Source organism: Lycium barbarum, chromosome 11 (genome assembly GCF_019175385.1).
Source record: "Lycium barbarum isolate Lr01 chromosome 11, ASM1917538v2, whole genome shotgun sequence".
In the NCBI taxonomy this organism is placed as follows: Eukaryota; Viridiplantae; Streptophyta; class Magnoliopsida; order Solanales; family Solanaceae; genus Lycium; species Lycium barbarum.
The window spans coordinates 24,224,523-24,296,611 of NC_083347.1; the positions used below are offsets into that span (position 1 = coordinate 24,224,523).

At 37.1% G+C, this 72,089-nt stretch overlaps 6 protein-coding genes and 1 long non-coding RNA gene across 7 annotated transcripts in view; 2 read left to right on the top strand and 5 right to left on the bottom strand.

Annotated features, from left to right (window-relative positions):
• The window catches only part of LOC132616876 (heat shock protein 90-6, mitochondrial), a 6,829-nt gene extending 6,308 nt beyond the window's left edge, over nucleotides 1-521 (bottom strand). Inside the window, exon 1 of the mRNA XM_060331631.1 lies at nucleotides 281-521. Coding sequence (XP_060187614.1) covers nucleotides 281-394 — 114 coding nt within the window. The 5' untranslated portion in view covers nucleotides 395-521. The remainder of the gene's footprint in view (nucleotides 1-280) is intronic.
• A 3,881-nt stretch (nucleotides 522-4,402) lies between these two features.
• On the bottom strand, nucleotides 4,403-6,733 carry LOC132619186 (uncharacterized). Its single transcript, XR_009574602.1, has 3 exons — nucleotides 6,330-6,733; nucleotides 5,725-5,770; nucleotides 4,403-4,787 (listed from the first exon to the last, which is right to left on the bottom strand). It is a non-coding gene; the product is annotated as an uncharacterized LOC132619186 (long non-coding RNA).
• A 26,877-nt stretch (nucleotides 6,734-33,610) lies between these two features.
• Nucleotides 33,611-34,816, top strand: LOC132619577 (F-box protein At3g07870-like). Its single transcript, XM_060334435.1, has one exon. The coding sequence runs from the start codon at nucleotides 33,611-33,613 to the stop codon at nucleotides 34,814-34,816; it is 1,206 nt and encodes a 401-aa protein (XP_060190418.1).
• Nucleotides 34,817-35,739: 923 nt separating this feature from the next.
• LOC132617305 (membrin-11-like) lies at nucleotides 35,740-40,381 on the bottom strand. The gene is made up of 4 exons (XM_060332278.1): nucleotides 39,881-40,381; nucleotides 37,329-37,449; nucleotides 37,095-37,244; nucleotides 35,740-36,307 (listed from the first exon to the last, which is right to left on the bottom strand). Exons 1-4 carry the CDS (start codon nucleotides 40,192-40,194, stop codon nucleotides 36,146-36,148), a joined length of 747 nt encoding a protein of 248 aa, XP_060188261.1. The 5' UTR covers nucleotides 40,195-40,381; the 3' UTR covers nucleotides 35,740-36,145.
• Nucleotides 40,382-42,963: 2,582 nt separating this feature from the next.
• LOC132617470 (PLASMODESMATA CALLOSE-BINDING PROTEIN 5-like) lies at nucleotides 42,964-46,683 on the top strand. The gene is made up of 3 exons (XM_060332469.1): nucleotides 42,964-43,381; nucleotides 43,704-43,958; nucleotides 46,128-46,683. The coding sequence occupies exons 1-3, from the start codon at nucleotides 43,318-43,320 to the stop codon at nucleotides 46,160-46,162; spliced, it is 354 nt and encodes a 117-aa protein (XP_060188452.1). The 5' UTR covers nucleotides 42,964-43,317; the 3' UTR covers nucleotides 46,163-46,683.
• Nucleotides 46,515-51,701, bottom strand: LOC132617469 (uncharacterized). Its single transcript, XM_060332468.1, has 5 exons — nucleotides 51,536-51,701; nucleotides 51,361-51,431; nucleotides 51,146-51,226; nucleotides 50,732-50,775; nucleotides 46,515-46,923 (listed from the first exon to the last, which is right to left on the bottom strand). The coding sequence occupies exons 1-5, from the start codon at nucleotides 51,648-51,650 to the stop codon at nucleotides 46,824-46,826; spliced, it is 411 nt and encodes a 136-aa protein (XP_060188451.1). The 5' UTR covers nucleotides 51,651-51,701; the 3' UTR covers nucleotides 46,515-46,823.
• A 17,886-nt stretch (nucleotides 51,702-69,587) lies between these two features.
• Nucleotides 69,588-70,133, bottom strand: LOC132619578 (uncharacterized). Its single transcript, XM_060334436.1, has one exon. The coding sequence runs from the start codon at nucleotides 70,131-70,133 to the stop codon at nucleotides 69,588-69,590; it is 546 nt and encodes a 181-aa protein (XP_060190419.1).
• Nucleotides 70,134-72,089: the final 1,956 nt, after the last annotated feature.

Sequence of the window (72,089 nt, forward strand, 5' to 3'; positions counted from 1 at the left end):
AATAAATTTTAAGAAAACATTTATTATTCCAGAAAAAACCTTTTTTCAAGAAAGCATTTTCCTTCATAGCAAACACACCCTTAGTACGCAAATTATCTATAGAACACCATCGTCATACTCTATCCTTCACCTAGTAGTATTATATTACCTTGGGTCTCATACACGAGAAATAAACTTTCCTAAGGTAAAACATATTTCATAAATCATATATTTTTTTCAATAGAAAGCATTCTCATTACCCATCAAGTAAAATTTAAAAAAATGATATAGGAGAAGATACCGATTGGTAAAAGAAATGGGAAGAAGAAAGGGGAGCAGCAACATCTCGATAACGTGCGCCTATTGTGCTGCTGCGCAGGATAGCATTGACAGAGCGCTTCGGAAGCCTGTGCATTTGGTCTAACTGAAAGAGGGTATTCCAAGTGAAAGAAGGAAACAAGTTGCGAGGGTTTAAGAGATTGATTAGCAGCACTAGGGTTTTAGAGAGAGGCCTTTTGAAGAACCTTCTGGAGGTTAATTAATGCTACTGCTGGGCATAAATACTAAAAATTGAAAAATCCAATTGAACCGAATCAAAACTTCAACAAATCAAACTATATTGGTTCAGTATTTGGTGTTCACTGTAAAAAAATCGAAACCGAAATAGCCGAATCGAAGTTTGATAAAACTGAACCGAAAAAACCGAACGCGCACCGAAATTTAATACATTACCCAAAAAAATATTAAAATAATTCAGGCCCATTAAATTTAAAGCAAAAAAAAAAACTAATTGTAATAAGTCTTCTTTTGTATTTGTATCCCTAATTTTCCACTTCAATTGAGAAAATCAAATATCTTTAATAAAGAAAGGTAACTAGGATGTGTCTTTAGGATTAATGTATGTTTTTTATATGTTTTTTTAATTATTCTTACGATATGTATATAACACCTAGTAATCCTATATCATGATTATAGTTTTCTGTTCTTGTGTATCTTGTTTGTTTGATTTTGATTTTAATTTATCAGTTTTATGTTTTATTGTTTTTGAGAATATGAATTAGTGTCAATGGAATCGCTTCTAATATTATATCAAAAAAATCGAATTGAAAAAATCGAAGCCGAACTTTAAAAAACCGAAATCGAAAGAATCGAACCGAACTAGTTTGTTCGGTGTTCGGTGTCCACCTTCAAAAAACCGAACCCAAAATAATTAAACTGAAGTTTGATAAAACCGAACGCTCATCCCTAATTAATGCTAATGTAGCCGCATTTCTTTTTTAGTTGACGCTTACTTGTATTCATTTTTCTTTTTTTTCCTATCTATATAATTACCAATTAATTAGCAAAAACATACTTTAATTATCACTTACTTCCTCCGTCCCATAATAAATATCACCTTAATTAATTTTTTTGTCCCATAATAAATATCAGAACATAAATTGATTAGTTTTTTCCAATTCTACCTTAGACAATAAAGTAACATCTAAATGATGATTGAAAAAGTCATATATTAAGTTGGTATTATTGAATTCTCAATGTCAAAAGATTTCTTTCTTCTGCATGCTTAAATCAAAAGGTAAATGTAATTTATTTTTATTATATAGGTGTAATTTAGTAAATTTCATATTGTATTATTAGTTTCTTAATATGCTTATTTTTTACTAAAGTATTATTTATTATGGGACGGAGGGAATATTTACTTTTTTTGTTTTAGTTAAAGTGTGTTTTAAATTGAGTAAAAGACATAACTTATCAACAATTGAGTAAATTCACCGTCTTTCTTAACTCCTTTCTCATATGCAAAACTAGTTTTCTCAAGCTAATTTTCTGAAGGGTGGGCTATTTCGTTTTTAAAAAATAAAATAAACGGAATCAAAAAATCAAGACCACCCTTAAAGAGGTCATTTGTGAACTTAGCCCAATAAGGTAGGTCTGCACAAATAGGCTGATGTTTAAATTTGGTTCCCCGATTTAAAAATAGGGGAAAGAACGCGCGTGCCCTATCAAACCAAAATAATTACCTGCTCATATTCTCATTATTTTTGTGCTCCCAGAAAAAATCAAAACTGTTTATCTAGATGCACCTAAAATTATGATACCAACATGGTATATAAATATATTGAGATGGTATCATGAAAGATTGCTTCAATCCTTCTCTTAGTCCTCTAAGATATTGTCATGGTGTATAAATATACTGAGATAATATTATGGATGATCATGTTTATTTATTAAAAAAGACACATTTTTCTCGGAAAAAAACCTTTATGATACCATCACTTATATACATAAACTGTGATACTATCATGGAGGATTGCTTTAGTCCTTAAATGAGACAATCCTCAGGATCATGGTACTATCGTGGTATATAAATATACTGAGATGGTATCATGAGGACTGCTTCAACCCTTCTCTTAGTCTTTCATGATACCATCGTGATATATAAATATATTGCGATGGTATCACGGAGTAAAGGGTTTGGGCAAGGGGGTATGCAGGGTAAAGGGTTTGAGGACCTCAGGGTATTTTTGTCATTTCTATTGTTTCCATCATCTGGCTGGGATAACTTATCCTGGTACTATTTCTAATCCGGGTATAACTTATCTCAGGATAAGTAATCAAACAAGGGTCCAGCATACTAAACAACCCCTAACAGTGTCCCCTGATTTTGAACTTTTTATAATAGTGCAGAAGATCATATAAAAAATTTCCACCCTGAAGTACCAGAATGAGATGTGTAATGGCTAAGCTTATCTTAATGTGGAATTGATGCCAAGGGAATTATAGCCATCCTTGGGAAATTTTATATCTCACTATACTTCATGATTATGGAATAGCTTTTACAATGTTCTCTTGTTACTATTTCATAACTTCACATAGGGAATCAGGGACTTGCAGGTCACATGCAAGGACCTGATAAACAACAGACTCTGTGAAACTTTTTATTCACCCGCTTCTACTGATTGCTTCAATTGTATTTTACAACTCTGAATTACTCGCAGGCATTGACGTAAATTTGTGACATTTCTAATGTCGATATTGATTTTAGAAGGTTCTGTTTTTCAGAATTATTCTTCTGTTATGGTAATATCCGAGTGTTGACAGAAACATTGAAGAAAAATATCAAAAGATGAAAATATCTTCGCGTTAGTTTATGTTTATCCGGCCTGCTAAATGTGGGCTGCCTCATACATTTTTTTGCCAAATTTCGTTTCCGCCATTTATAAGTTGCTGTTGGGATGTTTTATTGCTCAAATACGTTGAATTTTACATGTTTGACATCTCTTCTATGATCAGTCTAAGTCATTCTGAAAGTTTCTCTCTTTAGCTGGCTTGCTGCTTTTATATTGTTGTCTTGCTAACAAGTGGAATTGACTTCTCCACAGGCAAAGATTCCTGACATAGAGAAATGCTTGGAAATAGTTGCTACTTTGCAAGCTAAGAAGGACAACGGTGAGGTCTGTTCCAGTGCTATATGTTTTTCCTATGAATGGAACTTTCTTGTTGCACTCTTGGACATTTTCAACAACAACATACAACATACAACATGCACAGTGTAATCCCATAAGTGGGTCTACACTCTTAGACATTTTCATTTTAGCTAATTCTTGAGTTAGTAGACAACTTTTCTGTTTTACTCCCTCCGGTTCAAAATAAGTGTCCATTTAGCTTTTTTTATTTTGGTTCAAAATAAGTGTTCACTTACATTATCAACAAAAAATCAACTTTATTTTTTCAAATTTGCCCCTATTTACTCAAGGCAATAAATAGGCAAGTGTCTTATTAGTTAAGGGTAGTTTAGTCAAAATAAGTAGACACTTATTTTGAACCGGAGGGAATATTTATTCGTGTCTGTATTTTGAATGTGAGGAAGTATGGAGTTTTCAATCCAAAAATCATATTTATATGATATAGTGGTGAGGCAGTTCAGAAAATCGAGTAGTTTCTTGAAACTGAGATTTACCGTGGGAGACAGTTCTCCAGTAATGGCTAAGTACTGTGATAACTGTTGTTAGCTAACAATTGTTTGGGCCCCTGTAATCCTTTATCCTTTATTAGCCTAAATTTGAGACTCCTTGCCTATGGGTTAGACTTACGACAATAATGGAAAATTATTATTTGAACACAGCTGAAAGGTTCAGGATTTTGAAGGAGCTACCTACTGCTTTTCTCAAGACATTGCAGCCTGTTCAGGAGCTTCTCAGCTATCTTCGGTTTGGACTCTGTGTCACGACCCAACCCCGTAGGCCGTGACTGGCGCCCTACTTGAGCACCCTGACATACCTATCCATATCTGATCACATCCAAATAGCATATACGGTCATAAACACTATATGCCGTCTCAAACTATGTCAAACTGTATCGGACACATTTCAGCGCAAACATATACATATACTTATATCGAAAAGTCGGCAAGGCTATCAAATGTATCAAAAGCCGACAAGGCTATCAAAAGTATCAAAAGCCGACAAGGCTAACAAATGTATCAAAAGCCGACAAGGCTAACAGATGGCGCAACGGCCCAAAACATATACAAAGTGCACGCCGACAAGGCTGCCATAACGAACAGGGTTATACAAACACATTTGTACAGAAGTAGGCACACACACCCACAAATACGTCTACAGACCTCTAAACAGACCAAACGGATCATATGGCGGAACAGGGCCCCGCCGTACCTCTGAACAAATATATACATATGCATCAAACAAGTATATATACCAAAATGTAGGCTCCGGAATAAGAGGAGCACTCCAAACAGCAGAAGAGGGTGTCCTAAACTGGTGGATCACCAAACTGTGCATCTGTACCTGCGGGCATGAAACGCAGCCCCCCGAAGAAAGGGGGGGTCAGTACGAAATATGTACTGAGTATGCAAAGCAGAAAATACAGAAACAAATCTGAGACATAAACGAAATAGTAGTACAGAACATAAATATAAATCCAACATATCAAAATTTGTTTACTTTCAAAAATATGTAAGTCATGCGTAGGGTACAGAAGAATATGGTCGCCCGCCCGTCGATGGCGCCATAACACAGCATAACACCAGAATGTTTCAAATCTCCGTATCCCCGTCACATATCACATCACAACATAACGCCATACACAGCATAACACCAAATATATGTGGAACCCGACCCTCTTTTGCAAGTAGCTCGGTGAACCATAAACACAGCATAACTCCGGAGTATATCAAAGCGCGCACGATAACAGAACCGGCCCAGGAACCGGCGAAAGATGTAACAGAACGCACGAGCAGAGTCATGAGTAACCATATGCATAAAATCATTATCATAGACTCAAATATAAGTAAGTGACCATACTTGAAATTCGAAATGATAATCATACCAAATTCTTTCAAAAGTCATCAGAATTACATAAAGGAAAGTCGCGGGACCCACGGACGGGTATTGACCCGAGTCGGGCCCGCCTATGGAAATCATACTCATTATACATCATGCAAACTTCTATAAAAGTATTGGAACAATCCGAGCCTTCATGTGAAAGGTATGACATTCAGAAATTTCGAAGTTCTTTAAAGTGAAACCTTTTTGCGCAAAGTTCGGAAAGCGAATATTTCAAATACATAAAGGTTCATATTTCATCAAATCATACATAAGAGTGCCAAGGAACATATACGGATCATAACATGCTCGGATTTCGGATTTAGTATTCCCTTAAGGCTCTAATCTAGCCTATGTAAAACTAAGACATGCCAAAAAGAAAGGAGGTTGCTTTACATACCTGTTAGCGGCTATTCGTAACCCGTTCGTCTCGTCGCTCTTTTAGCCTATTTATATAAAAGTAACGTTATCGTTAGTAACTATATTTTCTAGTCCTCAATTCTATAACCCATTTCTTATTGAACCTATATTTTAGTTTATATATCATCGTTTAGGGTTTTCTATTATCTAAAAATCTAGCGAAAATCCGGCAGCACTTCCCCTATACATTCGCCTATTCCAAATTTCCAATTGCTCTCCTGTTGACACAGACATACCAACAACAACATATGGATACAATCATATCTTCAATTCCTTCAATTCAACGAAAACAACAACATATTCATATCAACAAAATTTCAACTTTAACTTTCTAATCCTTTCGCCATATAATCCATGATAACAACAACCATACCACTAATTAAACTTAATTTACCATAGCTAGTTTAAATTGGCCCCATACGGCTCAAACTCCACTTCCATATCAACATACACAACTCTTGCAATCTCTTTCACATCCACTAATTCATACAAAGACTAATCATCTTCTAAAATATGTAGGAAAATATTAAACCTTACCTTAATAAATTTGACAAAAAAATATACCGAGAAGAGAATAGTTCTTACCTAATATGGCAAAAAAATAATCTTCTTCTACCTTACTTTGCTTTGAAGAAATTTCTGATTTGCTAGTACCCGGAGAAAACCGACGCGGGGGTAACCTTTATGTCGTTCTTCGCATTTTTGCTTCAGCGTAAATTTTTTTTCCTCAAACGTTACTGCCAATTTCCTTGTATGGAATTTCTCCAATTAGGATGATTACCAATACGTGTATGGCCTTCCCACAATTAAAAAGTTGATGTAAAGTCTTCATCTAATAAATGCCTTAGAAAGAATATATATAGCCTCCATAAATGGCTGCTACATAAATTATGGTATACTAAAATTATGGGGGATATTGCAAAACGTGAGTTATAGGGGATATTGCAAAACGTGAGTTGCTGCTCATGTTTCATCAAATGGATTGTCAAAGAAGTGACCAACAAATATATATTTGTACCTTGCCATTTTACACATGGCATTCACTTGGCCCATCTCTTTTGATACTTATCAGATTAGCCACCACATCATTTATGTATAACATATTTAAATAGCCTTCTTCCAAGTGTCCAGGACATGCGTCCATGTAATAATTATCCAAAAATCTTAATTTCTTATCATTTTCCACAATTCCCAATCTAACCAATTAAACACAGAATTAATTTCTTGATCTCAATTCATTTAAAAACTAATCATTTTTAATACACTCCATATTCATTGTCATGATCATGTGACATAGCAGTAGTCCACAGTCCCTTTTTGTACACACAAAATATTATTTTCAATCACTGTCATTCACTTTCGAGTCTTAAATAATTTCGGGACTTCATTCCTTTTACACATTGATTTCTTGATTCCCATACTTGAATATGACTAAATCCTCCGTGCTTGGATAAATTTACTTACGTTGGACGGTCCAATTTTCCTAATACAAAAATGCGGGATGTTATGGAGTCAGATGGAAACTCATCAGAAAAAAATTATTGCTGGCCAAATTTCTTAATTATAAAGAATGAATAGGTAATGATAATGTCTAATACATATCCAAAATCCATGTGGTAACGTGGATAATATGCCATCCCTCCAATTATTTTAATATAAAAAGTAAAATCATAAGATATAATCTCATACACTAATATTTTAATATTTCTTTGAAATACATAAGCTTCCAAAACTTTTGTTATTGAAGTATCATATCAACTTAAGACATACACGTATTTCACAAAAACTAATACATCTAGAAATCATGTTCGTCAAATTATAATCTTTCCTCAACCTAACATCAAGAGTACAAATTATTGTACTATCAATTCTCATAATGGAAAAAGATAGCTTTTCATAAGAGAAAATAATTTATGTACCCATAACAAATAAAATCTCATTTTCTAAATGTCCTCATACCGCACACATAATTAAAAATGTATCCCAGAAGTAGTAACAGTAATAATTATAGAAAATCATGCTTATCAAATATCTACTAAAAGGGGTTTACTTAAAAGAAAATACAATATCAAGATCATATATAACAGTTTCAAAATTCATCAAACTTATTCCGTTACTAATGTCATTGAACTCGTACGCTTTCCAACTTGTGAAAACGCGGGATGTAACACTCTGATTGCTAGCTCTTGGCGCGGCTTCATCAATTGGCCTGGGTGAGTGGACATTTGCCCTTGGCATAATGTTATACAGTTAAAAGAAATCTGTTTACTGTCTCAGTTTTAAAAAAGGGAAATCTGTTTAGTGTATGCTTACAAAAAAATGAAGTCTGTTCAGTGTTCTCTGCCAAGTGGGTGATAGGCTGACAGCAACTGTTTCTTCTTTGAGATAGTATTTGTGTTCCAACATTTAGTAATGTACTACTCCCTCCATTCGATAATAAGTGGTGTTTTAAGCTCATGCACACCCCTTAAAAAATTACTCACTCCTAGAAAAATAGTACTGTTTTTACTAACTTACCTCTAATCAAGTTTTACTACTTTCTAGAAAAAGAAAAGGTAACTAATGAATCTTGACTATTTAAATAAGGGTCATCTTGGAAGAATCTGCCCAAAGTTTTCTTGAAATCCTAAAACACCACTTATTTTGGAAAAAATTAAAATACCTAAAACACCACTTATTATGGAATGGAGGGACTACTAAGATATGATTGTCACCTATGGTCCTATTTTGATGCTTCCTTAACCAAGCATGAGATTATCCCTGGCAGGAACAGACTATTGTAGGTAATACATATTTTTCTCATTTTCATCGATGTAGCATTTTAGCTGAATCCCGTTTGTACTAGTAAGCTATGATTGTCACCTATGGTCCTATTTCACCCTTCTTTATCCAATCATGAGATTATCTCTAGCAGGAACAGAATATTGTAGGCAATACATATTTTTCTCATTTTCTTCGATGTAGCAGTAGATAGTCCAGTGCGGATGCCCCAGTGCGGAGGTGTGAGAGGTTGGCCATGGATGGTTTCAGACGAGGTAGGGGTAGGCCAAAGAAGTATTGGGGAGAGGTAATTAGACACGACATGGCGCAGTTACAGCTTACCGAGGACATGACCTTAGATAGGAGGGTTTGGAGGACCCATATTAGGGTAGAAGACTAGTAGATAGTCTCATTACCCTGCCTTATTAATAGTCGCATTATCGTAGTATAATTTCTTGTGCTCTAATTTATGCTATTATGCTATTATCTGTTATTTCCTGTGCTTTGATTATTCTATGTTATCTGTGTCGCTTGCGTTACTTCATTTCCATATCGCTTTGAATCTCTTAGCCATATCTGACCTCTTTTTATGTTTTTATTGAGTCGAGGGTCTCTCGGAAACAGCCATCCTACCTTGGTAGGAGTAAGGTCTGCGTACACTCTACCCTCCCAGACCCCACGTTGTGGGATTTCACTGGGTTGTTGTTGTTGTTGTTTCTTCGATGTAGCATTTTAGCTGAACCCCGTTTGTGTTTTGTCCAAAGAAAATGAAAGACAGGACTTTGGAAAATAATAGGCAACTGGACTTGAGAGCATTTTTTCTTTGATGACATTTTGAAGCGGTTCCTGCTTTTTGTATTTGTAGAGATAGAGCCCGTTTGGATTGGCTTACAGCTTAAAGCTGTTTGCAGCTTATAAGCTGAAAAAAATAAGTTGGGGTAGTCCAACTTATTTTTTTTTGGCTTATAAGCTGTTTTCAGCTTATAAGCTGCTTTAGATAAACTAAGTCAAATGGGTCCAATTATTTTTTTAAGCTTATTTTAAGCATAAAATGACTTTAAGCTGGCCAGCCAAACACTCAAAAAAGCTGAAAACAACTTATAAGCTAACTTATAAGCCAATCCAAACGGGCTCATAGTCCTACCAGTCCAGGGGAGCAAGTGTTTAAAGTTCATTGATGCATTAGTTTGTGTCAAGAGTATTTCATATGACCATGCTTATGCTACTTATGTAGATATCTGGTGAATTATTTTCCCCACCTGTGGGAATTGGGATTACACTGGGAACTTTTTGCAAGATAATCCAAATGTTATCAAATTCAATCGTGTGGCAAGACACTCATATTCAAAATCTTTGTGGCATAATATTAAGCAAGCATCTTCACAGAATCTACTGCTTGGATGTTTTCTTGGTTAAAATCATGTTTGGTTCAGAATAAGGATCATTATAGTAGGATAATTTTGAGTGAGCTGACTATTCTACTTAGAATGTACTATCATGCTTCTGACATATGCTTGCCATATTAGAGATCATAGTCGGACTTTTAAGTCATTTCAATTCTGGTTTCGTAACCTAATCTCTCTAAACAGCTATATATTACTGCTTTATTGCTGGTATATGAAAGTTCTATCGTTAATAGAATTATCTGGAAGTGGCTGTGGTGGTAATTACAATTGCTGTTTATTTTACTCTTTCACTTATATTTTTGTCTGGAAGTGGCTGTGGTGGATTTTGAAGGAGCTACCTATTGTTTAATTTCCTTGCAGCCCTTCTAAGAGTGCAGTATGAGATATATTTTCATACCATGGTAGCTGAAAGACTACTGGAGTTGTCCCTGCCTAAATACTCCCGAGCAGATTGTAGGTTATATGTCACTAAACTATTCTTTCTCATGAAAATATTGTAGGTTATATTCAACACTCCCGCTCAGAAGAGTCCTCACTGGTGGCACGCTAATCTGATTTTGTTTCATCAGTTTCGCTTCTGAAAGGTCTTAAATCAGTACTTTCCAATGGATAAATCTTGGATTGGAATGCCGAGGACCGCAATTATATATCTGAATGCCATGTTCATCAGGATTAGGATCAGTTTTAGTTTGCTGTCTTCAATGTGTTAGCTTCATATTCTTGAATGTTACATGTATGCACCGTGCCATTTCTTCTAGATGATCAACAACATCTGGCTAAATTTCTCATTAAGCAATGGTATATATTTCGCTGCTTTCTTGAATATCAACTTTGCTCAATTTTGTTGCCGGAGGTTGAAATTATGGCTCATTCATTTTTATTCAAACATAATCAGTTCAAAAATTTGCTACATCAAATAGAGATTTGATATTAACATCAAGTAGTCGTAATTGAGCAAGTATGCTGCTTTATTGACACCTTCCTTTGCCCCTTCACCATCTGATCAAGTGGCCTTGTGCTTGATTTTGACATCCACTAACTAGATATCCCATTTTTAGTGCGTGCTGTATTTAGGAAAAGATTGAGCTAGCCATGACTCAAAGCACCACCGATGAGTCTGAAGTTTCATCAAATGATGCCGCTGGTAAGGTGCTAGGAAAAGAGCATTCTGGACGGACAAGGTGCTTGGAATTAGGAGCTGTCCCAAGCAGAGCTTTTGAATGCCCTGTTTTAGTGATTTGAATGCTTCAAGTCATAATAATGGCTCATGTTCTTTCCAATGTCAAGAGAAGTACAATCAATTGTTGAAAGCTCAAAATCACATCCAACACAACTGCACTGTCATGATGAATGCTCAGATTCAATTGATGAATGCTTTCAAGTTATATATAATAATGAAAGAAGGGACAATACCTGAAGAATTTGCTGGGATCTTCATTTCTACGACTCCTTCTACGGTAAAGAAAAGTTCATAAATTTCTTTTTTAATTTTGATCTTGAATTTTGTCTTATCTGGTCTTCCGTCTTGGTTACATCAATCTTGGTACTAAAATTCATTAGTAAATCTTTTTGAACCCCTTGTCGGTCCTCTATTAACAGTTCTTTTGTAGAATTATTGCTACGGGGATCTTGGTTTCTTGAGTATTAGTACTGGTTTTCTTTACTTAGGTTTTGGCAAATTATATGATTTTTCACTAAGTATGATGGTTTTCTTGGGCGTATGATGAGTAATTGAACTGAATTTTGAGCATTCTTTGATTTTTATGATATTTTGAAATTCGGGTCCAAGAGCTGAACTGGAGATATTCATTGGGAACTCTTTTTTTTTTTTCCTTCTCAATTAAGCTAGATGGTAGTTGACTTATGCTAAGTGATCATTAGTTAGGCTTTTCTTATGGTCGTGTTAATTAAGTATTTTTATTTTAAGTTCTTTTTTGTAGCCAAGTGATGCAGCTAGTGGAACCAATTCACCCATGGACGTAAGAAAATCATCTGATGGCAGTAATCCTAATGACAACCAATGAAGTTTCGTGTAATTGTATAAAATAATTAAGTATGGTAGTTGATTGAATGGATGTAGCAGATCCTTTATGATTAGTGGTTGGCATGGATGTGTTTAATGTTAGTTTTTGAGAATAACGATAGTTCTGAAGTAAATGTGTTTAAAGTACTATTTGAGACTAATGATAATAGTAATTGTTTTACATTAATGTCTTTATGGTTTAAAAATATATTGATGTTACTTGATTTTAGTAAGCAATTTCAATAACACATTGATGCTTCATTATATTAATAGATCAATCGGTTTTGAAGTAACAATTGCCGAAAAAAAAAAAAAAAGGAAGGCGGAGATTGTAACTGCCACTACTTAGTCAGTAAGAATACATAGTTCAAACTTGTTGCAAACCCTGCTAAATTAAACACATTGCAGGGGGGTTTAACCCCAGCCTTTGTTAATAAAAAACTTTAAATAAGTCAAAGTTACGAATTGCGGCGCTCTTGTCCGAATGCTCAAACTAAGCATTTTTAACTTTCAGTTAATAGAAATTACTATGGTTCCTTCGCTAATCAAATTTAACGAATTTTTAACTTAAAATAGGAGTAACAGTTCTATAATGACTTTCTTTTTTAAATGATAAGTTGTCACATAAATTAACAAGTAAAAATCCATCAAAGCTGTAAAACTTTTTAGTCGAGGGTAAAATAACAAGCACAAATCCTATAAATTGCAAGTTAAATGTGCTTTTAGTCATAACCCTTTTTTGTATGTCTATTGAGACTACATGGTTTTTACAAGCTCAATTGTTAGGTTATCAATGGATGAGTCGATGGGAAATAGAGGGAAAAAGAGATGGAGGGAAATGAAATATTTGAAATGCTTTCTTTTCGAACGAACTTTGTCCCTCATTTTATAGGAAGATGAAGATTATTGTTGTATACGGTAAAAATCGAACATGTGATAGACCGATGAGATCGGAGATCGAGGGAAGAAAGAGACAAGTATGAGCAGGAAGACTTCCATTCGAACCGGAGGAGTGCTTGATCCGAAGAAAGCGAAGGAAATCGTTTGGTCCGGTTTCTCCATAGTCGAGTTGATCGTGGCCGTTGGCCCGGTTGATCGTGGCCGTTGGTCCGGGTGATCCGTTACACAATTGCCACGCGTCAAGACCATTCTGCCACATTGTACTACCAATCGTACGGGTGTCAGACCGTACGACCAACCTTATCCTTTTAGGGTTTCTTCTTTATTCAAAAGGACTTTGTGTTGTATGAGGCTCATAAGGCAAAACTATAAATAGGAGCCATTACCCTACTTTTAAGGGTTGACTTCTCTAGTTCTAGAACATTGTATTGTAATAGCAAAATATATCAAATCTCCCTCTCTCATTCTCTGATTTTGGTCCGGATTCAGTGTGTTATTATTTAGCTTTATTCAATTAAACAATATTCATATATTATTAAATACGTATATTCAGTGCAAACCATCGATTATTATTCGCTTATTCATAGCATATCCATATTTATCTTTCTTCAACCAAATAGATTAAAGTTCAACCACATATCCTATACCTCACTCATAAATTTAATTGATTACCTAAATTCGGGGTAAACAGTTTGGCGCCCACCGTGGGGCTAGGATAATAGTGGTCTTTGATCTTGATTTCTATCTTACCCATCAGAATCGAAAATATCTTTTGTTCGTCTCTGTGAAAACAGACCAAATGGCTAACAGTGGACAATCTGGTCACGTCAACAACAACGAGATTGTGGCCGAAAATGAAGACAGTGGGCCACGAGGATTACCAGCAAATCCCGCTGACCTGAACCCCGTTAATTCGAGGGAGGGCCTCAACCGGCAAAACACCGTGAATCAGGAGAATGCCGCCCCGCCGGCCACCGATCCTTTAGATACTCACAATTCAATTACTTTGTCCCGGACACAAGACCGGAAAGTACCAGATATCCCAGATGATAATATTGACTTGCGTTTAATTTTTGAAATGTTGCAGGAACAGAGAGCAGCGATTGCCGAACAAGGAATCGCAATATCCCAGTTACAAAACAGAAGTGATAAAACGACTCCGGAGAAGGCGAAGGGTGTTGCTGAACCCAGAAGGGACGAGACGCGGATGGTTGAAAGCAATGGGTCCAGAGTTGGTTCATCCACCGAGGTTCTGAGAATGCTCGAAACATTAGCGAAGCGGGTAGGCTCGACCGAAAAGAGGGTGGAAACATATAACTCTCGGGTGGACCAAATACCGGGGGCTCCGCCTATTCTAAAAGGACCGGATTCGAAGAGGTACATTCAGAGGCCTTTTCCTTAGAGTGCGGCCCCGAAATTGATCCCAAAGAGGTTCAAGATGCCGGATATCCAGAAATATGACGGCATAACGGACCCTCAGGAACACGTGACTTCATACACCAGCGCTATAAAAGGCAATGATGTGGAAGAGGATGAAATCGAGTCTGTGTTACTGAAAAATTTCGGGGAAACTCTGTCAAAGGAAGCATTGACTTGGTACGACCATCTGCCCGAGCATTCAATCACTTCTTTCGAAATACTCGCCGATGCGTTCATAAAAGCTCGCGCCGGTGCCAAAAAGGTGCAGGCCCGTAAGCGGATATTTTTCGTGTAGCCCAAAGGGATGACGAGTTATTGCGTGAATTTGTCAACCGATTCCAAAGGGAACGAATGAAGCTCCCTTCGGTTCCGGAGGAATGGGCTGCACAAGCTTTCACCAAGGGGCTCAATCCTCGGAGCTCGACGACCTCATTCAAATTAAAGGAAAACTTACTGGAATACGAGGCTGTGACCTGGGCGGATGTCTATAATCGATACGAGTCAAAGATTCGAGTAGAGTGTTGACACCCAATTTTGTCCCGCCTTTTCTCCAAATATTTATTTGCGTTTCTAATATATTTCGATAGCTTAAGAAGTCATTTATACTTTACTGCAATTTTTAGCTTTCTATTAATATCGTCGTTTTCATTATCCAAGTATAGTCATTACCTATTATTATTATTATTATTATTATTATTATTATTATTATTATTATTATTATTATTATTATTATTATTATTATTATTATTATGATTTTCATTATCGCTTAATATTATAATCATCAAGAGCACTTTTAACATCTTACGCATCGCGTTTATTTTATACAATTAGACAATAGCATTTACTTACTTCTTAAATACTATCGCGCAACTATTACGATACCATATAATTTTATTTTTTATTTGAGTACTAATAAATGTATATTTTTTATATTAAGTAATATTTTAGCACGCGTTAATATATAGTCAATTAAAAAGGGGAGTCTTTTACTTAATTTTAAAAGCCCAAAGGAATATAAGAAGAAGTTATTTTCAGTCCAAGAAGACTTCATATTAGCCCAAGCACATTATCTTTCATTCAGCCAATATTAGCCCAAATCCGAACCCAATCAACCACCAATATTTTTCGGACCAGCCCAATACCACCAGCCCACACCCCCTTTAAGTTGACCCGGCCCAACAAAAACAATACCCATTCGGTTATCCAAAACCTAATCTCTAATACGCCGCGCCTCCCCTTTCCTCTCCTTCTTCCATTTTCAGTTAAGCCTCCACCTTGCTTTAGCCATGGACAGATATCGTCCATTCCGTTTCAGTGCAAATTTTGGCTGGTTCCACAACCAAACGAACCCTAAGTCTATAGTTTATCAACGTCGTTGTCGCCTTCGACCTCTATGCACGCGAAAGCCATTTTCGGCTAAAAATACAGCAAGTTTCTACATCATCAGCCTTTGTTCCTCCATTTTTGGCAAAACTTTTATGGTTTTTGTTCGTTTACCTTAAGCCTGAACGGTAATCTCTGATTTTCAATTTTCTTTTGAGGTTTCCCTCCTTTGCCCAGGGAAAGATTCAAATCTTTTCAAGAAGATGCGAATTTGAAATTAAATGAAACGAATCCCACTTTTTGGAGAAGTCTTATGTCACTCTAGGAACCCTAATTTCGTCCTATAAATACTAGATTTTCGGGTGCATTAGAAAGTTTTTTTTAGCCGCCTCTATTCCTGAAAATATTAATCCTTTTTAGTTCCAATACCTCTTGGTATTCACTCGAAGCACTAAATCATTTCATTCCTTTTTTTTTTGCTTCGGTCATCGCTTCGAATCTGAGCGTATTCAAGCTCGGAGTTGTTGGTGTTACGAGCGTAGATCTAAGACCCCGCACCCACTTCGTTGCACCCGAAGAAGGTCCAGAAATTTCTTTTCTCTTTTAATTTTTTTGTAGCTTTTATGTAGTAGTTAGATATTAGTTATGTGACTAGCTTAGATTGATTATGTGTTTACTATTCTGTCTTAGTTGAATGTGTGATATATTATATGATGATGGGTATTTGTATTAATACTGTTAGTCTCAAGTGGAGTGTATAATGTAGTCAAATCTAGTTTTTGGTTTTGTTGAGTAGTCCATTGTTTTAGATCTGATTATGTGTTTAGTTTGTTAATTATATGATTAGCATGTCTATTAGTTAATCTTTAGTCAAGTATATGTTCAGTTACATGTTACTTTAACATTATGTTTAGTCTTTAAATACCTGTTGTATGGTTTAAATAGGATTGAGGTATAGTCTGTAATAGACATTTATGTATGGTTTATGGTCCTGATTCTTAAATTACCTGGATTTATCCACATGTTTGATTAATTTAGTGATATTAATGAGTCAAACTCAGCATGTATATGTTAGGTGTATGTGGATTTGTATGTTGTATAAGCTCAGAAATGTGTGAAAGAGCATACTGTTCCGGTTTCTTCATGGGGTACTGTCCATTTGGAATTTGTCTAACTATGTGAATGAGTAGTTTGATGAATATTGTGCCAACCTTGGTATCCTGTTCAGTTAAAACTGCTGAAAATACTTAGATATTTAAATAACATGTTTGATGGTTCACTTGATCTGTATGTGACTCAGAGTTGTTGTTTGGTAGCATAAAGTCATATCTAAGTATATATGTATCTGGTTCTTGGCCAATAGAGTTGGCATTTCAAAATGATGTTTGCTTTAAAGTGTTTAATTGTCTTTGTATGTCTATATTGTTAAAATTTGATGATAAGTTGCGTACAGGTTTGTGTAAGTCTATCTAGACCTAAGACTATGTCCAGTTGAGGTTAAATGACATATAACCTGATTTATAAAATGACCAGGACCTTTGAATGCTCCCTCCTTAGTGATTTTGTTCAAAAACTGTGAGGCTTGCACCCTTAACTTGTTGTTGGCTCTAGTATTGTCAAATCTCAGAATAGGTTCAAAAGAGTCCAAAGCATTTAAAAACTCAGTTTTAGCAACTTTAAACCTATACAAGTGACCTGCTGAGTCTTGTGATGATATTTTAAATTTCTTTATTGATGAAACATGCCAGCTGTGTGCTATTTGATCATTTCTTAATTAGTTGGATCTGTTTGTCCTCACCTGAGGACATTGTGTAAATTGGATGAGTATATACTCTCGTAGAATACTTGTTTGGATCTGTATAAAGGGAGGGATTACTGTGTCTTACTAGTATGCCTAAAGGAAATGTCACAGTCCTGTTTATATGATCAAATGCTGACTGTTTTATGCCCAAAATTGTCCACGGCTGTTAGCTAGAATACTGTCTGTTTGCATCCCACTCTATATAACTGCTAAAAAAGGATCTAACATGAACAAGGAAACATGTAGAAATATTATCATTTCCCTTGTTTCTGAACTGTCTTATAAAAAATATAGTAGTGAAAATAAAGGGTTTAGATCTGCATAGCATGCTGTGGTTCTGTGCCTGTTTAAATCCGCTATAGGTTCATACATTGCAAGTGTACTGTGTTTTGATTATGTCTATGTGTGTATATCTAGAGTATGCTTAGTTAATACATTTATGGGGAGATTAGTTGGTCATTATGGATTAAGCTTGAACTTTCCTCGATGTTAGCCATGCCTGGGATTCTTGGAAATCCCTTGGAACTTGTGCAATGTCGGGAAGACGGGGGCAAAATCTTTCCAATATTAACCTTCTAAGCATCCTTATGAATGTGTATACACGAAGTATACTCAAATATACATAAGTCACTTGTTTGTTTTGAATATTGAAACTGCTCTATTATGTTGGTTGTCGGTCATAAAATTTTGTATATTATAGAATCATGTCACCGCTCTAATTCTTTTCTTTTCTTCTTTTGCATGACATCCGGAGTTGCGAGGAGTCTCAAATGAGACTCGATTTCGCCGCTAGATCAAAACGACTTCATTGCTCCACTTTGTGTCTCTAGTTCACTAAATTCGTCCGAAACAATTCCAGTGACGATCGAGATAAAATCTCCCTATTCGGGTCGCTCTTTCTCCCCTCGGAAAACAACCAGGGCCGAAGCAATATGAAGGGGGGAGAAAACGAGAAAGGCTGCTACATTTTAAAGCAATATCTTATGTTTTGCTTGATTTATTTGTGTTCGTATGTGACTATTTAGCTACCTTAGAATACCTAATATAGTGGGGCTAATTGGGACATTACTTTGGTATAATAACGAAAATATTTTGGTTCATTTTATGACTCTAAGAGAACTTAATCGGATAAGCTAATTGGAACGTTATAATAACGGAAATATTTTAGTTCATTTCACAAAGTATTTTAGTGCATCTTTGAAAGAAAACGTAAGTTTTTTTTTTTCAACGTTTCAAGACTTTCATTTTTTGCCAAGTGCCTAATTTATCCAAAGAAAAGAGTCTGCTTATAAAGTTATTTTTTCCAATTTTACATTAGCTATTTATTTATCTTGTCTATATTTCTAAGCCGCTAAAATCAATTAATACCTAGCCATTGAGTTATTTCAAATATTTATAAAACGTTGCATAATCCCGCGCTTTCTTTAGTTTAACTTATAACTAAAGTCTTTTCTGCAAATTATTATCTTATTTAATTTAAATAGCATTCTATATTTTCTATTTGTAATCTTGATAATATTTAAAAGTTATTTTCTTAAATATTTAAAATTGCTATATTTGTATTTTTCTAGTCTTAATTAACTAACTTAAGTTTGGTCAGTTAACCGTATTTAAACGGATCTTAAAGGATGCCTTACCCCTTCCCTTTAGGATAATTAAGAACCCTTACCTAGAATCATTAAGTTGAGTAGACCGTTAATCGGAGTTTAGTTTAGCTTTACCTTAGTTAATAATTAGGTGTCCTGATTCACCGTTAAAATAATTAGGTGGCGACTCCTTGAATTAAATAATCGGGAATCAGCAATATGTTTTACTCCGCTTTGACCTGTTTAAAATGGGGTATAACATAGAGGATGACCAACTCGAGCTTCCCCCTGGGCCCATAAATATGAACAAAAGCTCAGAGAGATCGCGAAAGAATTACGAACCGGAGTCCAGACCATCGAGGGAAAGGTATCAACCATACTCTCATTCGGAAAAGCCAAGCTTCAGGTCGGAAAAATAAAGGGTTGGCCCGAGCCATTTCTCCGGGCGAGGTGATAAACGGGCCGAGCGCCCGTCGAACAGCCGAGGTCTCTCGTTTAGGAGCGATGCCGGAAGCTCGGCCAGCAACAAGGACTTGCCGAGGATATCGGGGCACAACTTCAATGTCAACACTTCAGACCTCGTCTCGGCTATTGGCCGTATCGCAGATGTAAGATGGCCGAGACCACTAAGGTCAGACCCGGGCCAACGGGACCCGAGCGTGATGTGTGAATATCATGGAACTCATGGACACAGAACTGAGAATTGTCGCCAGCTAAGAGAGGAGGTGGCTCGGTTACTGAAAAATAGCCATCTCCGAGAATTGCTAAGTAAACGAGCCAAAGGTCACTACAAAGAAAGGGAGACTCATAAACGGGCCGAACCAGTAGAACCTCAGCATTTAATCAACATGATAATAGGGGGTACCGATACCCCACGACGGCCGGTGATGAAACGGACCAAGGTTTCTATTGTGCGTGAGAAGCGCAGCCGGGATTATTTACCCGAGGGTTCCATCTCTTTCAGCAACGAGGATGCAGAAGGCATCATTAAACCGCACAATGATGCATTGATAATCTCTATACTTATTTTTAAAACTCAGGTTAAACGTATTTTAATTGACCCAGGTAGCTCGGCCAACATCATCCGGTGGAGAGTGGTCGAACAACTAAGGCTACTCGATCAGATCGTACCGGTAGCCCGGGTGCTCAGCGGGTTCAACATGGCGAGCGAAACCACCAAGGGGGAGATCTCTTTGCCGGTTAACATTGATGACACTATCCAGCAAATGGTGTTCTATGTAATCGAAGGAGATATGAAGTATAATGCATTGCTGGGTAGACCTTGGATACACAGCATGAGGGCCGTGCCATCGACATTACATCAGCTGCTGAAATTCCCGACCCCGGAGGGGATAAAAACCATCCGAGTTGAACAACCCGCTGCAAGGGAGATGTTCGCGGTCGAGGAAGCGACACCTCAGCCCAAAAAATCGGATCAAAAGGAAGAAGATTCAACCGGGGGAAAGGACGCCAAATAGCAACTAAAGCACCCGGGGTTGGTCCCGAGATATGAAAAGGATGATTTCGGTGTACCCAGATCATTCGTCATGCCGGATGACTCGGATGCGACAAAGTCAACAGTTGAGGAGTTGAAGCAGATCACCTTGTCCGAATGTCTACCGGACAGAAAGGTATACCTGGGCACGGGGTTAACCTCGGAGCTCAGGAACAACTTAATTAAATTTCTTATAGCTAATGCCGATTGCTTCGCATGGTCCCACATAGATATGACAGGTGTGCCACCAGAAGTGACAACTCACAAACTCAGCTTAGACGGGAGGTTCCCCCCGGTGAAGCCGAAGAGAAGGCCCATGGCAGAGGCAAAACACGCCTTCGTAAAGGATGAGGTAACGAAGCTTTTAAAAATAGGCTCTATCCAGGAGGTAAAGCACCCGGACTGGCTAGCTAACGTAGTAGTGGTGCCGAAAAAAGGTAATAAATTTCGAATGTGCGTCGATTATAAGGATCTAAACAAAGCATGCCCGAAGGATTTATTTTCGTTGCCTCACATCGATAGAATAATCGATGTGACCGCCGGGCATGAGATGTTAAGTTTTCTCGATGCTTACTCCGGGTATAACCAAATCCGGATGCACCCGGAGGATCAAGAGAAAACATCCTTTATTACCCGATATGGCACTTACTGTTACAATGTCATGCCTTTTGGATTAAAAAATGCCGGTGCAACTTACCAACGCCTAGTTAATGGAATGTTCGAAGAACAAATAGGGAAAACAATAGAATTTTATATTGACGACATGGTTGTTAAGTCCCTGGAAACAGAGGACCATTTAAAGCATTTGCAGGAAACCTTCGAGGTACTCCGCAAGTATAACATGAAGCTTAACCCGAAAAAATGTGCCTTTGGTGTCCGGTCTGGTAAACTTTTGGGTTTCATGGTGTCAAACTGGGGAATTAAAATCAATCCGGATAAGATCAAAGCCATGGAGGATATTGAGGTGGTGAATAACGTCAAAGGAGTGCAGAGGCTCACCAGAAGGATAGCAGCGCTGAGTCGTTTCATATCGAGGTCCTCGGATAAGAGTCACCGCTTTTTCTCCTTACTAAGGAAGAAGAACGACTTCGTTTGTACACCGGAGTGTCAAAGAGCTTTACAAGAATTAAAAAGGTACTTGTCCAGCCCACCGCTACTGCACACACCAAAAGCGGACGAGCAGTTTTTTCTCTACCTTGCCGTCTCCGAGGTAGCGGTGAGTGGCGTTTTGGTCCGAGAAGAATCAGGTACGCAATTCCCTATATATTATGTGAGTAGAACTTTGGGGGATGTGGAGACCCGTTATCCCCACTTTGAAAAGTTGGCATTGGCATTGGTAAGTGCTTCTAGAAAGCTCAAGCCTTACTTTCAATGTCATCCGATATGTGTAGTGACTACTTACCCCTTAAGAAACATCATGCACAAACCAGAATTATCGGGTAGACTAACTAAATGGGCCGTAGAGATTAGCGGATATGATATCGAATATAAGCCTTGGACGGCCATCAAATCCCAGATCTTAGCTGATTTTGTGGCGGACTTCACCCCGGCTATGGTCCTCGAGGTTGAGAAAGAACTTCTGCTAACCTCGGGGAAAGCGTCGGGTATTTGGTCGCTACACACGGACGGAGCCTCGAACCTTAAAGGTTCCGAGCTAGGGATCGTCTTTAGAACCCTCGCCGGGGATGCCGTTCGACAATCCATTAGAACTGTTAAATTGACTAACAATGAAGCCGAGTATGAGGCTATGATTGCAGGTTTGGAATTAGTCCGGAGTATGGGGGCCGAAATAATCGAGGCGAAGTGCGATTCTCTTTTGGTCGTTAACTAGGTGAATGGCGCCTTCGAGGTCAAGGACGAACGATGCAAAGGTATCTGGAAAAAATTTAAGTGATACTACACCGGTTTAAAGAATGGACCATGCAGCATGTACCGAGGGAGCATAACAGCGAAGCCGATGCATTGGCCAATATGGGATCTTCGGTCGAAGGGGAAGAAATCAACCCCGGGACTACGGTGCACTTAATGAATTCGGCGATAGAAAACGGACATGCCGAAATAAACACAATGGGTTTAACTTGGGATTGGCTCAACAAGTACGTCGACTACTTACGAGATGGAAAGCTCCCGAGTGACCCAAAAGAATCACGATCACTAAGGACAAAAGTTGCGCGTTTCTGCTTGGTAGATGGCCAATTGTATCGACGATCTTTCTTCGGACCCCTGACCAAGTGCTTGGGTCCCGGAGAAACGGAGTATGTTTTAAGAGAAGTGCATGAGGGGACTTGCGGCAACCACTCCGGTGCAGAAGCCTTGGTCCGAAAAATTGTCAGAGCCGGTTACTACTGGAATCGGATGGAGGAAGATTCGAAGAATTTTGTCCGGAAATGTGACGGGTGCCAGAGACATGCCCTGATGATTCATCAGCCCGGGGAGTTGCTGCATTTGGTGGTGTCGCCTTGGCCTTTCATGAAGTGGGGAATGGACATTGTTGGTCCATTGCCATGGGCACCAGGTAAAGCCCGTTTTATTTTGTTTATGATTGACTATTTCTCCAAATGGGTTGAAGCGTAGGCCTTCGAAAAAATTAGAGAAAAGGAAGTCATTGACTTCATATGGGACCACATTATTTATCGTTTCGGCATCCCTGCCGAGATAACTTGTGATAATGGTCCTCAGTTCGTGGGCGGCAAAGTCAATTATTTCCTCGAAGGGTTGAAGATCAAGAAAATCGTATCAACTCCATATCACCTGTGTGCGAACGGACAGGCGGAATCCACGAATAAAACGATAATTCAAAATCTGAGGAAAAGACTTGAAGCGTCAAAGCATCATTGGAGGGAAGTACTACCGGAGGTATTGTGGGCTTATAGAACCACATTGAAATCAGGCACGGGAGAAACACCTTTCTTGTTGGTCTACGGGCCCTAAGCCCTCATTCCCGTAGAAGTTGGTGAACCGAGTCTCCGATTCAGGTATACCACCGAGGAGTCAAACGAGGAGGCCATGGCCGTAAAACTCGATCTCACGGATGAACTTCGTGAAAACGCGTTGGTCCGTATTGCAGCCAGAAGCAGAGAATGGAAAGGTACTACAATCGGAGAGCCAATTTTCGGCATTCCCAAGTTGGGGACTTGGTGCTTCGAAAAGTTACCCTGAACACCAAGTATCCCAACGAAGGAAAATTGGGTCCGAACTGGGAAGGAACGTATAAGATAACCGAGGTAACGGGCAAAGGATCGTATCAGCTGGAATCCATGGACGGGCAACGGTTGCGTAATAACTGGAATGTGGCTCATTTGAAGAGATACTACTGCTAAGGTATGAACACCTCGTGTTTTTCTATTAACCCTTACTCTTTTTTGCAGGAATTCAAGTACCGGATAAAGTTAGAATCTAGGTCTGAAAACACGTGTTGCACTCTTTTCCTTAGTACGGTTTTGTCCCAAAATGGGTTTTCCGACAAGGTTTTTAATGAGGCAACAAGTACAACGTGTTACTTGACAAATACAAGGACAAACGGTCGGAAACTCGGGGTCACACCCTACGAGTGGGGACTTAATAGCGCTTACCCGATCTTGTAGCTCGGATAAGCCCTATGGGACTATTGTATCCACATCGAGGTTTACCCCGGTTAGTGGAAAACGGAGGAGCTCAACAAATCAAAACCGGACCTTCTATATTAAGTTTCGATGTAAGGACCAAACGATCAGAATGAATCGTGTCCACTCAGTATTTGCTACGGCAAAACCAAGACCGGACCTTCTGCATTAGGTTTCGATGTAAGGACCAAACGATCAGAATGAATCGTATCCATTTAGTATTTGCTACGGCAAAAGCAGAAGGAAACAAAATTCTCATATCATGTATGTACAAATACTTGCAATACAAAAATTATCGAAAGTTCGGATTACGGTATTTCAGATGTCTTCTTGTTAAAACACCTTACCCGGTGATTACCGCCGTATTTCAGCATCCTTTCATTCATATACCCTATACCGGGCACTACGTTCGAAATTCGACAAAGGCAACAAGGTTACAGTGAACCGAGCCAAAATCTTTAAACTCCCTCGAACGGGGACTGCTACATCAAATTTTGGTAAGGCTGGGATTCAGGTGTTCGAAAAATACCGGCCCTAAAAAATAGTCAAAGAATACCGGCCCTAAAAAATGCCTATCGTGATTCGGAGACGTCTGAATTCACAAAGCATTAGATAAGTCCCACGGGTAAAACTCTCCATCAAATTCCCGGACAAGACGTACCAGACGAAGAGAAAAGCCGATATTCAGGCACAGTCCGAAATAATGACTCTGAGTCTGCTTGTCCTTAAAACGGACCGAAAATTCGGGCAAAAGTCATGACAAACATTCAAACAAAAGAATAAAGAAAATCAAGAAAAATGCATGTTCCATTTATACAAAGGTTTTTACACCGGAAACCCCTACAAAGGCAAAAAAACAAAAGGCTAAGTATAGGCCTTGGTCTATCCGGTATGGCTGGATCCGGAGTGTTCGGACACTGTCTGCTCGGAGTCGTCGGAGTCAGCATCGAGGGCTCTTTTATCTTCTTCCTCGATCCTTTTAGCTTCGAGTATCAGGGCCGGAAGATCCGCAAAGCCATGCCCGGCTTGATCAAGGGTGATCCTCCGAGACTTCCACCGTTCATACTTCACAGATATCGTAGTATGAGCTTCGGCAACCTCCACACTCCTAAGGACTTCTGCCAAATCGGCCTCAGCCTAGGCTAGTTTTGCCACCAGTTCATCCCGCTCTTCTTCGAAGACCATTTGGACTTGAGTGACCGACTCGAGCTCGGCCTTGAGAAGGTCATTAGCATCGGCCGTCTCCTCGAGTTCGATTTTCAGCTCATCACATATCCGGGCCCTGTTCTCTGCTTTCTGCTCAAACACCCTCATCCGCTCTTTGTACTTGGCACTCTTAGATTCGAGCAGCCGATGCCTTTCGGTCATGTTCATGGCATCGGACTTGACCGAGTCCAGCTCCCCCCGGAGTTGAGAGATGGTGGTTTCGAGCTCACCAAGCCTTGAGGAAAAACGAGCGTTGTCCTGGCTAAGGCCGACTTTGTCCGCTTCTAGAAGCCGGTTGTTTTCAACCATCTCGGCCAACTCATCCTTTAATCGAAGGTTTTCGGCCTTCGTCACATCGAGCTCGGGTTGAAGGTTGGAAAGAGTGACTGCTCGGTTCAATTCATCCTCCTTCACCGGCAAAAGGTGCTGGAACTTCTCTGTTTCTCGACCTTGGGCATCCATCTGGCCCTTGAGATCGTCAACCTCTTGCTGAGCACGGACGAAGGCTTCGTTAACAAGCACCACACTCTGTAAAAGAAGCAAGTTAAAACTCGGATAAACGAGAAATTAAAATTTTCAATGAATTATGCAAGGATGGCTGATAAACTTACTCGATTGCCCGCGTGCATACCCTCGTTAATGAGACACTGCCAGGGGATTCCGTTCATCTTCCGTTTGTCCAAGTCCGAGACAAGGGGCCTCAGGTAGCTTGCCACACCCACCGGGCGAGACAAAAAGCTGCAGTCCTCAGGAACAGTGATCACAGTCGATCTTGTCCTCCTAGGTTCCACACTCGGGGCCGGAAAGATGCGTACCAAGCTATCCCTAGCACCGATTTCGGTGGACCGGCTAGCCGCCCTCGTGACCCGAGGAATAGGGAGATGTCCAAAACCGACAGCTTCCCCGGTAGCAAGTGTTACATCCCGTATTTTTGCATATTCGAAAAATTCGAAATAATTTTGACTTGTAAGAAATAAGGACATATTTTGATTTTGCTTAATATATAGATGTGGTTCATGAAATGTTGATGTGGAAATATCGAGGAAGGCTAAGGGCAAAAATTGAGAAGAAGAGCAAAAAAAAAAAAAGGGCCTCTCGGCCGAATTGAAAAGAAGGAAAAAAAATTAAAAAAATTGTGGGAGCTCAAATATTTGGTTCAAAACTCATCTCTTTTGAATTCCTACTAAGCCCGGAACCCTCTTCAACGTGGTATAAACTTTGAGGCAAGAAAATACTTTTTTTACAAAGTGGAGAATTTGGAAAAGGTAAGGATTCTACTCTTTTTAGCTTGGAAGAATTATATATATATGTTGTAGTATGTGGGAATGAATGTAGGGTATGAAAGTTTTGTGTCATGGGTATGTGTGTGTGTGGCCGAAAATGGGTGTTGATGGAGAGGAATGATCAAATTTTATTTATTATGTTAATTGTGTTGTAATGGCCTTTTTATGCAAATGGAAGAATTCTAGTTTAAGTTGGCATGAAAATTGTTGTTAAGTTGTTATAGGAAATTTTGTGATTTTATTGTAGATTTATGTAATTATGGAAATGGAATTGTTAAGGTGTAAATTGTGGTTGTTGTTGATGAAATGGGAAGATGAAAAATGTGTTGTGAATGTTGTGTCGAAGGTTGGAGATTTCGGATGAATTCTAGTCTTGGAGGATTTTTTTGTATACTTTGTAAAATGGTATGAAATGCGTTTGAATTGCACTTGAATGATCTTGAATTGGTAGTGGATATGTAAGAATCGATATCGGCTTGAAAATTCGTGATTGAATTGAATGTTGATGAATTATGTTGGAAAGGAAGGTTACTAATGTGGAATGCGTTTTAAATTGGTTTTTGATGTTATTGGTTTGGTTGTTGGTATTGTTGGTATGGTTGTTGATGAATTTGGCCGAGTTAAATTCTCGGGGATGTTGAATTTACAGGGGAGATGCTGCCGAAATTTCGGTAGACAAATACTAATTAGAATTAAAAATTCTAAGTACTAGTAGCTAATTTTTGGGTAATTGATAATATTATTGTAGATATTGGGGAGCCCGAGACTTGAGTCGGGATTTGTTTGGCGAGCGATCGAGATTTGTTAGTGAGCGGTCGAAGTATGTAAAACTTACCGTTCTTCCTTTTTGGCATGACCTTTATGCAATAAACGAATGACATATATGTATGCTCCAAAGAAATATTCTACTCCTAGAGCCACTAGGATGGCGTATGTCCTTGATTTCCATAAACTATTCCATATGACTTGTCACATGCCCATGATGTTTGAAGTATTAGTCGATACGTTCCAGATGTGATTTGAAAAATACTTGATATGGTCTAAGTTTGGATATGTATATTTCGGATATGTGCAGATGTTTCTAATGCTCCGTTTGAAGTACCCTATAATGTCATTTGAAAGTTCCTCAATATGAATGATACTAAATTTTCAGAAAATAACCTATGATGTGTCTTTTGAAAGTTTTGTAATTTGAAAGTTCGCAACTTTTGTATACTAATTCCGATGGACTCGATTCTTAACTTTGAGCCTTCTAATATCAGTATGTATATGTATTTATTCGTCGAGTCTTGGAATTCATTTAAATATGTATATGCATATGGTTTCCGCACTACTCCGCTCGTGCTTACTACTATGATATCGTTCACCGGATCCCGGGCCGGTTTTGTGATCGTGCGCACTATGTGATATTCGGCAGTATGATGTGTTACGGTTCCCGAGACCTCGCCATAAGGCCGGGTACCGCCTATATACGGCGTTATGATGTGATATGGCATATGGTATGTTCTGGTGTTGTGATATGTACGATGATACGATATGTTCGGGGATTGTACGGAGATATGAAATCTTCTGGAGTATGATGTGTTGTGGCGCCAGCGTCGGAGTGGCGGCCACGTTCCTGAGCCTTATGCATGATTTTTATTTGCATGATATATATACATATATTTTCTGCATAGATTTTGATATACTTATTCTGTATCCATAATCTGTACTCCCCACTTCGGTTATGATTCGGATTTCTGTATTTCATGCTCTGCATACTCAGTACATATTTCGTACTGACCCCCTTTCCTCGGGAGCTGCGTTTCATGCCCGCAGGTACGGACGTTCGTTTTGGTGATCCTCCAGTATAGGATACATATTCTGCCACTTGGAGTACTCATTTTTTATCCGGAGCTCATATTTTTGGTACATATCTTCTGTTATGCATATTCTGTATATATGTGACTATTTGGGTACGGCGGGGCCCTGTCCCGTCATATGTTTCTGTTATGATTTGTAGAGGCCTGTAGTCATATATGTGGGTCATGGGTCATGTTTGTTCGTTTGTGATTATGATATGCGTCTTAATGCGGTCCCGTTTGCTATTATGGCCAAAACGGCCCATCTGTTTGTATATGTGTGTATATCTGGGCGATGTCTATTCCGCTAACCTACAGGATTTGATATGATGACTCTGTACGGGCGACCGCTTAAGACGATAATTAGTTCCAGTATCTGCTTAAATTAATGTATGTTAAGTTTGACTAAGTCCTTGATATGTCGATCTGGTACGTAAGTCTGTTTGGGTGTCCAAATAGGGCACCAGTCGCGGCCGACGGGGCTGGGTCGTGACAGCAGGAGGAGTGTCCGAGAACATGTCATCAAAGTCATCCGACTTTGAAGCTGGAGTTAGAGAACTCGAAGCGGCCTCAGCAACTCCGGCAAAGGCAGGGATCTCGGAGGTTGCAGCAGACATTTGGAGATTATGAAAAAAGAGATTTGGCAAATTCGAAGGGGAAGTTAAAAAATAAGAGTGAGGGAACAGTCAAGAAAGAATTCAAAATGGTAAAGAGTAAGAAGAAGCAGCAATACACTCAACAAAAACAGTCAGTGAAGAAGTTGGCAAAATTGTTTCCTTTCACGTAGTACAAGCAATGAATTAACGAGAAATATGAGATGAAAGATGATTAGAAGTGATGAAATGAAGAGAAATGAAAGGGAGAAGTGAAGAAATGAAATGGAGAGATGAAGTGAAGAACTGAAAATGGAGAAGTGAAATGGATCGTAAAATGGAAAAATGAGGTGGTGGAAAACGTTATATAGGCATGGGATAGAGGCGGTTACAGATCCCAGCCAACCGGGGAATGCCACGTATCCCATAATTAATGAGAAGTGACTTGAAACGACGTGCGTTACGGCGGTTGTCAGAGCTGACCATCCGGGACGAGACACGTGGCTGATGACAGAGGGACGTGATGCAACTGTTCCCGCCAAAATGAAAGATAATAACGAGCATATGGAACCACCGGTTTCTTGATTTGTCCACTTCCCGTTACTCCGGTAAAACTACGGTCCGAAAAGTGTGGGGACTATCTGTATACGGTAAAAATCGGACATGTGATAGACCGATGAGATCGGAGATCGAGGGAAGAAAGAGACAAGCACGAGCAGGAAGACTTCCATTCGAACCGGAGGAGTGCTTGATCCGAAGAAAGCGAAGGAAATCATTTGGTCCGGTTTCTCCATAGCCGAGTTGATCGTGGCCGTTGGCCCGGTTGATCGTGGCCGTTGGTCCGGATGATCCGTTACACAATTGCCACGCGTCAAGACCATTCTGCCACATTGTACTACCAATCGTACGGGTGTCAGACCGTACGACCAACCTTATCCTTTTAGGGTTTCTTCTTTATTCAAAAGGGTTTTGTGTTGTACGAGGCCCATAAGACAAAACTATAAATAAGGGTCATTACCCTACTTTTAAGGGTTGGCTTCTCTAGTTCTAGAACATTGTATTGTAATAGCAAAATATATCAAATCTCCCTCTCTCATTCTCTGATTTTGGTCCGGATTCAGTGTGTTATTATTTAGCTTTATTCAATTAAACAATATTCATATATTATTAAATACGTATATTCAGTGCAAACCATCGATTATTATTCGCTTATTCATAGCATATCCATATTTATCTTTCTTCAACCAAATAGATTAAAGTTCAACCACATATCCTATACCTCACTCATAAATTTAATTGATTACCTAAATTCGGGATAAACAATTGTGCTTGTATGTACCAATACTTCTTCTAGCCCTTAAAGAGTTAAGAGAACAAGCATCGTTGTCGTTGTAGCTTGGCTTCAACTTCGGTCTAATGGTTGATTGATATATTTTTTGGACCAAATTTATATTTCTTTTCCATTATTTATATTTCCTTTTTTGATATTTTTCACGCGGAATTTTAACTTCATAAGATTCGCATTCCCGAATTTGAATTTCGCGACCAAGCAATACTTAGCAGAATCTGAATATTTCTGCCAAAAAGACACCTTCTTCAAGAATAGGTATCAGTGCATATGTTAGTTCTCCAACCATTGGCTATAAATTCAGAGGCTTGGCCTCATTTTTCCACAACCGAAAATCAACAAACACGCTCCCCACTCTCTTCTGAATTGTTTTCAAAAGCAAAGTGTGATTTGCTCAGTCATTTGAGTTCAGAATTTATGCAATTTGTATTGCTACTTTTGCAGAATAGTTTTTCCATTCTACCCTGAGAGAAATTAATCCAAGTACCTTTGGCAACGTTGAGGGGATTAAATTCCTTGAGGACACATGAGCAAATTGTGAGCTCAGCATATTTTTCTGCTATTCTACCTTTCTGATTTACTGCTTTTAAACCAGTTTGATAACAAGCTCAATAACTCAGCTGCTTCCTGGTCGGGAGACGGCTTCATTGGGCGACACAACGTAATTGATATCTTGTTCAGTTTATTGTTGCCCTTGAACTCTCTGATGATACATTTCAAGAGATCCCAAGGCTCACCTTTGATGTAGACCTGTCTAAGTACAAATATCTCTGTGCATAAATGATCACTTTTAATGATGAGAGTTTGGAGATTTGGGTCATGGAAGAATATAACCAGAACAAGGATTGGATGAAAAAAGTTCAAAATTAGAGCTTACACATGATCAAAAACGGGTAAATTTCACATATGTTCACTTAGCTATCGCTTTTTTTTCCCACATAAGTCACTTAACAATAGTTTCTAACATAAAAGTCACTTAACTTTGAGTATACTAACACAAAAGTCACTAAATCACTTTAGGGTGAATAACACATCTTTTACTCTCTTTATTTTTTTATTTTTTTTTAAAATCTAATAAATTAGAAATTACTTAAAAAGGTCCAATCCGACCCAAAAAATTTACTCCCTCCGTCCCTTATTATGTGGCACATTTCGGATTTCGAGATTCAAACAAGTGTTTCTTTGACAGTAATTTTTTCATATTTCATATAAATATTTTGAATTGTCCATTATCGTGACTGATAGTATTTTTTACGTAGTTTCCAACTATGTACATTTTATTTCAGAAAACTTAAAGATCACATGCCCAAATTCATGGTCAAAATTAAATTGTTTTGACTCAAAATCCGAACCATGTCATATAATTGGGACAGAGGGAGTAATAATTAATTGTGGGTCCGGTCGGGCTGAACCTTTTTAAGTAATTTTTAATTTAATTGATTTTTTTTTTAAAAAAAAAGAGAGTAAAAGATGAGTTATTTACCGTAAAGTGGTTTAGTGACACTGGAAAATGATTTAGTGACTTTTGTGTTAGTATACTCAAAGTTAAGTGATTTTTGTGTTAGAAACGATAGTTAAGTGACTTTTGTGAAAAAAAGTGATAGTTAAGTGACTTTTGTGTTTAAAACGATAGTTAAGTGACTTTTGTGAAAAAAAGTGATAGCTAAGTGACCATCTGTGAAATTTAACCGATCAAAAGCACACATGAACTATCACTTTTTCGCGAGTTCCACACTTTAACTAGCAGCTGTTCCCTTTTCATACCTGATGAAACACACTTGAATGCTCAATTAGGTGTGCTTTAATACATAGATGGTGATAATTCAGGTAGGAAAAGAAAACAACTGATAGTTTGGATATGAAACTCGCGAAAAAGTGATAGCTCAGGTGTGTTTTTAAGCAATATCTCATTTTTAGAACTAGTTATTTCTTTTGTACGGATAAATGTTACTCCTTTTTTTTTTTTTACAATTTTTTTTGATTAATTACATATGGGGTAGGGGAAGGGGAAATGAGAGAAGGGATTACAATGTGGGGATTCGAATACTCACTAACAAGGTAAAAGTTAGGTGGTCAACCAACTGATAAGTGTAGTTCTATAATATTGATCTGTTTTCTTGTAATCATGCTTGTTTCTATGTTTAGTTTGCTCTATATGTGAACTTCGAAAGAGGAACTTTAGTTGAGAAAATGTGGTTATAATAGTGTAACTTCAACATGAAGAAGGGACATTTTTCTTCTGCATATCCTTGCCTCAATGTTCAGAAAAGTTACTATATCTGTAAACACAAGTTTATATCTGTAGTCCATAGCTATAGTGAAAATTCACTAAAGTTATTATAATCATTATACCATTCAGAAACTCAGATAACAAGTTTTTAGTCGACTATTGTATCAAAATTTGGAGTTTTTCTGTGAGAGTAGAAGAATATTCAGTGTTTGGGGAGATAGTTGAGCGAGAACGTCCTATTAGTAAATGACAATTAACTATGTTCAGCTGATGGAGAGTGGATAGTAAAATACCATTCAACATGAGTAGAGTAAAGTAGAAGCTACCATAGAATTGTAAGTCTAATAATATAATATGATCATTTTTCTTTGCATTGTTCCTTGGCCCTGATGATTTATAGCTTTCCTTTTCAGATCAGTTCTATAGAATGTGAAAGTAAGTCTCTTTAATAGTGAAGTGATTCTAGTGATAGTGAATCACCTTACTATATTTTCCAAATATAGTTTATAGAACAGAAGTGATCCCGATATGGTAAATGGAAGAGTTCGATCCAGTTTCCTTTGCTCCACTGGCACCAAAGATCAAGAATTCAAGAATATAATGGCTGCTTGTTCAAGGGTCTTCATTTGCACAATGAATTTTGTTTGTCACTATCACTTTGGAAAAACAAACAAAAGAAAACAAACAAGAAGCAATTCACTTGTTTGTTTCTCCAACTTAATCACAGAGGGTTTACAGTAAGAGACAAAAAAGTGCCGGCCACATCATGAGAGGTTCTCATTTCTCCCAGCTTAAGCATATTCATTGACGAATATTCTGACGCAAGTTGTTTATGTACTCATTTACCAAGTAACAATGATGGGAAATGAAATTAAAAATACCATTTCAACATCAATCACCTTGTGATGATTAATGCTTGATATGCAAGTCTTCCACTTTCTACCTGAAAAATTGCTTTTCATTTCTGTGATTCTTACTTCCTCTATTAGTACAAAAATACCTTAAAGTTCTGAGTTTTCTGTGCCTTCAGTTCTGATTTAACTTTTTCCCATGGGCACCAATCGTGCAAAAGAAAGGAAGCTGGAAGATGAGACGAGAAATCTGATAGCTCGTTTGCCAAATGAAATAGCACTTGACATAGTCTCGAGACTTCCTATTTCATCTCTCATTCAGTTCAGGTTTGTAAGCCAAACCTGGAACGTGTTAACCCATGATTCGCGCCTTTTCGATCTGCATCTATCTTGTGCATCGAAGATTAACCCATGCCTCATCTTCAAGACTTACCATCCTCAGAAAGAGCAGCTTTTCTTCGTTGAACTGTCTGATCATCATCATGATGATCACACATTGAGAGAGCTTCAGATTCCCTTTTTAACATCCATGCATATATTTCGAGTTGTAGGCTCATGTAACGGCCTGCTATGTCTATCTGGTGTTTATGACCATGAAGCAGTGTACATATACAACCCTTTCACTAGACAACACAAAAAGCTGCCAAATTGTAATGAGCTTGAAGTGAATGAAGTGGTTTATGGTTTTGGATTTCATCCTGCTACTAATGAGTACAAGGTGATCAAAGTAGGCTACTATTCTCATGTCTATTATGTACCTTGGTGTTATCACAAGTCCGTAAAATATGATTATCCACTCTCAGAGGTTCACTTGTTCAATCTGAAAAGCAATACCTGGAGAACTTTAGAGGAATTACCTTACAAACTTCATCATTCACCTGGTGTTTTGGTCAATGGAAGGCTCCATTGGGTAACTAGATTTAACTGGCACCTTGATCGCCTTATCATTGCCTTTGACCTGTTTGATGATACATTTCAAGAAGTTCCAAGGCCTGATTTCAATGTCAACTTATTTCATTGTAGATATCATCTGGTTGCTCTAAGAGGGTGCCTTTGTGCATGTTTATTTACACATAATGGAGATAACTTGGAAATTTGGATCATGGAAGAATATAACAGGAAAGACACTTGGGTGAAACAGTTCAATATTGGAGCTTGTTCAATTGTGGGTCAAGATTTGGTTCAGTCATATGACATTTGGAGGACTAGTTTGCAAAAGGGAACTGTTACAGTGATGTACCTCCTCAATAACGGTGACATCTTGCTAGATTGTCAAGGTGGGAATTTAATTGCTTATAGCACAGATAAGAAAATGTTGAAGAGCATAAGCCTTAATGGTATGCCCAAGTCCTGTCAAGCAATTGCTCATGTTGGAAGCCTTAATTGGATAGCTAACCCCAACTAGCTTGAAATGCTACCATATAAAGATTGCATGGATACAATCAGCGAAGAGGCTTGTTAGCGTAGAATTATGTCAGTTGGTATTAGTCCGCTCCGGTGTCCTGCTACACAACATTTTAGAATACAACCAAAGTAAAGGACCAAAGCTCTGTTTCTGTTCAAATTTTAGTTCGTCTTTTGTATAGATTTTCTATCGCTTTTCAGGATGTTAGTTCACTCGCAAGTTTCAGGACTTACACTGCTTTTACTGCTAAATATATCCCAGAAACCTACAGGTCAATCGTATTATTGCGCCAATCCCTCAAGACAAGTCACCAATTAAGTCGGAAAACGTTTAAAACAGTTTCATTTCTCCCTAAGTTTCCTATCCAGCTTGATGATGAACTCCACTAGTGAAACAGTGAAAGCAAGAAGCAGAGAATAAAATACATTTAATTCAGCCCACGATCGAATCACCTTTAAGGTAGAGTTCAATGTCATAGGCTCTTCTAATGGTCTAAGATGCTTACCAATACGTTATCCTTAATACACTTGCACATATGCAATCTTTTCAACAGGGATTGCACAGAGCTGCTAAAATTTGTTGAATACCAAAATCAGTGGGTATGTTTGGATTTGGTACAGAGAAGTCATAACTATCACAGATCGCAAGTTCAAATTTTCACCCAAGGATATAAATCTGGAGAAGCATAGGAAAAGTACCATGCGAATTAGAGAGAAATCATAACGAGTTCTGGTCAAACCATCTTCTCTTCGTTTGCTGCAATAAATCGTCTGTCTGATTAGAGCAGTTTTGCTCAATTATCAACCATAAGCGCGAGCATGTATCTTCAGAATGATGGGTAGAGAACTGATCAAAACAGTTGCTTAATTTGCCTAAGGAAAGACGAAAACAAAATAAAATTGAACAAGAACTCAAAGAAAACGTAAAAGAATCTTAGAAACAGCTGCATTAGCTCCCAAATAGTAGAGTTTATTCTGAGCTCAATTCTCCTTATAGTAAGCTTTTTTCATATCTCTAATAAAACGCACACAATAACCGGAAAAGAAATATGTGAAGAAGGAAACGACAGTGGCTTATCTTTTAATCACAATGGCATATGACTATAAAGCATAAATTTGGTAACTTCATTGCTACACTATTGTTTCCAAAAATAATGTCTTTTGACACTTTACATCCCAAAGCTTGTCAGGATTTCTGTATGAGTTCAATGGCTACACAAGTCGAATTCCCCTCGATTCCTTTTGCATCATTCTCACAATCTCAGTGCTCTCAATACTACCACAAGAAAATGTGCGAATTTTAGTGGTCAACTTGATGATATAGCACCTATCATCTTGTCCACCTCCAAATGAAAATCAGGATTACGATTGTTAAGACCATCCCTGCATATTTGATCCATCTATCAACGCGATTCCTCTTCTCAATGAGTCTCATTACAGAATTTGATAGCCCCAAAGTGTTGAGCACGTCCAGTGCTTTACGTTGGGCTCTCTGCAACAAGGTTTAACAAAAGACCGATCACCAGTTTAGCCATAATATGCTTGAGACTAACACAAACTTTAGAAAGTAATAGCAGAAACTGTGAAAAAATTGTTTTTAACCAGAGTAAATGATAACAAATGATCACCACATTTACCAAAGGGTTCAACTCAAGGCCATGTAGGTTTAAAACCCAAACATCGGTGACCCCGAACAGATTAACAGTCCCTTTCAACCAGGAACTTCAAGACCAAAAGGTTTTGGAAAAAAAAAAAAAATTACTTCCATGCAACCAGAGCTTGAAAAACAGAAACCTAAAAGAAATAAGACATTTTTAACCGTCCTCGCTTTTACCTTCTACTTTGCTGCCACCTTTCTCTCTTTTTGCTAAAGGGATTGGTACTAAAGAGCAAATCTTGATTAACCATCCCTCATTATTATTTTCAGTATTCATAAGGATAATAATCTCTATCCCATCAGAAAATGTTTAACTTATCTTATTTCCGTTCTATCTCCAAATCATTTTAAGCGAACATGGAGAAGAGAACCATACTTCCATCAGCTAACATATATCGACATTTCACCTTCTCCTTTTTGAGCCAAACATAGCTGGTGAAACTAGTAGTATAACTTGGAACAATAAGATAGCAAAACACTATTACCAAACAGGCAAACTTTTTTCCACTTTCCAGGCAAAATCCCCAGCACGTAAAATCTATTTCAAGGCAGTAACAAACTAAACAAGTTTCTATGCTGTACAATATGTGAAGGAGTGAATCAGCTCTCTGTTGGAAAGTACCTTCAAACGATCCCTTTGCTCACTATATTTAGATAGAATGGCCACACCTGTTGCCAGGGTTTCTTCCATCATTCTGGATGACCTACGAGCCGATTGCATTGCCTGTGCTTCGTCATCAAAAATCCTCAGAACATGGGATGAATCACCGTTCTAGAACATAAAGTAATCCATTAGAAGGAAACACCAGTATCAACAGAAAATTTTAATAACACAAGTAAGAAAACAATGCCATACAGTTCTTCCAATCAGTTCTGCTCTTTCCCGGGCTTCTTGCATACGCCGCTGATGTCTTAAATTATATTTATCCAGACTAGCTTTCAAAGAGTCAGCTTCTTCGGCCACTTGTTCCACTTTTCTGCGTAAGGAAGACATAAACTCAGCATGCAATATCACTGTGAAATGAGCACAAGACCGACTATCATTGATCATACAGCGCACAAACTCCAAAAGAGCATGACCTTCCGGTTTACTCTCAGAGTATGACAGTCAAATTTAATCAACCACTCTTTAATTCGGCAACTAGGCTCTTTGCAAGTTGGTGCTTTCTCCACTACAGCTTTTGTACCATTCTCAAATAATTCCCCTATACGAATATATACAATCTCTTATGTAATCCTACAGGACCTGATAAAATAATCCAGTGACATACAACCTTTTTTCAAAAAGGAGTGACTTGTAACTGATTAGACAGGACTAAGAGCCTTGTTAGCCTATATTAACAGAGTCCAAAGTCACTTGTCTCAATCTTCAGCCATCGTCCGAAAGAATCTAACTAGGTCTAGGTGGATATGCATTTTTCCCATTACCCAAGACCAACAGCTACCTAATAGGATGGAAGGAAGAGGGGCACTAATTAATTTTCTCAAGTCCCTTTAAAATGGCTTTTCAGTTCTACATTTAGGAAAGTGATTCATTATACAGTTACCAGTTTAAAAAAAAAGTGATTCATTATACTTGAATCACTAAATATAAAGCAGGCACCAAGGAAACTTGCCGCTGAACATTAGGAAGAGGAACCCTACTGAGATTTTAAACCCTGTTTACTAAAGACAGACAACATGGTCACTCAGGCATAGTGTCGACTACATTTCTAATGTGAAAGCTATACATATTCCAAATACAAATGTGTACCTCATCGGAATGGACAACCAACTAACCCAGGCAATGCAGACAACTCTCAAGTGAAAAAAAATTAATTAAAACTAGAAAAAGAAAAAAAGGAACGAGTAGAAAAATATGATGTCAGCTTATAAAGAATTGTGATCCAACTCCCTCCTATTAAGCCTCTTAGCCAGTTACCCTCAATGGGGATTCAAAATTCTACATGGAAAAGGATCTTAACTAGAGTTGGGATCCATTAATAAACAACTTCCACAGAGGATGTGCTGTATGTAGTAGTTTATGTTAGCTGCTTATCCGGTGCCTTCTTGGCGACTTTCGACCAAGCCATTATTCAAGAAACAATTTAAACAAACTAAAATCTTGAAACAAAAAGCACTGATACTCTAATAGTATAGATGGAAACCTAATACTTAAAGGGAGAATATAAGGAAAATATCAGAAAAACAAAAGGAGAGAAACTTAAAGCAGCAAACTCAAATGAGTAGTATATTTTAGTTCGTAATCTTGCCTAAAACACACATCGCTCTTACCACTAGACCAATGCCCTGGGGCAATAAGACATTTTAATTATAACTATGTAAAAGAGTTGAAAAACGTAGAATTGTTGGAAAAAATAATTCAAAGTTGTAGGAAACCAAAGTTGGTTCGGATTTGGTATTTTAATTCATGTCTAGTGAGGATTTATAGTCAACTTTATATAGGAATATGTTTTCTTGTTTTGAGTCAAAGTAGATTTTGTACTATTATAAATAGGGATATTGCTAGCTATTTCCGTAGAGATATGATTGTAGAGAGCATTAAAAGATTTATGATATTCTAAATAAATAGTATTTTCCTTCAGAATCTCAGACATATTCACCTTGATTGAAGAAATCAACCACACTAGACCACAAATCGCAGAACAATTGAAATCAATTTCAACTGATCAATCAACGACACTTCAATCCGAAACAAATTGAATCAGCAATATAAATCCTCCTATATATATTCCTCTCATACCATTCCAATACTACATGATTTGTATTTTAAATCAAATCAATCTCAATATCAGAGATCAAAATTAATCAACCTTTTCCAGAGATCAATCAACTATACTTCAATCCCAAACTAATTGAATCAGCTATATAAATCCTCGTACATATTCCGCTCATATCATTCCAATACTACATACGTAATTTGTATTTTAAAGCAAACCAATCCCAATATATCAGAAATCAAAATTAATTCGATGAACCCTACCTTTTCCAGAGATCACAAATTCACGTTGATCAAAGAAATCAACCACACTGGACCACAAATCGTAGAAAGATTGAAATTCAACTTCAATTTATCAATCAACGATACTTCAATCCCAAACTAATTGAATCAACAATATAAATCCTCGCATATATTCCGCTCATATCATTCAAATACTACATCATCAATCTCAATATATCAGAAATCAAAATTAATTCAATGAAGCGTACCTTTTCCAGAGATCACATTGCGATTTAGCAAGTATACTAGACAATTGCAACTTATCGAACAACTATACCTCAATCACAAACTAATTGAATCAGCAATATAAATCCTCGCATATATTCCGCTCATATAATTCCAATACTACATAACATCAATCTCATATTGATCGAAATTCAATGATAATTAATTAAATGAAGGCGTACCTTTTCCAGAGATCACGTTGAGATTTAGCAGGAATAGATCGCCAGAGAAGTTCCATTTCGGAACAAAGAGACTGGATCTGTGCGATGTCTTTCCTTACTGCCTCAAATGACTGCTCTGACGGATCGGTCATAACGCTACTCGAAGATGAAGAGGACGAAGAAGAAGAGGAAGTGTATTCGAAACGCTCAAGCTTCTCTAAACCATCACGGGATTTGAGTAAGAGTCGCCTGGAACTTTGGTATAGTTCTGATAAGGTTCCACCTCCACCGCCGGTGACGGAATTTGCTTCTCCGATCCCAACCGACATTGCCATGGTTCAGGATTGGACCGATCGGAGTTTCGGAAAAAAAAAATTAATTTGTAATTGTAATACTATTAGAGAAAGGTTTACCTTTTGTGTATTTTACTGCATTATTATGCGCAAGAAACCCTATCTTTTTCTGTGATCTACAAATTAGGCCTTCAGCATAAGTAGGCGTTAAGAAATTTGTGATACTTCCCCAACCCCCACCCCCAACCCCTCTTTTTTTTTTTTGCGCGGATTGGCTTTCTTTTGGGATGGTCTTTAATTTTTTATCCCTTAAATTGCTGATCTTTAATTGCGGGTTGGTCTTTACCTTTTATTTTTCGCTTAAAAAGGTGTTTGAAAATATTCCGAGATTTTGGGTCGCCCTTGCTCAGTCAAAAAAAAAATTGCAAGACAAGGCTTTTGCCTTATGCGGCAGACTTAGCCTTAAGACATAATTAAAAGTCTGTCGTCTCCAGCATAGGTCCTATATAACTTCACCTGAATAGGCCTTGCGACAATATTATTATTTTTTACTCTGTTGGGTTTCGAACCCAGAACATCGGGGTCTTTTTGATCACCTTTTTAAGCTAAGGATAAAAATTAAAGACCAGCGAATTGAGGGGTAATAATTATAGATCAGTTTATATGAAGGGCAATCATGCAAATTGCTAGTACTTGTCACTTTTCATGAGTCAATTTGACTAAATTTTAAAGCTATATTGAATTATATTAACTTAATATATATTAAAATTTATATATTTAAAAATTACATGGGAAGTAATATAAGTTGCACCTTTTCTCATATCAATTTGGTGAAAAACATATCTTAAAATGTGGCCAAAGTTCATGAAGTTTGAATCTCGGAAAGTTAAAATAATCACATAAATTAGGATACAGGGAGTATTATTTTCCACATTTACCCTTACTCAATAAATGTGGAGGGAGATTAATATGGTAAAAAGGAGAGTAGTATGGGCAATTCACAGGATTGCCCTTATTTTGGGGTGGTCTTTAATTTTTGTCTTTCGCCTAATACCATACGGTTTGGGGTTCTAATCCCGACTCAGTAAAAAAACATAGCAAGGCAGAGTTTTATAGCAAAATTAGGCCTCGGGCAGAATTTTGAATGCAAAACTCTGCCTGAATTCTGCCTGCTGGTAGAGTTTTGCTGCCTTGCGATTTTTTTTTTTTTTAATTTTACTTAGCTGGGGTTCGAACACAAAACCTTGAGGTATTAGGTGAAGGACAAAAATTAAAGACTTGAAATCAAAGAATAAATATTGATAATTTAATCAAATTACCTTTTTAGTAAATGTTTTCTTAAGGGATGTGCAGAAAAAACATGACAAGTAAAATGGACGAGGGAGTATTTGTTTTCAAGTTGAAAACAATATTTGAAAATTGGAGTTGTGTTTGGACATGAATACAAATTGGAGTTGTTTTTGGATTTTTGTGAGTGGTTTGACATGAAAATTGTGAAAACAACTTTTTGATGTTTTTCAAAGTTGAATTCCGAAAAATTGTAACGATCCTATGTCCAATCATATTTTCGATCTCATCAATTGAATTACAATCTCAGAGAAATACGGGATCTAGCAAAAAATTTGATTCTTTTTTATCTCCGGATAGAAATCCTTCCTTCGTACAACTAAAACAACAAATATACCTTAATCCTAAGTGGAATTGGTTACATGAATTTCTCTATATTTATTTTAGTTTATTTGAATCTACGACTCAATTTATCTATTAAAATAATAATTGCGGTTCTCACAGCTATCGTTACATTGGCTTACTATTCCTAACCAAAGTGAAAAGACTCGGGCCAAACACGTACTAATTACTATACGCCTAACGGCTTCTTTGTTTCAACTTATTCTTTTCTTCACTGAAGTCATTAGGAATTCCAAGGAAATCATAGGTTTGTAGACAAAATCACATGTGACTTTAGATTTATGTAATCTTGTTTAACACTTTCAATCATCATAATATCATACAAACGAATCATAGATCTGAAGGTCTACATGTGACATTATTGGCTCAAGATAGATCTTTTTGTGCATTCCATATAATACAAGGTGATCAACATTGTCCACTATGCCAGTAGGCAATATGTATTTCGTGAAATCTGTTAAGTCCGTTATAGTCAGTAAGTTTAAGTATTTATTATATAGACAGAAAAAATTTGGAGAAGCAGAGGAGCTGATACCTTACAGCCAAGAGAAAAGACCATTATAGGCTTTGCTGAATGGGAGGCTTCATTGGGTCCAACCTTTTGTTCCTATTAACAAAACATCCTCTTTTATTTTCGTTCATAGAAATAGGTGCTATTTTTTTTTTTTTTAAACCTAAGTTATCAAATATGCCAATCACCATGACCATGGAGCTCATTACACTAAGCTTCGGCTATGCGCATGATTTAAGAAAGAGCCAAATTACATTAGATTTATTATACATAATCTTATTTTGCATTTTTTTAATCGGCTGTCACACAGTAGACGACACTGTAGTATGCAAATATTAAGTTAGGAGATTTATATCAAATCTATTATATATACTTGTTCTCTTTGCTCTTCTTTACATTGAAATTTACTCCTCTCTTTATCTCGGAATTCAGCCTAGTGATTCCATCAGTTGAAGTAATATAATGAACTGGTGAGACTGGAAGATTAAATCTTTTGGGAGAAAACCATTTTCATGCATTTTTTGACTTGTGTTTCATGCTACAAAATCAGGAGAAGTGAAAATGTCTTTTTATTCATTAATAATTTCTATCACAAATAAAATATAGCCTACACTCAAAGCACTTGTTCAATTTTGGGGACAGTATGGTCAGTAGCACATATATATGTATGTTATATAGCCATGTTGGATTTGAAAAACCCTAGCAATTAACCCTGAGATTTTAAAATTTCCAATCAGAATTTCTTCTAATAAAATATCAAATTATCTTTAGTAGAGCCCAAATTTTATTGGTTAAACCCCTCCATGTGAGACCTGGATAGCATCCCACTTCATCAAATAACTACAAAAATATTTACAGAAAACTGTGCATATTTTACATCATAAATCTATATAACAGTCAGTGAGCACCACTACCCTCTCCATACCCCCAAGCAAGTCTCTCTTACCTTTTCACAAAGGAGAAGTATGTCAATTATCCCAAAAAAATTTCTTGCTCTGCTGATTTTGATGTTTGTTACAAAAATTTCAGGTAAAATCCCAACTCATTTGCATTCAAAAGACTAAGTTTTACACTTTGGTTTCATTTGATTCTTTAGAATGCTAAATAATGCTTTCCTTATAATTAATCATGGCTTCTTCACTTTCGTACTTGCTTTTTCTATAACTTGCCTTGAAATGTTTTCCTTGAGCCGAGGATCTATCGGTAACCATATCTCTACCCCACAGGGTAGGGGTAAGGTATGTGTACATACTACCCTCCCCAGATCCCACTCGTGGGACTACGCTGGGTATGTTGTTGTTGTTGTACTTTGGTATCATTTGATATGTGTCATTTTAATGGATGAAAATAGTGAATGGACAGCTAGAAGAATGGTGCATAGCAGATGAGCAGACACCAGACAATGAGTTGCAAGTGGCTTTAGATTGGGCATGTGGACAAGGGGGTGCAGATTGTAGCATGATTCAGAAGGGGCAGGTTTGTTATTACCCAAACACTGTGAGAGACCATGCTTCTTATGCCTTCAATAGTTACTTTCAGAAGTACAGGAAGAAAGGTGGCAGCTGTTTCTTCAACAATGCTGCTATGGTTACTCAAGTTGATCCTAGTAAGTATCTTAATTAGTCCTCCTCCTGTTTTCATTTTTAACAAATACCAGATATTAGGTTGGTAATCTTGTGTTTGCTAAATGCTAATCAGCCAATAAGTGCCAAGAATGAGACAGAAGAATGGTCGGAATATACTCCTAAAAGGGAGATTCTCGCTCTATCAAAACGATGCTCATTGAGCTGGTTCTCTCGATTGCTAAAATCATCTCAAAGTTGAAGTTAAGAGATAAACTAAATTATTGCATAACAATGTTCTCTGCTAATAGCTTAAATGCAAAATTATTTGACTACCTAAGTTGAACTTAATAGATAGAATCGCACTATAAAGAACCTACAAAAACCCATTGCAATTCTTTTCCATTTATTTAGGGAAAAGGGTCAAATTTGCCCCTCTACTATGCGAAAAGGATCAAATTTACCCTCCGTTAAAGTATCGGTTCAAAAATACCCTCGACGTTACCTATATGGTTCAAATATACCCCTCTTCCATTAAGTATGTCCTAGGCGGACATCCAATCTCACATGTCATTGATATTTTGATGAGGTGGACGCCACATAGCATGCCATCTCAGTAACCCAACCCTTTTTACTCCTCATCTCCACTTCTTCTTCCACCACTAACATTTTCTTCCCCTCCACCACCATTAACTCTGAAACTACCCCTCATGTGAAGAGCCTAATGCAAGTACTTAATCCACAATCTGAAGAATTGAACTCAAATATAGTTTGCAAACCCAAATACTTCTTTCTGCAAACTTTGATTTTGGAATTTTTGAACAAATGCCATAAAAAACCTTTGATATTTTTCAAGCTGTTGAAATGTTCAAAAAGATGAGAAAACAAAAGAATTAGGCAACAGTCTAAAACTATAGAAGTTCATGTTATGACTACCACAACATAGGAGCTGAATTTTTTTTTTCCTTTTAAACTCGTGTTAGTGTGGACATTACACTGCATTGCAGCCTTGTCGCAAGTTTTTGTATTTCAACAGTTAGCCCACAACATCGGGAGAGGAAAAATGGAAGTCCCAAATGATAACAAGCATTGTTCAAAAGGTATTTTGAGTTCAATTCTTCAGATTGTGGATTAAGTACTTGCATTAGGCTCTTCACGTGAGGGGTAATTTCAGCGTTAATGGTGGTGGAGGGGAAGAAAATATCAGCGGTGGAAGAAGAAGTGGAGATGAGGAGTAAAATGGGTTGGGTCACTGAGGTGGCATGCTATGTGGCGTCCGCCTCATCAAAATATCAATGACGTATGAGATTGGATGTCCACCTGTAGGTAACGTCAAGGGTATTTTTGAACCGATACTTTAACGGAGGGTAAATTTGATCTTTTTCACATAGTAGTAGGGGCGGATCTAGTCATTGCCCAGGGTGTTCACCCGAACACCCTAGGCAAAAAATTACAGTATATATTTGGGGTAAATTTTTTGTGTTCATGTACATATATTAATTTTTGAACACCCTGAACAAATGAAATAGGCTAGCTCAAGTGGTTCAGTTATTTTTCCGAACACCCTAGTGAAAATCCTGAATCCGCCACTGCATAGTAGAGGGGCAAATTTGACCCTTTTCCCATTTTTAATTTATTTCCTTCTCTGCAATCATATGAGATATACTGTAGCATCTTTGCAAGAGTCCTCCATAAATTTAAAACAGTATATCTTAGAGCACTATTAGAGGCGGATCCACAATGTAACATGTGGGTTCACGTGAATCCATTAGCTTTTGTCTCTCTCTATATATATTAAGAAATCCACTAAATATTTATAAATATTTTACCATGAATTCTTAAAATCGTTATAGAAATTCATAAACTTCAAATCATGAATTCGTCTCTAAATCACTAAGCAAACACACCAATGACATCTTTGAATAAAGTGAAGAAAGAAAAAACGTGCCTTGTGAGTTGTGTCCTAAGAAATGTCTAGATCATGCTATCACACGAAACCATGTTAAAGTACCAAGGAGAAAAAGAGACAACGAGTCCATGTGAAACCCTCTATGCTAAGCTCAGTATGGATCTAGATCAACTTATATACTATCATGTTCTATTAGGTAGCTTTACTTTTATTAGTACTTGCTTTTTCACAAATTCTTTACTCAGTAGTTAGTAGTATACCCCAACAAATCAGCTAACTTTATCCACATTTTGCTTGCTTACAGGTCATAATTCTTGCCACTACGAGTACTTGCCCTAACGCTTAGTGCTTTTCAATCCCTTAATGCCAAGTTCAGGTTTCATCATTTATGCCAAAGATAATCCCGGACATCCAACTTCCTTATATCCCGGATTTGAGAAATTAGAATTCAATATATTGTAGCCATTTTTGCTAATAAAGATTCGAGGTATCAGCTGCCTGACATGCACTAATTTATCTCTTTTTGGTGCTTATTTACTCATACAATGCAATTTCAGCAAGCGCTAATAAACAAATAAAACTGATATGAAAAAGATGAGTGCTAAATGAACTCAATTGTCATAACTCAGCTTAATTGGCCCAGGCTAACCCCACGTGCTATGGATAAAAATCAGGCTCATGCACCATGACAAAAATGTGAAAGCTCGAATTTAGCATTAACTTCGTATTAGGAAAATTCAAATCAACTTTGGCGCTTAATACCACCATAATGAGGATAAAATAGTCTTATGTATTCAGTATATTGAACTTCAACATCTCTTTTACACATTCAAGAGCTGATGAATGATGCTTACAGGACATTTCCCCAGTTCCATTCCTATTTTACAGGAAGTGAAACAGAGAAGTGTCACGGGCACTTTTGATTCACCAACGTTCATTAAATCTGCAGTATCAATCAAGTTTAGCAACAACAGCTTGCTAACTTTGGGCATCCATTCTCCTAAAACAATAAACTTGCCCAAGCAGCAATAAATGCAAAGCCACCAAAAGGGGCTAAGGTTGAGTATTTCCTGTCTTCAAGAAGTGCAACTGCATAACACCTGCAGACAGACCAGCATTTTGTTTTTCTCAACATGTATATATTGCTAAATGTTCACTTTAGAAGATAAGTAACAACTAATCTCGAAATAATAATAGATCTTCTCCTTCCAGAATGCTATGACTAACCAAATGGTCAGCTTTCCTGCACCATTACCATGATCTTATCCAACATCTGCTCATATATAACACTATTGGTCTTACAACCATTCAGCAAACTAGCATTTCACTTCTGTAGCTATCCTTCCATCATATAACACTTCGCCAGCACTCCATTTAAACTATCCAATTTTGATTCTATTTGTAGCATCTTCATCTATCGTATCATTTTCCTGGAAATCGAGCCTAGGTGACTGACTTTTTTCAGTTTTACTTTTAATTATACTAAAATCTTATTCTCTAGAGTGCTTGCACTGTTCTACATAGTTTAAACTTTTGGTCGACACTCTAGCTAGTTTCGTCAATTAGAATAATATCACCTACAAACAGCATACACCATGCGACCTCGTCTTGTATATTGTTAGTTAGCTTATCCATAACTAGGGAAAACAAGCATATGCTCAATATCAATCCCTGGTGTGAACTCCCCATTATAGGAAATTCCTCTGTATATTCTACAGCTATTCATTACTAGTGATGGCTCCTCCCTAAACATCCTATATGGCAGGCATATATAGGTTTAAAATATGAAATTCATTTTTCTCCAACACCTACCACAGGACTTCTCTTGACGCGCTATCATAAATTTTCTCTAGGTCAATAAACACCAGGTATGGATCTTTGTCCCTCTCCCAATAAATTTCCATCGATCTTCTTAAAATTCAGAAACTTTATGTCCGAAATTAACTAGAGAATGGATAATTTGATTCTCATATGCCAAACCACCCTTCATTTTCATTAAGAGGGAGTATTTCAATCCGTATAACACACCCTACTAAAAATGTCACGTGAATTCATTCAACTGAACTTCCAAACTATTTAGTGTCAATCATCTAAGAAATTCCTATTTAGATTCATTTACACAGACTCTCGACCATATAAAACCTTAAAAAACATCATTTGGGCAAGTCGAGCCAAATTAAACCACTAAAAATCCATCTCTAATTCAATCTATGAGCGGACCCAGAAGGAACACCTATACTCAGCCATGCCCATCTAAATAAATGCTGAAGCGTCCCAACTAATAAATTTTCGACTGATACAGCTTCTTAGTAACAGCTCTAGGTTCCAAGATCCATAAGTTTATAGGTCCAACCTCATCAATGCTTATTCATTTGTTTTATTTTGATAAGCAAGTTCTAAATGCAACAATGACAATAAACATGACTATGTTTACTGAAAATTGAGTCTACTCCTGATCAAACTATGATCATGATCTCATAAATTTCATTTCCCAACACCTGAAAAGCAAAATTGAAAAAAAAAAGGGTTTTACAAGGTGGAATGGAAATAGCAAAGGTATATACAAGGTGAAGGAGGGGTACAAGAAGACAAATCAAGTTGAACCTCAGATTACTAACTGGCCTTGGTTAAACTTTATCTTATAAAAAATAAATAAAAAAAATTACTAACTGGCCTTGGAAGCACATTTGGAGAGTTAAAGTGCCCCATAAAGTGGCATGTTTCACTTGGCTCTTAACCAATGAGGCTGTTCTAACTCTTGACAAGCTGGCAAAGAGGGGTATCCTCTTATGCAATACGTGTTTCTTATGTGGTAGGGATGCTGAGACAGTTAGACACCTTTTCCTACACTGCAAAGTCACTGACCAACTGTGGCAGATTTTTATTAATCTCAGAGGCATCTCATGGACAATGCCTAGTAAGATTAGTGACACTCTTTTCAGTTGGGAGGAAGCTAGACTTGGTGGTAGAAACAAAGATAGATGGAGGATCATTCCTGCTTGCATTTGGTGGACTATACGGAGGGAAAGGAATGACAAATGTTTTGAAAATAGGTGTAGCAATGTGCAGATGATTAAACTTAACTGTATTTTGTTGTTCTGCTTTTGGTGTACAAAACTTTTCTAAAATGAGACGGGGCCAATTGTAGATGCTTTAGGTTGTGTCTAGAATTGTAGGCTCAGTTTTGGAAGTTTTTTTCCCTCTTCCTTTTTGGTAAATATGGTTTTTCCAGTACTACCTAAGTACTGATTTCAATACAAACGTTACCAGTTTAAAAAAGAAAAGGGTTTTACATAACTAGACTAAATAGCTGCAGTAACTGCTTTCAGAAATTATCATGACTTTAGGATAACAAATGTCATGAAAAAGTCACCAGAGGATCCAATACCAAAAAAGAATGAAGTATCAGAAGAACATTGCAGATCCATGCCAAATCATTCAAGTCCCCAAATGATACAGTGTTTAATATTGTACTATCTGGAATGCTCCATGAATTTCAAGGTTCACAAAAACTTTATCCAAAAGAGTAGCGCAGTTAACTTTTATGGACTCTAAATGTTACTTAACACTTAGAATACTATCAAGAATTTTAAACTGCAATATCTAGTAGCCCTACAATACAATGACTGTCAAGCTGAAAAGGCCAAAGCTTAATCTGGATTAAAGTTGAAAGCTAACACAAACACTAATGGGGAAATTTTGGTTAGAATCATGTTTCAGGATAAAGAAATCAAACTTCTTAATTACTAAAAACAAATACTGACAATCAGCTTCTTCACTAATAAATGAACTTTTAAACCTTTCTGATCCTTACATTCTGAATCAATGGATAGATGATTTTGTTCCAGCATAAAAGCTACATGTGGCCCTGTAAGATCAACTTACAAGAAAAGGCACCTGATCCATATATAATATTTTTTGACAATTTTTTAATCCCACTGAAGGAGAAGACCTGAAATCTGGATGGTAAGAACTTAAAGACCAGACCTAATAGTTCCAAAGAAAACCCTTCTTTTATTTGGTGAAACTAAGAATCACAAACTTTGATGTTCATAGCAGCTTTTAGCATAAAAATGTGCAATTATCTTTAGCATGTTTCAGACTAGCGTCCCAAATTTACAATTAGACTGCAACAGCCTTTTATGCTGGATCCAAAGCTCAAGCAGGACTAATTGGGGTCCTTCTGTTATTTGGAAAACTCTAGTAAATTTAGTTACTAAAGTTAAAAGGTTTAGACATGATTACACTTAACCAAAGACACAAGTAGGGAGATGCTACTGTCAACAAATTACAAGAAAAGGAGGGAACTGCCAAACAATGTTAAGTATTCATTAATTAAACCAAAAAAAAAAAAAAAGATAAAACAACCAAGTTCACAGTTTAATCTTGTCCTAGGTCTTCACACACTTTGCACCGGTTTGTATTGGTACTTATGATCTTCTTAAAAATGATGTAAGCTTGCCAAGAGTTCTTCTAGTAGATATCCATTCTTTCTCGCCAGATAAATTAATTATAGAGAACATTGCAGCTGCAGATATCCTAATATTTCTAAGAACTCTTTTTTGATAATCCTAAATCTGGGATAATGGGCCTGCCGCTCTACCCCACTCCACTTAAATATCAGACTTTTGTCTAGAGCAGGATTTGAACTCGTGACGTGCGCCTGACCCACACATCGGGCGCTTCGCTCTCACCACAAGACCAAAGCCCTGGGGCCTTTCTAAGAATTCTTAGCTATGCGTGTGTGTGCTGTGTGATCAGTAGATTTAGAATTTCACTCAAACATTAAAAAAGAAAGTGTCTTTGAGTTTATGCTAGTTCTCATTGTAGAACAAGGTAAAATGGTGTCAAAGCACTAATAGCAGTCATATCAAACATGGCGAGATGCACAGAAATAGAGTTACTTACGTTCCAGAGAAAGCCATAATTCCACCAGTTAGCAGTCCTCCAAACTACACAAGAGGGCAAAGATGTTTAAACGCTTTAAATGGGTCACAAAAAATATAGGGATAATTACAGCCCAATACGTTTGGGTGATCTATCTCTCAAGGTAGGAGTAAGGTCTGCGTACACTCTACCCTTCTCAGACCCCACTTTGTGGGACTATATGTTGTTGCAGTTGCTGTACATTTGGGTAATCTAGTTTACAAAATAGCCAGCAAATGTATAGGTTTTGTATATTTATACTTAAATATACATATACTTTACATATAATATACATATATGAGGTTTTGTATAATTGGGCTACTGCCTGTAATTAAGTTTGGCCGAAGGACATAAACGAAGGAATCCCAAAAATATATATGTAGTGAGGGAACTCACAATGTTAGGATGTTTAGTGATAGGCGCAGCAACAAGGGCAGCAGTATGAACCAAATGATACAGTGATGCAGTATGCCATACCTGTAATTTCCAATTTGCAACAAAATAATCCAAAAAATTCAATCTTGATTCTTTTTTCTAGCATTAATAAACCCAACAAAGAAAATCCTAAACTGAATAATGGGGAAGAGAGTAAAAGAAAACAAGAACATAACCTCTTTGTAAGTGGGATTTTTGGGCTTGAATCCATGAGCCCCATAAGTTCCTAATCCAAGAGCAGCTACACCTGTTTCCCAAAGCTTACAATTTTTCAGTAACAAGGATTCTTTAAACCACTCCCCCTCAAAAAAAAAAAAAAAAAGAGAGTAGAGTATCTAAAGTAATTCTTACCAGATATGGCAGCAACCTTGTGCCAGATTTGAGGATCCATTTTTGGTTTCTCTTTCTTAGATGAACTGTTTTTGATAATCTTCTCTACTTTGTTCACGCTTGGTCGTCGCAGCATAGGTCCGTTGCTTCTACTGATCGCTTAGGGGTCGTTCGGTAGATAGTCGAAATTATGCCGGATTATAATCTCGGATTAATTTATCTCATCTATTGGGATTATTTTATACCATCTAAAAGATGGTATAAAATAATTCCAGTATAAGTGGGATAAGAAGGTATAAGCTGGGATATTCCAGCACTAATTTTTGTACTATATCTGGTACAAGGTATAAATTTATACAAACATGATATAAAAATTAATGATGGGATATCCCAGCTTATACCTTCTACCAAACGACCCCTTAGAGTTTTCTATGTATTTGTCCCAATTTATGTGATACACTTTTTTTTTTAGTTTGTATCAATTTTTTTATATGTACGGGGCCTCACACATGTAAATGTGACCCCATGACCCTTTGTTTGGATGGTTGTTTCCCGTGGTTCATTAATGTACAGTATGGTATAGTACAGTATGATGTTGTATTGTACTGTACTGTACTGTATTAATGAATACAATGTTTGGATAGACTGTATCGTTTAATAACATTTGTGTTGTTTAGTTTGACTGTATGGTATTGTATAATAACTTATAAGTTTACTAAAATATGCTTAACTCTTAATTAGAAATTAATTTTTGTTGACACCCAATTTTGTCCCGTCTCTCCTCCAAAATACCTATTTACGCTTCTAATATTTTTAGAAAATTAAAAAATGCATATATTTATTTTTTTTACTATAATTATTAGCCTTTTATCAATACCGGCACTTCATTATTATATTACAGTTACTTATTATTATTATTATTATTATTATTATTATTATTATTATTATTATTATTATTATTATTATTACAGTTCACAATTTTTATCATTTCAGTATTTTACCAGCTTACGCACACGCATCACATTTATCTTTGCATAATTAAATAATAGTATTTATCTTACTGTGGATTTTCAAAATATTATTGCACGGCTATTACAACGCCATTTTTTATCTGAGCATTAGTGTTTGCATATTTCATGTCGAGCAATATTTTAACACAAGTTATTTAAATAGGTCTCTTATTCAAATTTAGAAGCCAAACTATTTCTTGCACTCGGTCCGTATTTTGACTTACCGGACTCCAAATCAAAGTTCGATTAATTTTTAATATCTTTTGGACTAGCCCATATCTTTTATCTTAATTTTTAGAACAGTCCGTGTTTTAATTCGCTAGTCCATTCTTTTAATACCCGGTCTAAAATTGACCCAGTCCATAAATGGACCGGGTCTGACCCATTTATTGAAAAATAAGGGAAACCCTCATTTTCCCTTCATTTTCACTCCCTCCGCCTCTTTTCCACCCGTCGTCTCCTTTTCCCTTCTCCTTCACCTCGTCTCCGCCTTCCCCTAAACCCTAGCGCCGCACACCCCCCCCCCCCCCCCACCCTCTCTCCTTCTCTTCCTTCTCCGCTCCCCCCCTCTTTCATCGTCATCCTCCACCTCTCTCACCCTGTCTCCTCTGACTTCGCCCATACCCCCACGTTATCTCTGACACCCTCCACTACACCTCTGCCGCCCCATTTCTCTTTGTCGCCCACCCCACACCACTGTCACCCCCACCTCGTTTTGTCCCCCCCGCTCCTCTCTCTCTCTCTCCTTCTTCATCAGAAACCCTAAACCCACCCTATAAATAATTGTGGAGTGGAATCGATTAACGGGGGACTTTTGGGATTCAGAAAATTCCCCCAAGAATTGAAGCCTTAAAATCGTTGAAATCCCCTTAAGAACAAGTCGTTTTTTTTACGGCAGAAATCCTCTAGAAATTAAGGGAAATTCGGAGAAATCGCAGAAATTTCCCATATAAGACATTAATTCTTTAGCTGTACTGTTCGATATCAAGTCAAAATCCACACCTTTTGTTCTGTTTCGTCCTTAGCATCTGTCTAGATTCGAAGGGTATGCAAATTCGGGGTTTTTAGTGTTTCGAAATAGATTTGAAGTGTTCGAGTGGATATTGAAACCTTCGCCTCACTTCGCTGCACCCGAAGAAGGTAATCCTATTCTCTTTAAGTTATTTTTAGTATTGCTTGCTTATTTTCTGCCTATACATTAAATTGTTAGTATAGTCATGTTAATCATTAAGTTAAGATTGTTTTTTTGGTAATTGATATTCATTGCTTTGTGACACCATCTGTTAGTTAAGCACGTTTACATGAGTTCGATTCCTGTCTAAACATGTTCATGAGTTAGTTCTTAATTTGGTCCCGATTATTAGGTTCAGGGATCAGTATGCAAGAGTTAGATAAGTAGATGCCTATTTTAATCATGTCCAGTTTGTATAGGTTAATTACTGATCCTGAAATCCTGCTTAGTTACTTCTGCTGGCAATCCAGTCCCTGTTGTGCTTGTTGTTACTAGCTGAAGATATTCTTGGTATTCGAAAATGTTGAAGGAGGTTCAAAATGCAATCTATACTTTCGATATTGGCTTAATGCTGTTTGGTAAAAATGGAACAAAATATATGACTATGTTTCAGTTAGCCTTAATCTTGATATTTGTTCATGTTTGTATTATCTGAAGATTATCTTAGTATAAATCTTATCTCTATATTGGCTTGTTTAATCAAATAGTATGATTGATAATCCTTACCTAACATACCTGCCTTAAAACTTTAACAAATATGTCCCCTGTTTGGTTCAATTTCTTTTTTTTAGTAGTTACTTTCATGATTTGGTTCAGTTTAATATCTTTGGCTCGGTTGCATTTTGTTATTCAGCAGACTTAAGACATTTAGTCCGTTTAGCATGACTAGTTGTTAGCCTGGTCCATTTCGAGTATATCTTTGGGAATTATATGAATACGATTTGTCTAGTTTCATGCGTGTCCTGTGTTAAACCAAGGTAGAAGTAGCTAGTCGATTGTTACATAATAGGGCCTAAGCATGATTGGATTCAGTTTAGCTATGCATAATAGTGTAATCAGCCTACCTTTATGTCGTTGCTTATCTGAGTAAAATAGACTAGAAGACATAAGAAATAAACTTATTTCAAGCTTATGTGTGAATTCTGTTAGCTTGAGGATTCGGAGTATATGTATGAATTATGGATATGGTATAATGAACTAGTCCCCTACATTCGAACCTGGCATCCTATCTTTGCGTCTGTTAAGTATGTCCATTGGCAAACATGAATCTCCTCCATTGCTATGTGTGAATCTGTGTTGAGCTAACAGATCCAGCCAAGCTTATCACGCATTATTTTGAATGAGATGTGGTCTGTCTTCCAAACATATACCAATAAAAAGGGACGTCAGCACATTGAATGTACTGGTATGTAAAGCAACTGAATGAAATAACATGAGACATGGAAATAACATCATAAAACTGAAACTGAAGTCTGGTCATGAACATGAATACATATAGATATAAAATGAGTAAAAACATTATAAGTAGGGAGAGCATAAACATAACCGACAGCATGGTTCTGGTACTTGCACCTTAGCAGTAGAGCTCCCATACCTTGCCAGGGATATGAGATATAAATATAACATGAAAGGATCCAATCATTATTAAGGACTCGTCCTAAACATGAGCGGAGCGATCCTCATCCTACGATGGCTAACGTAGTTTCAGGGTGCTTGAAGCCTTCTCGGTAATCTGTGCAACTCCAAAAAAAAAACATGAACATGGAAAATAGGTGGCACTTGAGCCCATGGTTTTCATAAATCATAACTTGCATGTACATGGATATCACTTCATAGTATTCTTGCATGAAAACGTGTAAAGCATGCAGACTATTTTCTTGAAATAAACATAATAAACTATAACTTGCATGTAAGAACCCATGGAATGCAAAGTATGGGTTCATGGATTACGGACATATTTTCAATAATCATAATGAAATATCAAGAACTCAATAATGGATTAATAATACTTCAATACTTAGTATAGCATAGTGCATGGACTTAGGCTTATCATGAGCATGGTTAAAAACCTAGTTTTCGTATAACTTCATACTTTATGGAAGAAGTGGCGTAGGGAAGAACAAAGATGTTCGACACGTAGATAGCAACCCTACATACTTGGTAACACTCCAAACTTGAAATAAAAATCTGAACTTTGAAGAAGAATCCCGAAGCTTAAGTCTTGAATCCCTTTAATTAGGTTTTCTTGAAAATCCTAGGTCAAGAATGATGAATTCTTGCTTAATGATCATGAGCGTATGTTAGAATCCAATTGAAATAGGTTGGGATTGCTTACCTTAATATTCTTGGTGATGGAGAATGAGAGATGTTCGTTCTAGGGCTTGGAAACCGGTGAAAAGTGGATTTAGAACTGAACCCCTAGTATTTATAGTTTCTGATGGACACGGGCAATGTACAGGCTAAGGTACGTCCCGTACTTTGAAGTACGGGCCGTACTTGGATGCTCTTCCAGTGATAATTAATTTCGATGGGGGAAGTATGGGCTCAAGGTACGCCCCGTACCTCAAAGTACAGGCCGTACTTTGCTGCCCGTACTTGGGTTGTAAACTCTCAGTGCACTCTGCCAATTCCCCTCGATGTACGCCCACCATTTTACGTCTCGTACATCAATGTACGAGCCGTACTTTGGTCGTAACTCGTACAATTGACGTCCTGAGGCCAAATTTTCCAATTCTAACACTTTTATCTTGGTTTCTAAGTCCCCGAATCATGAACATCAACTGGTTGGGGATACGAGGTGTTATAAGAATGGGTAAAGGTATATACATATAAATGTTTTTCAAAAGTATAATATGCATGCTCATGGCCCTCAATGGCAATCATAGGCACAAATTGATTTCTGCGGTCTTTTATCATTAAGGTCTTACTATATGCTTACATTTCTAGCTTACATACTCAGTACATTATTCGTACTAACGTCCCTTTTCCTGCGATGCTGTGTTTCATGCCACACAGGTATATATATATGAGTAGAGGACACTTGTCATAGGTTGTTCCCGGGCCATCAGCTGGATTGGTGAACTCTACTTCTGTTCGGAGTATTGCCGAGTCGGAGTATGTATGTATGTACATACATGTGTCGTATACATTTATGGGTATGTCGGGGCCTGTCTCGGCTTATGTTATGGTATCTTGGATTGTGTTAGAGACTTTTCAGACAGTGTCATGTATATGGTATGTCGGGACGTCGCCAGTTGTCTATAGCGGCCATGTAGGCCCGTATGTACATGTATATTCTCTATGAGGAGTTTTATTGAGTTTTATGTTGAAAAGATATAAAGTAAAGGATGAATGATTCATAGGTCCACATAAGAATAATAGATAAGCAATGAATGGAATGTCAACGCTCGGTCAAGCAGGGCATCAGGTGTCAGTCGTGGCCCTCCGAGTTGGGTCGTGACAGATTAAAAAAGAAGTCTTAGAAAGAATAGATTTACTCAAAGATTCTAGGAAAGCTAGCAAATGGCTTAGTTTGATACAAAAGTTGCAATGTAATTAGTTTCTTTATTGTTTTAGGCCTGTTTTTCTCATTGCACCCTTCCTAGAAGGTGGCTTTGAAGGTGCTCTTTAGATGTATTGGTTTCTTGTTGGTTAATGGTAATATTTACAGTTTATCAGGAAAAAACAATTCTCCTAATCAACTATCAAATGTGATAGTATTTATACAGTATTTAATACCTGCATAACTCACCTCCAAATCAACTACCAAACAATCTCTTAATTCACAAACTCACGACCCAAAGGTGTAACTTCTACGGTAGAGAAAATGACAACAATGGTAGCTTTTGTTTGAGAATATGTTTAAAATGATCCTTTAAGTATGCACTGAATTGTCTTGGTAATTTAAATTTATGAAAAGTTAATACTTTTAGTCTCTATTAAATATTTGATAATTTATGTTTGTTAAATTTAAACGAAGGTAGACACATCAATTGTCTTAATTTGAATCAATACATGTTAAAATTATTATGTTATACCTAACATACGAAAAATGGTCCAGAAAGCAACATAATAAGTAAAAGATTCAAATTGGACATACTTATAGCAACACTGAAGGAGTAAACAAAACAAATGTAACTAATAATATAGAAATCATAACTAGAGCTAATTATCAAAACTAAAAAGTTGTTTCATCCTATCTAAAGCTATAGCAATATACTTTATATTACGGAGTGAATCCGAGTGCATGTTTTTGACCTTGGCTAATGTTGGAACGACGGGAACAAAGCTTTGACGTTCCATAAATTTCGTTACTGGCACATCTATAATCTTTCTATACTTTCTCTTCCCAAAATCATATTCGTATATAGCTCCATCTTTTGAAAACCGATGTACTAGGAAGAATAACGTCTGTTTGTTGTCGATCCATAGAGGACGACTATAACAGTAACAATCCGAAATTAAACCAGTAAAAAAGTTGTTTGTAATGTGTACAATTTCCCAGTTGTTGATTTCATCATCATATCCAACAATGACAATATATTTCTTCAAGGCCCAGACTAGGTGACGTTTTTCTTGGACCACCCCAAACAATGAATCATGAAAAAAATTCTATCATCATTTCTTGAAATTTAACAAAACCAAATATTACATTAAATCATGAAATTAGAAAATAACAATGTAAAGTTTGTTGATAAAAACTAGAAACAGTATTGAGCTAGAACCAATAAAATAAGAAAAAATAACTTATCAAATCATCGCTGCGTCGTGGCAAGCCACTGCCTTGAATGCGATTACGAACTAACTACGGTGCATATCGTTTAGCCCGTTCACTCCCCAAGGTTCCAAAGCACTTCTAAACACTTGCACTAGTGGCCGGAAGTTTGAAATTTGCATAAACTATTGCCCAGAAATCGGAAGAGAATGGTAACATTGAAGTAGAAGAAGAGATGTGTTTTCGGTGTATTTTGAAAAGAAGTCTCCACTGAAATATATAGGTAGGCTAGGATCAGAAACATCCCCTAATGTTCAGAAAATGAAGAGTCCACATTAAATATGAACGAAATAAATGAGGCCATTGAATCTGAGCCATTTAATTCAAGGGAATGAATTAAGACATCTGGTAAGGATGTATTTGGTGAGACCATTAAATCTGAGCACTTTAACCTAGGGAATGAATCAAGAAATTTTATATTGTAACCACTGCATTACCCATATAGGAATTCCAACAATCCCCCACTAATTCAATGGTAAAGAATAAGACTAATTTCTGGGCAAAAGAAGGAACATGTACTTATGTGTCAATATCTTTCGATTTGAATTAACACGTAGTGAAATGAGGCAACAACAAATATCCAAAAAGTGAAGTACTCTTGAAGTAAATGGACATGAGTTGAGGCCCCCCACAACACATACTATATCCTTAGTTTTATGCAAACTCCGCGATACTAACAAAGTGCTTTTACGGTCATGCACACACCTTGGGCCTAATGAGTGCTCCAGAAAGACGGCCCAAGTCTTTCATAAAAGGCTACCACACCTTTACACTCACGTAGGTGATTCCATCAAGTCTATCTTAACATAGACCATCTTAAGGCTATGGAATCATTAAGAGCAAATTAGCTCAACCTTATAAAATACTAGCACACGCCAAAGGGACAGGAAATTTAGAGTATATTGACGCCCCTATATGGCTTCGTTTGACCACAAATGGGTATTCACCATATTGCCTCAATCCATAGGCTTTAGCCCCATCCCCCTCAACATTTCAAGGATCATTTTCCTTGCTCTACCCTTAGTTAACGGATCCGCCAAATTCCTTTCGGACCTTACATACTCCAAGGAAATGACACCATGTTTCAACAATTGTTTAACTGCACCATTTCTGATGCGAATATGTCTACTTTTTCCATTGTACACTGTTTTTTACAATTCCAATTGTCGCCTGTGAATCACAAATTAAAGAGACTGGTGAAGCTTATCTTCCCCACAATGGCACATCTTCCAAAAGGTTTCTCAACCACTCAGCTTCTTGCCCTGCCAACTCAAGAGCAATAAACTCATATTCCATAGTAGAACGTGTTATACAAGTCTGTTTGGAAGACTTCCATGAATAGCACCTGCACCCAAAGTAAACACATAACCATTGGTGGAGCTAACTTCATCATAGTCAGTTAGCCAGTTTGCATCACAAAAACCTTCTAAAACAGCAGGAAATTTATTAAAATGCAAACACCAATCCATAGTACCTTAATAAACGATGAAGAGCAGTCCAATGTTCACTACTGGGACTATGAGTATATCTACTCAATCTACTGACAGCATAAGCAATATCAGGCCAAGTCTAGTTCATGAGAAACACAACACTCCTAATTATTTTAGCATATTCAGTTTGAGAAACACTAGATTCTTCATTCTTTCTCAAGTGTATGCTAGGATCATAAGGAGTTCTTACTGGGGCAACATCAAAACAATCAAACTTTTTCAACATCTTCTCAATGTAATGAGACTGACACAAGGAAAAGCCATTAACAGTTCTTTTGATTTTAATTCCTAAAATCATATCTTCTTCTCCAAGGCCTTTCATTTCAAACTTAGAAGACAAAAAGTTCTGAGTCTCATTAACAACATTCACATTAGGGTCAAAGATTAACATGTCATCCACATATAAACATATAATCACACAATCTGATCCTATCCTTTTAGAATAAACATAGGTATTAGAAGCATTAACAACAAAACCAACATCCACTAATGTGCCATTAAACTTTTCATACCACTGCTTAGGTGCTTGCTTTAGGCCATATAAGGATTTTCTCAATTTTCCTGTCCTGGGACCACAAAACCTTCAGGTTGGGTCATATAGATCGCTTCCTCTAAATCACCATTTAGAAAAGTCGTTTTAACATCCATTTGGTGTACCACTAAACTATGAATAGCGACAAAGGCAATAAGAGTTCTAATGGTCGCTATTTTAGTCACAGGAGAATAAGTATCAAAGTAATCAACACCTTGCTTTTGGTTAAAGCCCTAAATTACAAGTCTAACCTTATATTTATCAATTATACCATATGGTCTCAATTTCTTCTTAAATATCCACATGCTACTTATGGGTCTAAACTCTAGGCAAATCATGCAAGTCCTAAGTGTGATTAGAAACGATAGAGTCTAATTCACTTTTAATGGCCTCTTTCTAAAGCATAGCCTCTATTGACCTCATTGCTTCATCATAAGTCTTAGGGTCTTCTTCCATTAAGTAGCTAGTTCATTATTTAACACATCAATATCACAATTCTCAGTCAAGAAAGCAGTAATAAAATCAGGACCAAAGCTAGTCTCATTATCAACAACATTAGAAGAAGAAGACGCAACATGAGAATTAACAGGCATAGATGTCGAAGCATTATTTTGCACCTCACTAAGCACAATATTTTTATAAGGAAAAACATTCTAAAAAAATTCTGCATCTCTAGATTCACCAATAGAATAGTCATTTAAAGACATAAACGTATATGCAGCAATATTTTGAGCATAACCAATAGAAACATTGTCAAAAGTCTTACATCTTACATTTACCCACTTGAAATCAGGTAGACCAACCTTAGCCAAACACCCCCACCCTTTCAGAAATATCAAGTTAGGGGAAAACCCTTTCCACAACTCATATAGAGTCTTGTCTAACTTCTTACGAGGGACTCTATTAAGAATATAACATGCCAACAAAACAACTTATATAACATGCCAATAAAACAACTTCCCCCCACATGTTGTTAGGCAGACCAGAACTTAAAATCATGGAGTTCATCATTTTCTTAAGGGTTCGATTTTTGCGTTCAGCTACCCCATTTTGTTGGGGAGTATAGGGAGCACTAACCTCATGTATAATTCCATTTTTCTCACAAAAGGCCTCTAGAATATTAGTACTTTATTCACCGCCCTTATCGGATCTAAGTCTCTTAATTTTCCTGTCTAATTGGTTTTCTTCTTCTTCTTTGAATCTCAAAAACATGCTTTTAGCCTCATCTTTAGACTTAAGAAGATATACCTTAGTGCATCTAGAAAAGTCATCAACAAAAGTAGGCAAAATACACAAAACACCCCTGAACTATACCCGAAATGTCGATATCACACCTAAACTATACGAGCAACCTATTACACACCTTAACATCTTAAAAGTGAATTAAATTACCCCTCCACAGACCAAAACCCCCAATCAGTGAATGGTGTGGGCGACACTCGCCCTTGGCTGAAGCCACGTATTAAATGAACTGATTTATTTTATAATCACGTCATTATAATATATTTAACATAATAAACCCATTTTAATACCCAAACCCATTTTTAACACCCAAACCCATTTTTAACACCCTATACCCATTTTAACACCCCAAACCCGTTTCAAATCAGCCAAACCCACACACATCAGACCCCCAAATCCTAATTCAAGAAAACCCAACGACACCACAAACAACAAATCATTCAATATTGGTCCTAAATCATATATTTTTTTAGTTTACCTGCTCAATATTGTCGGATTTCATAGAGTTTTTTTAGTTTTCTTCATCCTACACCTATAATCGAAGTGTTGGTGATTTTTTGAACTTGGACGATTCCAAGTTGGCTTTTTTGTTGACGTTTGGAGGACAAAAATAGGTTGTGTTACTAAAAGGTTAGGCCCTTGTCTCATTTTGTTTCTTTATTGTGCAATTAGAACTAGGGTTTTTTTGCGTCTTTAATTTTTCTGCAAATTTACAGTGTAAATGACTAGGTAAATGCTTGAATATGTAAATGTCGATTTGGTTATTGTGTATTTCATTGACTATGAAATTGAAGTATTTTTACTGTTTTCAGGTCGAAATATGTCTTATAAACTGATTACTTTGCGATTTTAGCATGGTGGTAATTTAACGATTGGCAAAAATCCCTACGTTGGTGGACAAGTAACTGAATTTACACGTATGGATTTAGATAGGTTTTGTTACTTTGAATTGCTTGATTGTGTGAAAGAATTAGCGTATGACCCTGGTAAATGCACCGTTTATGTTAAATTTGTCGATAGTGTGGTATTGGTTGAAATCAAATGTGATAGGGATACAACCCGAGTTGCTGCATGTTTGGGGGATGGGGATATTTTGGAGGATTTTGTGTGTCACATGGTTGAAGAGCCCCTAGTGGTCCCACCCTTATTAGAATATGTAACCCATGTGGAGGGGGAAAGTGATGTTTCTTTTGATAAAGTGACTGGTCAAGACATTGGGGGTAGTAGTGTTCCATTTTTGCCTTTGATGCTGATTTAGAGCCATTCAATGAATCTCCTTTTGAACCAACTCAAAATACTGCCCCTCTCCAACCTAACTCTCCAAGTTCTGTCCCTTGTACTCCTCTAACTGTTGACAATACTGAATCAAATCTTGCTTCTAATACTACTGCTGCTGTATCAAATCCTGCCCCTAATACTACTACTGAACTAAATCCTGCCCCTAGCACTACTGCTACTGCATCAAATCCTGCCCCTACTACTACTAATAAATCTATTCCTGCCCCTCATACCACTGCTGAATCTTCACAAACTAGGGTTATCCCTGATTTTTCTAAAACTGGTAGTGATTTAGATTCATACCTAGATGGATTGTTTGATGAAGGAGAAGTACATAGTGAGAGTGATGTAGATGAGGAGCTAAGGGGTTTTAGGGAGGAAAAAAGAGCTGGAAAAAGAAAAAGAAGGAAGAGAGGTGAAAAAGCTCCTGTCCCTGAACATGTTAAGTTAGGTTCAGGACCAAAAGGGCCAGATGTGGGGTATGATGAATCTAAAGGTGCTAATAGAGACACCATGGAAGGTAAGTTGGCTGGTGATGAGCCTTATTACCCCTCAGATGAAGCTGCCAGTTTTGAGACTGATCCAGATGACATATCTGATGATGATAAAGGAGTAGTTGAACAGAGAGTAAAAGCAAAAAAAAGGAAGGTGACAAACAGAGTTGTGTTTGATAAAACCTCCAAGAAAATAGTGTGGGAAACAGGCCTCCAATTTGAAAGTGTTAATGAATTTAGAACTGCAGTTACCAACTATGCAGTCCATGAGCATGTTGCCATTGAAAAATGTATTAATTAACCTACAAGGGTAAGGGTTAGGTGTGTAGAGAGTTGTCCTTGGCTTTTATTTGCTAGTCTTGACTCTAGGACTAACAACTTTGTGGTGAAGACCTATAATCCAATTCACATGTGTGACCCTACCAATAGGAACAAGCTTTGCAATACCAAATTCTTATCTAGTCACTATAATGAGAGAATAAAGGAACAACCAAACATTAGGATTTTCGAGTTTCAGCAGCTCATTAAGAAGGAGTTGGATCTTTATGTTGGTAGAACTTTGTGTAGAAGAGCAAGAAACAAGGTTTTAGCTGAGTTGATGGGTGACCATGTTTTGGAGTTTGGGAGGATTTTAGATTATGGGGATGAGTTGTTAAGATCAAATCCAGGTAGTACATGTGTAGTTAGGCTTAGTGATGAGACATTTGAAGGTAGAAAAAAAATGTTTAGAGGATTCTACATATGTTTTGATGTAATGAAGAAGTCATACTTAGCTGGTTGTAGGAAGTGCATTGGTTTGGATGGTTGTTTTTTAAAAGGAATCTCAAAAGGTCAATTACTTGTTGCTGTTTGTAAAAATGGAAACAATCAGATGATGCCACTGGCCTGGGCAGTAGTTGAGGTTGAGAACAAGCACAATTGGACTTGGTTTATTAGAATTTTAAAGGAAGATCTTCAGCTGGGAGATGGGACAGACATTGCTGTTATAACAGATATGCAGAAGGTAAGATTTAAGTGTTGAATTCACTCCATTTCATAACTCTTTACCCTAATGTTCTTTTACTTTACTAACTACCTGTTTTTTATTCCTCACAGGGTCTTGAAAGTGCCATAAAGGAGCAGCTGCCCAATGTTGAACATAGAATGTGTGCTAGACATGTTTTAGCCAATTGGTCCCAAAAATACAGAGGCCTTGAGAGAAAGAATTGCTTCTGGAGGTGTGCAAAGTCAACTTTTGAGTCTCAGCTGAATGAGAACTTAGACTACATGAAACTTTTGGGAGAAGAATGTCTTGATAAGTTGATGTACTACAACCCTGAAAGGTGGAGCAAGGTTTACATGAAATATACCACAAAGTATGACATTATAGACAACAACATGGCTGAATGTTTGAACTCTTAGATACTGGCTGCAAGGCACAAGACTGTAATAACTATGCTTGAAGAAATAAGAGTCAAAATGAAGAAGAAAGTAGGACAGATGAGGGAGTTTTGTGACAGTTGGATTCATGACTTTTCTCCAATGGCATTGAAAGTTCTGACATAGCATACTGCATGGTCTATGAAATGCAGTATTGAATGGAATTCTGATACAGGGTATGAGGTTCTTGAATGTCATTTTAGACATGTTGTGGATCTGCCTAGACAAACTTGTTCTTGTAGAGCATGGATGTTGAAAGGCATCCCATGTCCTCATACAATTGCTGCTCTTCACCACAAGAGGTTGAACCCAATGGATTACATTGCTCAGTGGTATTCTAGAGATACCTATATAAAGACATATAGCTACTTTATTCAACCAGTTCTGAACTTGAAGTTGTGGCCACCATCCACAAATCCTACTGTTATACCACCTAAAGTGAGGAAGATGCCAGGCAGGCCTAAGACTGTTAGGAGGAAAGAGGCAAGTGAACCCAAAAAAAACAGGAAAACTCTCCAAAAGGGGGGTTAAAATGACATGCAGTAAGTGTCATACCCCAGGTCATAATAAAAGGAGATGTCTTAGAGAGCCTACAACTGCTGGCCCAAGTGCAAGTGTTTCTGCTGGCCCAAGTTCAGTTGCAGGCCCAAGTTCAGGTTCTGGCCCAAGAAAGGCACCTGCTCCAACTGGTAGAGGAAGGGGTAGGCCAAAGAGATCAACTGAAAAGGTAAATAATTTCACATACTTCATGTACAGTTCAGTGTTGAACTAGTTGCTAATATTTTGGTATAATTTGTAGAGTGTTGCTACTAAAAGGCCAAAGATGGTTGGAATGGGAGTGTTGCACACACAGAGTGGAGCAACTATCATCAATGTAAGACTGTTCTATGTTTAACAATTAAATAACATTTTCTGAAATTAAGTACCACTAACAAGTAGTTCTATTCATTTGAGCACCCTGGATTGCTTAGTGAAAGGGTTCGAAACATCAAATCAAGTGCAGTTGTCACTGGTGAACTGCACCACAAAGCAAGTGGTGGTGTGAAATGGCAAGGAATACAAGCTATGACCTCCAGGCAGCTTCAACAAGGAAGGGACAAAAAGCAGAGTCAAACCAGGACTAAAGCTGTACAAATGAACCAAGGCAGCACCACTGCCTTGTGAAATTGTCAAAGTAGTGGTTGCATTGTGAATTTGACCATTCTAGATTTACTTTATGTTTTTAGCAGTTGTGACTACTTTGTGAATTTGTTTATGTAGTTGTTTTTTAAATACTTTGTTTAGGCAGCTGTGACTGCATTTGGTTGGGGTTATCACTTTACATGAACTAACGTTAAATGCAGTCACAACTGCCAATTCAAGTGTAGTCACAGCTACCCAAAACAAACTTAAATGCAGTCATATCTACCAAACCACTACATATAGTTAAGGCAAAATACATCAAATCTATATTTTGGGTACAGTTTAAGTTGTGATTTGATGTATTTTGCCTTAACTATATGTAGTGGTTTGGTAGATATGACTGCATTTAAGTTTGTTTTGGGTAGCTGTGACTGCACTTGAATTGGCAGCTGTGACTGCATTTAACGTTAGTTCATGTAAAGTGACTCTCTTTTGAGCAATGGTTATGCAGCTGTGACTGCATTTAACGTTAGTTCTAAGCTGTTTTGCAATGTATCTTTACGATAATTTTGTTAGATTTTATTGTTGGCAGTTTTGTTAGCCTTTATTTTTGGGTTGAATGGCACTGATTTTGTTCAGTTTTGGTCAAGTCTTGGTACACTTTTTGAAGTCGTTGTAATCTGTTTTCCGAATTCAAGTTTTTGACCATTTCCTTTGGCTTCTTTAAGTGAGGTAGTTGGTGATTAATGCTTCACCCAATTCTTATTAAATCAAAGTTCTTTCACTAATTCTCATTGCAACCTCTCAAACCAAAAATGACTACCATCCTAACAACATTTGAGAAGAAGTTAACAAAATCATATGTTGACAAGGATGACTTCATATTTCCTTCCCAGACTTTCCAATTCCTTCCAAACCTTGATGAAGCGGTTGTTCTTCACAATGCTCACGCCTACTATATGCAATATAAAGTGGGTGCATATAAGCGTCTTTGCCAAGGATGGAAGGCGTTTGTTGATGACAACGGACTGCAAAGAGGAAATGTTTTGGAATTTCAAGCTTGCGAGGTCAGCGGGCGCATATGCTTCTTCGTTAATAAAAGGGCACCGGAGATTGTAATTATAGAATGTCTCTTTATTTCTTTTCATGTTTTATGCCTTTGATTAATGAAAGTTCTTTCAATGTTAAATGAAATTTTGTCACTGTTTTATGCCTTATACTTACTAATTTTGAAAAGCAATTGCACAAGACTAAGAATTGCACAACAACAACATTACAGCCAACATTGCCAATTCATTCCACAAAATGCCAACACTAACAAGTTGTTTACAACACTAACAAGTGCAACCCCGCTAACAATATGCCAAAAGCACCAAAACTTACTACTACAAAATAACCCTTAACGACATGCCAAACTACAACAAGAGCTTAGGGCAACTTCATTGAAACACCTCTAACAAAAAAGTTTTGAAATAGAAAACTTACTACTACAATACAAATACACAATAACGAAATCAAAAGAACTTTCTCCCTTTTCTTGGACTTAGCCAACTTGCTCTTCCACTTCTTCTCTTTTTCCTTCATCTTCTTAATGTCTTCTCCAAAATTTCCTAGTTGAATTTCTATGTTGTTCATATCAATTTTGCTTTCCACGGAGTTTGTTGACGGAGAAGGCTTGTAATCATCTTTTCCAAAAGCCTCCAATGATGCTTCAAGTTCACCAATTCTTCCCACCAATTTAGGAATAACAAATTTGGATCTTGGATCAATGTCGGCATCCTTCCAAAGATAAAAATCACATGATCTAGCACCCTAAAATGTAATAAAATCAATAAAAAAAAACCAGTCTTTCAACTCTTCAAAGTTCAATATTTGAAAGGCAAATTCACTTCTTCAAAGTTCAATTTTTGAAATAAATTTCACTTACACCATAATATGGACAACTCTAATATCTTCTACCAGGGTTCCTTGGGGTCCAAGAAGTCAACAATGGTAAAAGAAATCCATGTTTGCATCGTACATCCTTCAACTCATGATCATCTTCTTGCTTACAAAACTTACTTAAGCCTATTTTAGCCATTGTATAACAATCTTTAACAGAAAAGAGAAAAAAAAAATCAAATTAAGCAGTGCTCCATACGAAATGAAAGATTACAGACAAATGCAACCAAAACAAAAAAAGGTGAATCCGAGCGATTTTTACAGCTGCGAAATACAACAATACTTGAGCTTATACAGTAGAACAAGCTAAATAAAGTTGAATTTAGTTACCTTTGATTCAAAAACAACTGGGGTTGAGCTCCGATTTGGGCGTGTTCTTCAGCAATTTAGGGGAGTGGGAGTTAGGGTTCTAAATGTTTAGGACGGGTATGGGTAAATGTGGGTGGGTGAAAATTGGTTTGAACCGATGGGATTATTATTAATTAGGATTTATCAAGTTATTTTCCATTTTTTTTAAAATTATAATGGCCCTTTTTACAGCTCCAACGCGCTAAAAAATGTGGAAAAATACGCGCCTGGGTTTTGGTCTGTGGAGGGGTAATTTAATTCACTTTTAAGATGTTAAGGTGTGTAATAGGTCGCTCGTATAGTTTAGGTGTGATATCGACATTTCGGGTATAGTTCAGGGGTGTTTTGATGTATTTTTCCACAAAAGTAATGTAATACTTCTATCCATTTTTACCAACAGTGTTCTTGAAATTAGCTAAGTCTGAATGTACTAATTCAAGCAATTCTGTCTTTCTACTGGTAACAGGTTTAAATGGTTTCTTGGCATGCTTTGCTTCTACACATACATGACACTTAGAAAAGTCATCAAATTTTATCGCAGGAATTAATTCCAAATTTTTAAGTCTTTTAATAGAAGCAATATTAACATAACCTAGTCTACCATGCCATAAATCAACAGACTTAACAATATAAACAGAACTGGAAATATTTGCATTATTGATAATCTCTTGAACAATGTTCAGTACAAATAAACCACCACTAAGATACCACTTCCCAACAAAGTCTCCTCCATGAGAAATAATTATTTTATCAGCTTCAAAAACAAGTTTAAGGCCTACTTTGTTGAGAAGAGCTCCAGAAACTAAGTTTCTGCGAAGGGAGGGAATGGACAGAACATTGTTCAAGGCTAAAGTCTTTCCAGATGTTAACTTAAGAAGAATTTTTCCTTTACCCATAACTCCAGCAGTAGTGGAGTTACCCATGTAGAAACACTCGCCATCAGTGGACTTCTCAAAGTCATGAAACAACTCCTTATTAGTGCAGAGACGCCTTAAAGCACCCGTGTCTAGCACCCAATCAGTTTTGTTAGCCACCAGATTTGCCTCAAAGACAACAACAACAATCACTTCATTCCCCTCAGCAAGATTGTCTTGGGTAGCACCTTGTCCTTCCTGGTTTGAGTTTTGCTCTTTTCTTTGATTGCACCGAGCAGCCCTGTGACCAAGTTTCTCACAAACGAAACAAGGTCCCTTTGACTTCTGAATTTGGCTCTCCGGCTTGTTGAAGTGATTCTTCTTCTTCCCATTTTCCCTTTTTGGGACTTTCTTCTGTTTGTCTTTGAGCTTGTATTTCACAACAGTACCACAAGGTTAGCTTTAGGAGAAATAAGGGAAAGAGCTTCCATCTTATCTCTAAGACGGTTTGCCTCATCAGTCCTCATGTGATTGAATAGTTCCTGGAGAGTCAAGTTCTACAAGTTCTTCTTCTTATGCTTCAGTTGGTTCCTGTAATCACTCCAAGATAGTGGAAATTTTTCGAGCAGAACGTTGTCCTGAAGAATCTCACACATCTTCATGCCCACGGTAAGCACAACAACAGTCAAGTTATCATATTCGTGAACCTGTTCCATGATTGGCTTATTGTCAACCATCTGGAACTTAATCCACTGGCCTACAACATATTTCTTCTTCCCTGCGTCATCAACACCATATTTCTTTTCCAAACTGTCCCATATTTCCTTAGCAGATTTATTAGTAACAAATAAATCAAACAGAGGGTTAGTCATATGGTTCAGCAGATGTCCTTTAACAGTTTTGTTATCCATTTCAAATCTCTTTTTAGAAGCATCATCAGAAACAATAGTAGCAGCATCATCAGAAACATCAGTAGGAGTGTTAGGAACATCAACAAGTAGTTTTTCAAACAAGAGTTTTTGAGACCAGTGTTTAAAATTGTTTCCATCCAAAGGTTCAAGCTTTGACAAGTCGGGAAGAGTTTTGTTCAAAAAAATAGCCATCTGATCAATATTGTATGGAGATCGCTTTCAAATTGTTGATAAAAAATTAAAACAGTATTGATCTACAACCAGCAAAACAAGAAAAAACAACTTATCAAATCACCTCTGCGTCGTGGCAAGCCACTGCCTTGAAAGCAATTTTGGACCTACTACGGTACAAATCGTTTAGCCCATTCACTCCCCAAGGTTCTATAGCACTTCCAAACACTTGCACTAGAGGATGGAAGTTTGGAGTTTGCATAAACTATTGCCCAGAAATCGGAAGAGAATGGTAACATTGAAGTAGAAGAAGAGATGTGTTTTTGGTGTATTTTGAAAAGAAGTCTCCACCGAAATATATAGGTAGGCTAGGATAAGAAACATCCTCTAACATTCAGAAAATGAAGAGTCCACATTAAATATGAACGAAATAAATGAGGCCATTGAATCTGAGCCATTTAATTTAAGAGAATGAATTAGGACATCTGGTAAGGATGTATTTGGTGAGACCATTGAATCTGAGCACTTTAACCAAGAGAATGAATCAAGAAATTTTATATTGTAACCATTGCATTATCCATATAGGAATTCCAACAAAGTTTACATGAGATTAGATTTCTGACCGTATTGCCCCAGATTGACAAAAGAGACTTGGTGTCATGGCTAGCGTACGTCGAAGGAAAATTAAACGAAGAAATATTTTTATTTTCTTTACTCCGTTCCATGTTGCGTTATATATCTCGAGGATGCAGCCACAAATGATGAATCGTCAGTTAAACACCCTTTTATCAAAAAAATCATAAAGTGTATAGATATTAAATGAAATTCTTCACCTTGCCACTGATTATCTCTATATGTAATAAAATAATTTTAGTAACAACAACAACATACTCGGTGTAATTCCACAAGTGGGGTCTGGGAGGGTAGAGTGTATGTAGACCTTACCTCTACCTTGAGAGGTAGAGAGGTTGTTTTCGATAACCCTCGGCTCAAGGAAAAGCATTACAAAGCAGTTCACAAAAAGAAATACAAATTGAAGAGGCCATGTCAAAATAAAGAAAGCATGACAAACTATGCTGGAAAAAATGAACAGTAAATTCAACAAAATAATAAGGTAATTGAAGTACAAGAAACATCAGATAGTAATAGAAATCGAAGAATCGCCTCCAGGGTCGCCATGGGGAAGCTGCTTAATGACCTCAAAAGAGCTTTTAAGGATTCTTGCATATTTCTAGTTTGTATGAAAAGCAGGAACAGTACCATCACCCCTCAGCCAATACAAAGTATGATTCAAGTAAACAGATTTACTCGAGAAACCTCCAAAGTCTAATCCCAAGCTCGTTGTTGATTGGAATTCTCGCCATGTCCACCTAAATGATGCATGACGACCAACTTTTACTCATCTGAAGTTGGATATTTAGAGGCCAAGCCTACCTTATTACATATCTGTATTGGAATATAATTAAGTCAATTTCTTCATTTCTACTATAGCAGCTGAGATCGTCGTCCATCTGGTAGTTCCGTAAATAAGATCAAAAGTTAGGGCAAAGTTTGACATGGTCCCTTATGTTTCATTATTTTATTTTAACTATTTGCTTAATTTACAACTTTCTGAAAGCTGGGTCCCGCTTCAATTTTCATCTCACACCATATTGAGCATCTTGCGGCCTTTTCAGAGGTGGTTGTATACTTTTATTTCTGGGCCCACTTCCTACTTTTATGTTTGTTGTATCTCTTTCTCATTTCTTGTTATTCCCTGCCCAACTTTTCTATTCTCTTAATTTAAAAGTATATTTCAACCTGGAGAGAATTATTCTCTTTTATTTCTAGACTTATTTACTCTTTTAGTAATTTAAAAGTTTCTACTCAAGACCCTCTACCTATTTACTTTCACTGGTAAACAAACAAATATCGTATATATAAGAATTTCATACTCTTTTTCTTCTGTTTAACTTTCTTTTGAATTTCAATGTAACA

Coding starts and splice junctions, on each gene's coding strand:
- LOC132617305 (XM_060332278.1), bottom strand. CDS start 40,194: ATGGCAATGTCGGTTGGGATCGGAGAAGCAAATTCCGTCACCGGCGGT. Junction 37,245..37,328: donor CAGAACTGATTGGAAGAACT/GTATGGCATTGT, acceptor TTTATGTTCTAG/AACGGTGATTCATCCCATGT. Junction 36,308..37,094: donor AGCAAAGGGATCGTTTGAAG/GTACTTTCCAAC, acceptor ACCTTGTTGCAG/AGAGCCCAACGTAAAGCACT.
- LOC132617469 (XM_060332468.1), bottom strand. CDS start 51,650: ATGCTGCGACGACCAAGCGTGAACAAAGTAGAGAAGATTATCAAAAAC. Junction 51,227..51,360: donor AAAATCCCACTTACAAAGAG/GTTATGTTCTTG, acceptor TGGAAATTACAG/GTATGGCATACTGCATCACT. Junction 50,776..51,145: donor TCACTAAACATCCTAACATT/GTGAGTTCCCTC, acceptor CCTCTTGTGTAG/TTTGGAGGACTGCTAACTGG.
- LOC132619578 (XM_060334436.1), bottom strand. CDS start 70,133: ATGGCTATTTTTTTGAACAAAACTCTTCCCGACTTGTCAAAGCTTGAA.
- LOC132617470 (XM_060332469.1), top strand. CDS start 43,318: ATGTCAATTATCCCAAAAAAATTTCTTGCTCTGCTGATTTTGATGTTT. Junction 43,382..43,703: donor GTTTGTTACAAAAATTTCAG/GTAAAATCCCAA, acceptor GGATGAAAATAG/TGAATGGACAGCTAGAAGAA. Junction 43,959..46,127: donor GGTTACTCAAGTTGATCCTA/GTAAGTATCTTA, acceptor GCTTGCTTACAG/GTCATAATTCTTGCCACTAC.
- LOC132619577 (XM_060334435.1), top strand. CDS start 33,611: ATGGGCACCAATCGTGCAAAAGAAAGGAAGCTGGAAGATGAGACGAGA.